At 45.6% G+C, this 69,672-nt stretch overlaps 4 protein-coding genes across 10 annotated transcripts in view; 2 read left to right on the forward strand and 2 right to left on the reverse strand.

The window, feature by feature from the left end:
- Nucleotides 1-4,167: 4,167 nt before the first annotated feature.
- LOC123997886 (guanine nucleotide-binding protein-like 1) lies at nucleotides 4,168-12,498 on the reverse strand. 2 transcript variants are annotated; one of them, XM_046302546.1, is made up of 12 exons: nucleotides 12,309-12,498; nucleotides 11,275-11,428; nucleotides 10,475-10,611; nucleotides 10,046-10,197; nucleotides 9,641-9,712; nucleotides 8,898-9,090; nucleotides 8,641-8,745; nucleotides 8,124-8,306; nucleotides 7,761-7,939; nucleotides 7,149-7,350; nucleotides 6,794-6,934; nucleotides 4,168-6,103 (listed from the first exon to the last, which is right to left on the reverse strand). In XM_046302546.1, exons 1-12 carry the CDS (start codon nucleotides 12,379-12,381, stop codon nucleotides 5,844-5,846), a joined length of 1,851 nt encoding a protein of 616 aa, XP_046158502.1. In that variant the 5' UTR covers nucleotides 12,382-12,498; the 3' UTR covers nucleotides 4,168-5,843. The 2 variants fall into 2 exon arrangements, with proteins under 2 accessions (XP_046158502.1, XP_046158503.1); XM_046302547.1 differs by lacking the exon at nucleotides 12,309-12,498 and adding an exon at nucleotides 11,732-11,880.
- A 551-nt stretch (nucleotides 12,499-13,049) lies between these two features.
- On the reverse strand, nucleotides 13,050-19,158 carry LOC123997887 (zinc finger protein 384-like). 5 transcript variants are annotated; one of them, XM_046302551.1, is made up of 11 exons: nucleotides 18,945-19,158; nucleotides 18,128-18,192; nucleotides 17,804-18,002; nucleotides 17,589-17,708; nucleotides 17,317-17,483; nucleotides 17,017-17,093; nucleotides 15,893-16,117; nucleotides 15,229-15,396; nucleotides 14,790-14,868; nucleotides 14,502-14,660; nucleotides 13,050-14,344 (listed from the first exon to the last, which is right to left on the reverse strand). In XM_046302551.1, exons 2-11 carry the CDS (start codon nucleotides 18,185-18,187, stop codon nucleotides 13,958-13,960), a joined length of 1,641 nt encoding a protein of 546 aa, XP_046158507.1. In that variant the 5' UTR covers nucleotides 18,188-18,192; nucleotides 18,945-19,158; the 3' UTR covers nucleotides 13,050-13,957. The 5 variants fall into 5 exon arrangements, with proteins under 5 accessions (XP_046158507.1, XP_046158505.1, XP_046158506.1 ...); XM_046302549.1 differs by having other exon boundaries at nucleotides 17,017-17,111; XM_046302550.1 differs by lacking the exon at nucleotides 18,945-19,158 and adding an exon at nucleotides 18,693-18,841 and having other exon boundaries at nucleotides 17,017-17,111.
- A 9-nt stretch (nucleotides 19,159-19,167) lies between these two features.
- dcaf13 (ddb1 and cul4 associated factor 13) lies at nucleotides 19,168-33,649 on the forward strand. Its single transcript, XM_046302554.1, has 11 exons — nucleotides 19,168-19,653; nucleotides 19,775-19,974; nucleotides 20,171-20,278; nucleotides 20,762-20,851; nucleotides 21,162-21,317; nucleotides 22,125-22,202; nucleotides 23,541-23,623; nucleotides 24,767-24,931; nucleotides 25,089-25,224; nucleotides 31,665-31,828; nucleotides 32,666-33,649. The coding sequence occupies exons 1-11, from the start codon at nucleotides 19,584-19,586 to the stop codon at nucleotides 32,751-32,753; spliced, it is 1,338 nt and encodes a 445-aa protein (XP_046158510.1). The 5' UTR covers nucleotides 19,168-19,583; the 3' UTR covers nucleotides 32,754-33,649.
- Nucleotides 33,650-37,927: 4,278 nt separating this feature from the next.
- The window catches only part of rims2a (regulating synaptic membrane exocytosis 2a), a 265,865-nt gene continuing 234,120 nt past the window's right edge, over nucleotides 37,928-69,672 (forward strand). For both annotated transcript variants that reach the window (XM_046302555.1, XM_046302556.1), the window contains exons 1-2: nucleotides 37,928-38,111; nucleotides 38,749-38,927. In XM_046302555.1, the coding sequence (XP_046158511.1) occupies nucleotides 38,764-38,927 (164 nt within the window). In that variant the 5' untranslated portion in view covers nucleotides 37,928-38,111; nucleotides 38,749-38,763. The remainder of the gene's footprint in view (nucleotides 38,112-38,748; nucleotides 38,928-69,672) is intronic.

The raw sequence follows: 69,672 nt of genomic DNA on the forward strand, positions 1-69,672 counted from the left end.
ATAGCACAGTCTAGTCTAAAGTGGTGTTCTTTCCTCGTCTCCTCCCCTTTATCTCTTGTCCTCTTAGTTATTTTCTGGGAGTGCTCTGTCCCTTAGCAAACAATATCCAGAGACCATAAGAAATGTTTTGCACAAGCCTTTTGGGTATGATCGATTGCTATTTTTACTCGCAGATCAAGCTTTTGCAGAATGTTTCAGGGGACAAACAAACACAAGACAGGAATAACATCAACCAGAACAGCAGTGACGATGGGCCCAACCCAGAAGACCCAGTGGTAAGGTGGCTTCCTAGTCTTCTCTCATCTCCCCGGGTGCTCTGTTTGGGCCTAGTGTGTTTCCCTAGTTAAAACAAGCCTGAGACAGGGAGATCAGGACACCCAATCTGCCGGCTGAGGCTGCCCTGACCCCCACAGTGATGCACCACACGGAAGCAGGCTGGAGACAACCGCCTGGTATTGAATCATATAAGGGAGGTGTTTGTGTGTGTGTGTGTGTGTGTGTGTGTGTGTGTGTGTGTGTGTGTGTGTGTGTGTGTGTGTGTGTGTGTGTGTGTGTGTGTGTGTGTGTGTGTGTGTGTGTGTGTGTGTGTGTGTGTGTGTGTGTAAATACAGCATTACAGTCTGAGAAAATACAGTATGTGTATGTATGTCTGTGAGAAAGTAGAGGGTGAGTGTGCACCTCTGTGTGTGTACAACTGTATGTCTGTATGTGTGAGAGAGAGAGCGCGATACTCAATAGTCCATGACAAACCCATGTAAAGGTAAAAAATAGTCATGTGTGTGATATCATGTAGCACATACTGCAAGTACATACTATTAACACCACCAATGAGAACCCTATGCACTATAGGCCAGAAGAACCTGACCAGTAACAACTCCAGACAGCAATGGTGCTGCAAGGCTTGAAAGCCATCTAGTGACCATACAGGTGTACATGCCAGCTGGGTATTTTGGTCCCACAGTTGGTGTTGTGGAAATCTTGTTCACAAGATGCTTCCTCCCAATGCTAGCCTGGGGAACAAGTAAGTGCTGTAGTAATGAGGTTAACTTTGGGTGTTGAGTGTGGGCTTATAGGGTCCTCTCTATTCTGTTTCCCCAGTAAGTAGCCAGAATAAGGGCCCATTATAACACCTGTACTTTCAGCTTCCCACGTGTGTGTGTGTCCACTCAGGGGACAGTGTCTACCAGGCTTAACGGTGTTTCTGTTGTTTGTTCATTTTACCACCTCTCATTCGAAACCTATTCATTAGCATCTGGTCTCACACACATTAGGCATTAGCTAGTTGAGGGGGCACATGGAGAGGGAGTTTGTGCCAGGGTGGGAAGTGTGCATGTGTGTGTCTATGTCTGTAATTGTTTGTGTTTGTCAGGATAGGAAGGGGGTTAAGGCACTGATTACATCATGAGAAAAGAGTTCCACAGTGAGCCTCCCTGAAAAGCTGAACTCTTAACTCAAACCACATGGGCATTACTGGCGCGACCAACACATACTGCTGGCAGTAAATTCTTATTACACACCAGAATTTAATTAACAGTTTTTATATTTATGGTGTCATGCACTAGTGAAATCTCAAGGCTGCTTTCTATGTGATGGTATAATTGCTACCATAAAGGTTGATCCCTGGAAAGCAGGCGGTGAATAGTTTGGGGTGTTGATCAGATGGACAGAAACCATTCCAGATCATCTGTAGTATTAACCCACTGGATGGATGGAAATGAACAGTGATGAAATAGATAACCAATGCATTCAGATACACACACTGTATAGTGCACTACTATATAGGGAATTCAACATGATAGCCTACATAGGGTTCCCCAGCAGCAGTCAAACTTGGCCCGGGGGTGGCTTATTTGGCCCCCCCAAGTTTTCTGAGTATTATTATTTTTATCATTGAACATAAAGGATTGTAAAAACACCAGGAAATCACCAAGTGCTAAAAACTCCCAACACCAAGTGCTAAAACATGTTGGGAGTCTGTTCCCCAGTATCCCACACGCATAATAGAGAGATACACGTGTGATCATGTACAAATAAATGTAAGCAAGATTTGAAATTATGTTTTAGTCAAATATACACTACTGTTCAAAAGTTTGGGTTCACTTAGAAATGTCCTTGTTTTTGAAAGAAAAGCAATTTTTTTGTCCATTAAAATAACATCAAATTGATCGGAAATACAGTGTAGACAATGTTGTAAATGGCTATTGTAGCTGGAAACAACAGATTTTTTTAATGGAATATCTACATAGGCATACAGAGGCCCATTATCAGCAACCATCACTCCTGTGTTTCAATGGCACGTTGTGTTAGCTAATCCAAGTTTATAATTTTAAAAGGCTAATTGATCATTAGAAAACCCTTTTGCAATTAAAGAAGCAAGAAAACTAACCTTCTTTAGACCAGTTGAGTATCTGAAGCATCAGCATTTGTGGGTTCGATTAAAGGCTCAAAATGGCCAGAAACAAAGAACTTTCTTCTGAAACTCGTCAGTCTATTCTTGTTCTTAGAAATGAAGGCTAATCCGTGAGAGAAATTGCCAAGAAACTGAAGATCTCATACAACGCCGTGTACTATTCCCTTCACAGAACAGCGCAAACTGGCCCTAACCAGAATAGAAAGAGGAGTGGGTGGCCCGGGTGCACAACTGAGCAAGAAGACAAGTACATTAGAGTGTCTAGTTTGAAAAACATACGCCTCACAAGTCCTCAACTGGCAGCTTCATTAAATAGTACCTGCAAAACACCAGTCTCAACGTCAACAGTGAAGAGGCGACTCCGGGATGCTGGCCTTCTAGGCAGAGTTCCTCTGTCCAGTGTCTGTGTTATTTTGCCCAACTGTATCTCATTTTTATTGGCCAGTCTAAGATATGGCTTTTTCTTTGCAACTCTGCCTAGAAGGCCAGCATCCCGGAGTCGCCTCTTCACAGTTGACGTTGATGGTGTAATATCATGGTACACTAATACACTACATGGCCAAAAGTATGTGGACACCTGCTTGTCAAACATCTTATACCAATATCATGGGCATTAATATGGAGTTGGTCTCCCCTTTGTTGCTATAAAAGCCTCCACTCTTCTGTGTGAAGGCTTTCTACTAGATGTGGGAACCTTGCTGCGGGACTTGCTTCCATTCAGCCACAAGATCATTAGTGAGGTTGGGCACTGATGTTGGGCGATTAGGCCTGGCTCACAGTCGGCATTCCAATTAATCCCAAAGGTGTTCAATGGAGTTGAGGTCAGGGCTCTGTGCAGGCCAGTCAAGTTCTTCCACACCGATCTCGACAATCCATTTCTGTATGGACCTCGCTTTGTGCACGGGGCATTGTTATGCTGAAACGGGAAAGGGCCACAAAGTTAGAAGCACAGAATCATCTAGAATGTTATTGTATACTGTAGCATTGATTTCCCATTCAAATCAGCCCCAGACCATTATTCCTCCCCCATCAAACTTTACAGTTAGTACTATGCATTGGGGCAGGTAGCGTTCTCCTGGCATCTGTCAAACCCAGATTCGTCCGTCAAACTTCCAGATGGTGAAGAGTGATTCATCACTCCAGAGATCGCGTTTCCACTGCTCCAGAGTCCAATGTGAGCAAGCTTTACAATACTCCAGCTGACGCTTGGCATTACGCATGGTAATCTTAGGCTTGTGTGCGGTTGCTCGGCCATGGAAACCCATTTCATGAAGTTATTTTGCTAATGTTGCTTCCAGAGGCAGTTTGGAACTCGGTAGTGAGTGTTGTCCCATTCTGTGAGCTTGTGGTCTACCACTTCGCCGGTTGAGCAGTTGTTGCTCCTAGAGGTTTCCAATTCATAATAACAGCACTTACAGTTGACCGGGGCAGTTCTAGCAGGGCAGAAATTGTACGAACTGACTCGTTGAAAAGGTGGTATCCTAGTGTACTTATTTTGTGCGCCAGTATCTTAAATGGGCAATCTGAGATTCAAACAACACAGCATCCCACCACTTTTTTGATTGACAGCTGAGGGATGGGTTACAGTTGAAATAAGCTCATTAGGCATTTATACATTATATTTATCAAGAATCAATGACTATAAAAAATTTATTTAAGTCCAAAAATGTATATACCAATCCCAAATTGCCGCTTATAGGATTGCTAAAGTACATGTGTGAAGAAAGAGCCTGTCATAAAAAGACAGACAGACCTTGTTCCATGGATTATCTTTATTGCAGAGAGCAGTCCAGTTCATTGTCATTTGAGCATACTAAGGAATGAAATAAAGAATGCAGCAAATACACAATCCAAACACTCACGTACAAGTCTGTTTAAATCATTCAAACAAAGAGCATTAACACATCTATCTCCATATCGGAAGCCAGAGTGGTGTGTATTAGGGACAGGAGTTTTTCCTGGTCACGTGGGTAGGAAAACCTCTGCTGGATCTCTAGTTGTTGCTTAGACACACTACAGCCCAGATTTTTTCCTGATCAGTCAGACAGACAGGAAAAACCTATGGCCCTAGTGTGTATATTTCTAAGTGTGCCATTGGTATAGACCAGAACAGTGCATGTTGTTACATGGTAACGCAGCACTGTGCTGTTGTGTTCCCTCAGAGTGACATGTAATACAGTAGAACAGGAACAATGAGGTACAACAGTAGGCAACAGCACACTAGAATCCAGCCCTGACAGATTGTAACAGTAAAACAGAGCCATAGAGATAGAGATGGAAGTTTAACCAACATTAATGTCGTTCCATTCTTCCTGGATTTAGACTCTCGTTCTAAATTCTAGCTACTCAGCTGGTTTGCGTAGCTGGTATAATTTAGGATCAATAACAGGACCGTTATTGTATTGGTCAATATTGGCTGCTATGGAACCATGTGATACCATCAGAGTGCTTTTTGGTTGAAACCGCAGTGGCCAAACTCTTTCTTTATCAAGTCAGTCAGTCAGCTTTGCATGATACAATGCTGCACGTGAGTGGCTGCACCAGGATTGACAAACACTGCCCCTAGTGGACCCTAAAATAGAACACTGAATTGGGTAGAATCATATAAATGGGTTTGACAATGATTATTACCAATGAAAGCAGCATGGAATGCCGAATTCCACACATCCCGACTCTACCGAAGTACTATCACACTGTTGTACACAGTGAAATCAACCAGGATTAGACAGTGATGTCATAAATCTGCACTGGCAGCCAAATGGAAGTCCCATGTGGATGACATCATCAATGTCTAATCCCCATTTAGACTGTGTGACCTTCAATGTGAGATTGAATCCAGAACCGTGTCAGTTCAAGCCATTACATTTCTATGGTCTAATGACCCTTGGCATCTCAGCTGTGAGGCCACTTATCAATTAACAGATTGAAAACCAATCAATGATTAATACACCACAATGCCCCTACCAGCTTTAAGGGAAATAAAAGTAAAATCCTACATGCAAGAAAATTATAAAAACAAAAAAATGTAATCCTACAATGGTTTAGACAGGTAGCCCAATTCTGATCTTTCCTTCACTAATTGGCCTTTTGACCAATCATCTGTGATAAAGATTGGATGTGAAAAGATAGGATGTGATTAGTCAAAAGAACAATTTGTGAAAAAAAAGATCAGAATTTGGCTACCTGTTTAAACGCAGTCTAAGTACAGCTGCATGGGTAGAGCAGAGGCACAACATGGAGAAATGAAAATGTTTTATACAATATCAGAGTGCTTTTAGTAACCTCTGGGAGGGGGAGGGGTTGGGGAGAGAGAATAGAGGAAAGAAGAGTCAGAATGTAAAAGGAATGCAAGTCAAGGAAAGGAAAATGGAATAAAGGTGCAGAGTGGAGGGAGAGATCAAGCACTTTGTATTTTTAATTCATTGTTTCTCCCTCACTCGCACTCGTTTTCTCGGAGGACATCGAACATATTGACTGTGAGGCTGGTTGGCCCCTTCCTCTCGTTCACTGCTGGGTGTCCAAACCCTTCATCTTCATCATCATCACCATCATCATCAGCATCCCTATCCCTCTCCTCCTCCGGCTCAGAGCTGGACTCCCCCTCCTCCTCCTCCTCCCTCTCCCCTGCCCCCTCTTCCTTCCGTCCCTGTAGAGCGATGATCTCTGCCAGGTCTGGGTGGGACTCCCACTGCTCTGTATAGCGCAAATCCATTGGTTGAATAATTAATCAATCAAGCAATCAAATAAACATTTTTCTTCATGTTTTTTTGTACAAAGCCCCAGTCATCAGTTTAAAGGTTGGAAACCAGATCAACATGAAGATCAGCCGTGCACAGTAGATCCCCTGCTGGGATTTGACCTTCCCCTGCGTGCCCACTGTTCACGGCCGACATTTGTGTCGGTCTATCTTCCCTTTTAAATATGAGTCTCTGCTGTCTGTACAGTAGTGATGAAGTGATATGCCTGATGCCTCACTGGTTGTCATGACCGGTCTATGACCCCTCTGATAGTTGTATGACCTGTGTATTGACCTCTCTGATAGTTGTATGACCTGTGTACTGACCTCTCTGATAGTTGTATGACCTGTGTACTGACCTCTCTGATAGTTGTATGACCTGTGTACTGACCTCTCTGATAGTTGTATGACCTGTGTACTGAATTCTCTGATAGTTGTATGACCTGTGTACTGACCTCTCTGATAGTTGTATGACCTGTGTACTGAACTCTCTGATAGTTGTATGACCTGTGTACTGAACTCTCTGATAGTTGTATGACCTGTGTACTGAACTCTCTGATAGTTGTATGACCTGTGTACTGACCTCTCTGATAGTTGTATGACCTGTGTACTGAACTCTCTGATAGTTGTATGACCTGTGTACTGACCTCTCTGATCATTATATGCAGGTGGTCTGAGGCACAGACACAGCCTCCCGTCGACGGCCAGCCGCAGCAGACTGTTAGCTGCCCGATACACGTCGTTACGAGCTGCCTTCGCTGTCTTATAACCCCTCCTCTCTGCCCAGGCTGTGAGACAGACAGGGAGAAAGAAAGAGAAGAGAGAGAACGAGAAAGAGGGGTAGGGAGAGAAAACAAAAAACGATAAATTGTTATTGTATTATAATTTCAACTGTTCCTGAGAATTTCCCAAATGTCTCCCTGACATCCAGACAAGAGGGCGTGTTTCAACAGTTTAGAACCGGACCAGAGGTTCTAGAACCAGACTAGAGGTGGTCCTTACCCTCACACACGTCCCAGGCTGTCCAGCTGTGCTCGGGTCCCTGCTCCCTCTCCTTCTCCCCCCCCTTGGGTGCATGCTGTGGGCCCTCCACGCTGGGGTGCCGGAGCTTGAGCACCGACAGGAAGGGGGTCCGCTCACACAGATAACCCACAGAACTGTAGGGCTCCTGCAGCTGAGACACTGGGTAGATACCAGCTAGGATCTAGGGAGCAAGGGGCAGATAAGAGGAGGGAGAGAGGGGGAAATGGAGGAAGAGGCGTAGATACAAAAGAATGGAGGAAAAGTGTTTAGAAAGAGTAAAGCACGATGAGAAATATAGAGGGAATTTGTTTTAGAAAAGAAGTTTGAAAGGGGTTAATGGGTAATGATTGCTTTTATATACAAAGCTCTCCGCAATAGTTGAGACTTAAAAGTGGTACAGATTATGATTCTACTCCAAAAACAGCATTCAAATGGCCAGAGGGAATATCAGTTATTATTTTATTCTCCAAGACATTTCCTCCACAGGCTGTCACCAAAAAGTGATTTGACCTGGGATTCTACGGGAATGGGAGGACATAGTACACACAAACATACACACTTTTACCCTACTCACTCCCTCCTCTCAGTTACCTGTAGTTGTTTGTTGACTAGTGAAGGGAAGACCAGTCCAGGGCAGTCGCACAGTTTGACAGTGGGTGTGAGGTAGTAGGTCTGGAAGTATTTGGTGTGGCCGGGGGTTCGAGACACACTCACCACCTTCCTACCTACCAGACTGTTCAATACTGATGACTTCCCCACGTTAGGGAAGCCTAGGGAGGGAGGGAGAGACACGTATATCTATATTCCCTTTGTGGTAAACATTTCTGAATGCCAGAGGCGGCTGGTGGGGGAACAAAGCCTTGAGGTACACAAGCATGACTTAATTTATCAAGTTACTAATCAGTGACGACAGATTACTGATTGGCAGGTAGAAAAGCAAGCTTCCAACATCACCTATACAGCCCAGCGTGAGTACGCCATCTTTATACAGCTCCTGGGAGGGGCTGCTCATCTCCATGGCAACATCACTCTGGTGCTCCACTAGCACAGAGTCGGCCCCCTCCTCTAACTGATCTCCCTCTGATCCCATAGCAACCGCATCTCTCTGGATCTTCTTCTCCCAGCTGGACAAGTCCACTAGAAGAGGGGGGGGGGGGGTTAACAATGGTGAACACTCCCTACAGCCAATCATTCTGTACACTTCTGGGAAAAAAAGTGGAGAATTGGGAAGCAGCATTACTTGTCTTCAGCCTATTTTAAGACTACTTCCATTCAGTGTTGGTTCTTCTATGATATACCCTTACAACCCTGCACCCACAGATCTTTGTATGAAGACACTAATCCTTCATTAGTAATGAGCTATGCTATGGAAAGTACCTGGCCAAAGCATTAAGTCATTACAGACATACATGGTTAGCAATACATGTGTGAAATAGGTGCTATGCCACCCAGGTGGGTGGGTCCCTTTAACCTTTTCCTGCTGTGATTTCCTGACACGCCTTCAGGATGTGGGTGGGGCCTCCAGCATGTCCCCACCCACATGTACCCTTTTTTCTCATCCTCTTCTTCTGAAGCACTAGAGTCACAGAAACAGATACAGACAGTGCAATAGGTTATCCTGGTGATCAAGTACACAGTTCCAACAGCTCCAATCAGCTCTCATCATTGTCCCTCGATTTGTTTATCACTTTCGCATCAGCACAACCACCCTCACTCACTCCCACCCACCTGTGCTGTATGGCTGGCCGGGGTGTGATGTGAAACAGACACAGTGGAGGTGGGGGAACTGTGTCTGGAGGTAGTGTGTCCAGGCCAGCACCAGGGGAGGGGGACACAGGTCAGCTTTGTTCAGCACCACCACCACCTGCTTCTGCAGCTCCCCAGTGATGTAGTGGTACAGCGCTGGGGGAAACTGCAGCACCTGCATGGGAGGGACACACCAGGAACACATTCATTAAGACATGCATGCTCGGTCTGGCAAACGACTTACTAAATGGCAACCTATTCCCTATATAGTGCGCTACTTTTGACCAGGGCCCATAGCAACATAGTCATGAACATAGTCAATTTATACATGGTACTGTCCACCTATAACTTACCCCGTCCGTGGCTCCACCTGGTGGATACTCTATGTATGCATTTCACCATATGGTTCAAAGCATAATGAAACCATAATTTTTATTTATTATATTTAACCTTTATTTAACTAGGCAAGTCAGTTAAGAAGAAATTCTTATTTACAATGACGGCCTACCGGGTAACAGTGGGTTAACTGCCTTGTTCAGGGGCAGAACGACCAGCTCGGGGATTCAATCTAGCAACCTTTCGGTTACTGGCCCAACGCTCTAACCACTAGGCTACCTGCCATCATAGTGTCTATTAATTACATTTCATGGTGACAGTAGTAAGTTGATAATGATACATGACTAGTAGCAGATAATGACAGTAGGAGTTTAAAAGAGATTACCCACCGGGTGCCTGATGTCCACGATGAGCAGGACCACATCGGACATCTCCAACACTCTCCACAACTGTCTCCACGTCTGAGAGAAAGAGAGGGGGGAGAGAAAGAGAGAGGGGGAGAAAAAAAGGGGTGGGGAAGGAAGTGTATAAAGAGTAAAGTTATACAAATACTATTTAGGTTTTACCTACCCTAGGTTTTGCTCAGTGTCAGAGAAAGAGGTGGTTTTTAAAGGATTCATTCAAGTTTATAAAATATTATAGAATTAATAGCTCTTTATTTATCCATCAAAATTGAACGTTCTGCTGACACAATACAGCACCCCCATAACTAGCTGGTCACTAACCTCAAGGCTGCCACCTCCCTCAAAAGCATTTATAAAGGGTGTATAAAGTGTTCTGAGTATATTCCTCACCTCCAGATTGTGCTCAAAGTGGCTGAGGGATCCAGGTGGGTTTCTGGTGTGCAGGTCGTTCAGATATTCCCGGTATGACTTCTCTTCTTTCTTCAGCAGCTCCTCACGATTCATCCCATAATTCCACGGAGGTCGCCGCGGAAACTCAAGACCTGGGATTGGAGGTCAGTGGCAGATACGTCAAGCAGTGACACAAACTGAAAAGACAATGTCAAAACTCACACTAGAATGGGTTTTTATTTAACAGCATTGAGAGGCTCAGGATACAGGTTACATATCAAATCACACGATATAGCGTACTACTTCGACCAGAGCACATATAGCTTAGGTCAAAATGAGTGTACTAAATAAGGAATAGGGTGCCATTTGAGACCTTTATTTAACAGCATTAAGAGGTTGTTGTGAGGCTCAGGGTCAAGGAGCGCTGACCTTTCTCTGTGGGGTAGATGTCGTTGATGTCAACCTCCAGGTCTTTGTCTAACATCTGGTCCAGAACCTTCTCTCTAGCAAGCTTCTTCCTCCTCTCCACCTCCTCTCTGCTCTCCTTCTCAAAGTGCAGACGGAACCTGAATGGACAGAGAGATTAGTATAGCTGTGTGTAGAGGGGGGAATTGGGCAGGGTGAGTGTGTGAAGGACACAAAACCATTTGTGTGCAGAGTCATGAAAATCAGGTGTGTGTGACATGGTGGTTTGTTCTGACAACAGCAGTTTCTGTAATTAACCATTGACCTCTGTCTGAAAGTTGTTTGCTCATGGTTCAGGATTCCTACAGTAACATTTTCTCTTTTTTTTTTTTAACTTCGTCTCTTCCGGCCTCTTACTTTTAATATCTACAGACCCAGACATTGCTCTAATTAATATTTTTTTCCATTATCCCTTCAGTTTGTTCCAGGGAATTCCCACTGTTCCAGGCATCAGTTCATACAGCAATCATGACATGTTTTCCCAAAAGGTATTTTTGATGATATCTGACAAAACAGAAACTCACTCAGCTGGTGAGAGCCTTATGAGCCTAGCTATCAGTGGTCACCAATCCTGGTCAATACAATCTGCAGGCTTTTGTTCAAGCCCAGCAATAACACACCTGTCTTTGTTTTGGTTTCATTGCAAGTGATGTAGTATTACATTAGCTCTGGTCCAGGGTGTTACGTGTGGCTTGCTCAGCATCTGCATGTAATCCCCTGGACCAGAGCTAAATACTACCTATGCTAATGTATTGGTAACTCACCTATTGGGGTCGTATCTGCCCTCCCTGATGCCGGGCTGCTGGTTTATTCTCCTGACATCTGTGGTTTCGCTATCTGAGGTGTCCGACTGCCTCTCCCTGTCCATCCCCCGCTCCACACTGGCATTACGGCTGCTGGGCCCTGAGCCTGGCTCACCTGACGAGGAGAGATCATCATAGTCAGATGCTTACATTGAACCATTCCCAAATGGCACCCTATTCCTATATAGTGCACAACTTTTTGTTGGGCACTATATAAAGGTGATAGGGTGCAATTTGGGACACAAATACAGTGGACAGAATGAAAACTACCCTCTATGTCGGCACTTGGTACCAAAGACCAGATTCCACAACGTTCTACTTTAGAATCGAGTGTACCATGCATTTACATACAATATATGCAATCTACATTACATAACACATAGCGATCTATAAATGTGGTAATCGTCTCAATACTAACCCTACGTAATAAATTGACAGCGGACGTTTTCATAATAAATCTATTTTCATTGCTAGCGGTAGTGTAGGTATGTGATCTCCAACACCGTTTGTTATTCCCTCAATTTGAGAAAGCTAGCTTTTCCTACATAATTTGATAGCGAGTCTGCGCAGTAGAGCTTACACAAAGTGAAAACAATACCAGTGTAGTACAGTGATGCTGATTTCTGTGCATCAATACTTTCCCACCAATGGCAATGAATGACGCCAGCAATACAATTTCAGCGATAAGGTCAGACACATAGCTAGCTTTATAACGTCGTCACCTCCTTAGCTAGCAAGCAAGGTAGTTAACGTTTGCTAGAAAGACCCAAATACACAAGGCACACGTTAAGACAAAAATAATGACGTCCCTATTCTTTATTTGTTGCTAATTCGTCCAAAATATATCGGGTAACATGCCAGTGTTATTGTTCCTGAAAGCAGAGCTAACTAGCCAAGTTACTCAACTCTCCTTGTACAAGTTAGTAAAATGAAAAGCTATGCTAGCTAACGTTAGCATTTTCGTTCACGCACACTGTCATTGTAGCTCACGTTACCTCTCTTTCTTTCCCGTTTCACTTGCATCTGTTTCTTCTTCTGTTTGGTGCTGAACGGCTTTTTCCGAGGCATATTTGAATGAAAAATGACAGTTTCGTAGTGTGGGTTTGTTTGTGTTAGCTAAGGCAGAAATACAGTAACGTCGTTATTTACTATCGTGAAGTTTCTCGACTCCTACACTTTAGCCATCCGGCACTGCAGAAAAAAATGTTGACTAAGTTACAAAAACATTCAATGGTAATACATGTCATTACACAGTTTATATTGACTTATTTTTTAAACAATGTAAATGTCATGCTTTGAATCGTTGTCTGACAAGACATGGCAAGTTAATATGAATAGAAAATAAATATTTAAAGAATGGTACAGTCCACACAATAAACCGCCGATTCCACTATTACTGCTCACGCTAATGTTGTGATGCAGGTCTTATTTGCATGACACATCACACTATAGCAGGTCAATGAATCAAGCTTTTACAAGATACTGCCAACTTTCAATCAACACTGCCAACTTTGCCAAGTCCTTACATGCATCATGCATTGGGTCAAATTTACATCTACACCTGTTATATTCAAATGTGACATTCAGTGTCAATCATACTAACACCTCTGTCGTTACAATACATTAAATGGCATCATGCATAGCCTATTTGAAGGGGTGAGGTGCTGCTATCTTCAAAGTTAACCTTTATCATTACTGCAAATGCACAATGTGTTACAGGGATAGAGAAAGGCAAATTGTCGGACTTCAGTGAGGTTTATTGTTTGATAAGGGAAAATTGTATTTTCATATGTATCAGTCTATTTGTAAAGGCTCATACACTTTAGTATAACATTAGTGGAAGTAGTCAGAATATATGTGGATAACAATGATATTCTTAGGTCACAAAAAAATAAATACTACAAGGATTACATAACATGTACCAGCTGATCACATTCACTTCCCAGTTCTTACAGGGCCATGTGAGGTAAACAGGGCTCTATGATTGGCTTGTGGACTGAGGCTAAATATCAAAGTGTTATATAGTATGGATTATACATCAATATATACTTTTGCAGGCCTTTTTTCTTTTCAGAAACAGAAAAACAGCCTACTTCCCTTTTTTTCAGTGAAAAAGATTTGTGAGCAAATTTTAGAAGGTAGATTACAGTAACCATCATGACAATGATGATGTAATCAAAACCTGATAGTATCCGTGGGAAAGTAGAAACATTTACCTTAACAGTTATCTGTCAGTTTTATACACTTCATGGACGTAACCATAATCAAAGTTGTGTTGGAGGATAAAAAAATAAGAAAACATTCGCTCTTCTTCACTCATTGTTCTGTCATTTTTTGTCTCTTCCTCACCATTGCAGTGACAGAGAAACACTCCTTTACCAACGGTATACACTAGCCATCCATTATAAAAGTAGTACAAAAACATAGGCATAATGAAATAAAAGTGATGAACAAGTACAAAAAACTACAAAGTCCTCTATTTCCAGACTCCATCTCTGTTTGAACATCTCTTAACTTCCTCTTCCATTACCCACCTTTCAGGCACAGTCACATCTTCCTATATCCCCCCTGTATTGCTTTTATCCAGTCTGTCCATAGGGCTCCTCCAGTTTCTCTCAGTCTCTACCACTCCTCCCTCCTACCCCTATGAGTTTAGGTGCTCCACCTGAATGGTAGAGGTAGCCACGGTGAGACAGAGGTCCTTGTGGGTCACTAGGTCCGCCACACTGACTGTTTTGAACTGGATGTCCCCTGCAGCGACTGTCTTATACTGGTGCAGGTCAAAGGGGCAGGATGCCGTCTCTGCCTGAGAGTAGCTACCCTGGTTTTGCCCCTGGTTCTGTCCTTGTCCATGACCTCGGTCTGCCCCACTATCGGTGACCTCTCCTCGGCCTTGGCCATGAGAACCTCCCTGGTTCTGGGTATGGCTCTGGTTCTGTTGGTTCTGCTGAGAGTGCTGTGCAGCAGCCACCGCCGCTGCAGTGAGCGGGTCTGAGTTGTGTTTCTGCATGTGTTTCACCAGGTACGTCTCCTGAAAATAGAATACAGAGGGATAAAGCGAGAGGTGACAAGTGTGCACAAACACACACTATGCACAGACATGCACACTGTCTGTGAAAATGTCTGTTGAAAGTTAAAGGTCTGCGACTACTACATGCTGGGTGCCTTAACAGTGGTGTTTCTCTTACAGAGGTGTATGTGCGGTTGCAGAGGCCACAGGAGTAGAGCTTGGCGTGTTTGACCGTGTGAGTGGACAGGTGGACTTCCAGACTGCCCGCGTCCGTGTAACCACGGTTACAGTTGGTGCACTTGAAGGGTTTGTCCTTGTTGTGCTGCCGTCTGTGAGACTGGAACAGAACAGGACCATTCAGGACACATCTTCAAATGGGTATTTGTAAGACTGTAACTACTAGGGGTTAGTATTACTAAGCTTTCACCACTGGGAATAAAAACCAAAGAAAAGGGACAGTAGTCACCTGTAGGTTGGAGAGTTGTGTGAAGGATTTCTCACAGCCCGGATGAACACACTTATAAGGCCTGTCTCCTGTGTGGATCCTGCAGAAACATGGAAAACACAACCAGTAAGAAGAAAAGAGAGGGGAGAAATGTAAATGGATCCGCCAAATTCTGCTTTCAGCTATCCTGTGATCCACACCATTACAGATGAGGGAGATGGAGAGGAAGCCACTGTAGACTATCGAGATGCCGCCCCCACAAGAGAAAAAGTCTATCGAGAGGCCCCCCAAAGAAAAGACTATTGAGATTCCCCCCACAGAGAAAAGACTATTGAAATGCCCCCAAATAAAATACTATTGAGATGCCACCAAATAAAATGCCATTGAAAGGTCCCCAAATAAAATACCATTGAAAGGCCCCCGCAAAGAAATGGGCAGATATGTATGACATCACCCTTACCTGTTGTGCTGCTGTAGATGACTGAGCTGTCTGAAGGACTTCTGACAGAAAGAGCAGGTGTACGGTTTCACCCCTGTGTGGATGCGGATGTGCTGGGCCAGATAGCTGGAGTTTGCAAAGGACTTAGTGCAGTGGGGACACTTGTGGGGCTTGGACTCTGTGTGGTTTCTGGAAGCAAGAAGAGAAGATAGAGAGGAGGGGGAGAACAGTGTTGCTTTTCTTTAAACCTTGATTGATAGGAGAACCCCCCCCCCAAAAAATCACATGTAAACACCCTATATTACTCAGTGCCTGACTTCTAATTTTCTTTTAAAAAAATTACAAAAAAATCACGTTTCTCTGAACCTTAACAGTATTTCACTCTGACCCAAATTATGTCAAACTTATCATGTGTGTAAGTGTATGTGTGAGCACGCGCAAGGGAGAAGCAGCAATGAAGTAGTAAGGACACCAAACAGACAGACTGAAGAGACAAAGAGGGACTTGAAGTAAAGATCACACACAATCATGCGCACACACACACACATGGCCTGCGTCTTGCCATTTCACAGACATCTCCACACACACACACAGTGCAAGCAGCCAATAGAGGGGAGGGGAGAGGGGCAGGCTAGGTAAAGCCTGTAGAGTAGAGCTGGTCAGGTGGAGCTGCTGTGAGCAGTACCGTGTGTGCTGCTGTAAGTGACTGAGCTGTCTAAAGGACTTCTGGCAGTAGGAGCAGGTGTAGGGCTTGGCCCCGCTGTGGATGCGGATGTGCTGGGCCAGGTAGCTGGAGTTGGCGAATGACTTGGAGCAGTGGGGACACTTGTGGGGCTTGGCCTCTGTGTGAGACTTGGAGTGGATCTGCATGTCTGACTTACTGAAGAAGGTCACCGCACACATCCGGCACCTACGGGACAGAAACAGACACACAGACCAGGGATGGGGAGAAAGAGGGGAGGACGAGTGGAAGAATGGGAAGACAAGAGATAGGGATGAAGGAAATGAGGGCAGGAGCAGGCGAGAAACAGATGAAAATACAAAAAGCAAGGACAAAGAGACAGGGGTATGAGAGATGGGCAAGGGAGAGGAAGAGAGTGGAAGAAAGCAAAAAAGGGGTGAAACATGAGACAGCAAGTGTGGAAAACAAACGGAGAAAGCAAGAGGAAAAAGACAACAGGAAAGAAAGATAAAAACAAAGGAGCAGATGAAATGAATGAGGGATGTGAAAAAAGAAGACAAGCAACAGGGAGGGGGAAGAGATAAAGAGGGGGAAATCAGTGAAAACAGCAGGAAAAATAGCAGATTCTGCTGAAGCAAGAAATAGAAAGACAAACAGAGATAGCTTGAAAAGTAGGGAAACATTGTATGAAGAAGATAGAAAGAGGGGGGAAAAAAGAGGGCAGAAGTAGGCGAAGGAGTGCGTGTCCAATGTGTGCAGGGATGCGCGCGTGTGTGTGTCGAGCGGATGCATGAGGGAGGCAGAGAATGTGTGTGTCCATGCTGCAAAGATAACACATTGTGTTCCAGAGTGCAGGTACAAACACATAGTGAAATACTTCAGCAGGTGTGTGCGCTGCCACAGCATGCAGTGGAGTAGTTTCTGTGTGAGAGAGAAAGAAAAAAACACCCGTGCCCAGGGGCACCTAGTGTTCATCCATAGCCTGTGTCTAACCTCTCTGTCCTGGCTCTATCATCTACAACATACAGACATACGGGTGTGCAAGCATTCCACAGCTTCACATTCCTATGGGGATGCACAGCACAACAGGTGCTTTTTGGCCCTTCTGTGACGCCGTAGGTCCGTACCTGTAGGTCTTGTTGCAGTCCTTCCCGCTGTGGTTCTCGTCTTCGTTGGCGAGGTCGTACGGGTCAGTTAAATAATGCTGCGAAGACATAACCACCTATCAAATGTCACACAAACATTAGAATCACGTTCATCATGTTAAAAAAGGCACACTGTTGTAAAAGTCTACATGGGCTCTTTTTTGTTGCTTAGTCTGGAAATCAATATCCTGACCATCAATAGCCTGAGCTTAGTCTGGAAATATTTTAGTGGGAATAGCTTTTATTTTGGTTACACTGGAGTTACTATGGTAACTGTCTCACCTGCCCTCCCGACGCCAAGTGAGCCAGAATCAACGCTTCATTTCCGGCGGAGAGAGTGTGGCCACCGGCAGGCCCCGCCCTCCCTAGTGTCGACTTCTTCTTCCTGCCTCGCTTCGAGGTTGTTGGCATGACGACCACCTGGGGGGTTCCACCTTCCTGTTTCTTATCTAAGTGAAAAATGTGTGTCAGAGTCTGACAGTGCGTGAGTGAAGTGTGTATTTTTCAGAGTTAGGATAATGGAGGGTGGAGACAATCGTGCGAGTGTGTGTTACCTGGAGCGTGCAGTGTAGAGACGATCATGGTGGTGGTGGGATGTCCAGAGACGAAGGACTGAGAGGAGGTAGCAGGAGAGACCAGCTGCGTGCCTTGAGGGGTTGTGATGACCAGACCCGCTGCAGAGAGAGGAAAATAAAAATATGATACAAAACAGATGGGAAAAAGACAATGCAAGTGTGATCAATTCTAGACTAACAGTTGACACACACACCTGCTGTCATGATACCAGTGGAAGGTACAGGCACCACAGTGAAGTTCTGAGTGTGAGGGGGGTGTAGGTGACTCCCTTGGCCCTGCCCCCCTCCCTCCTGCTTGGGGACAGTGAGCAAGGTCGTCTGGTAATGAGATGAGGGGAACGAAGTGTTCTTCTCCTGGTCCTTCAGTTGTTTCAGGAACATGGCGTTCTCAATCTGACATCGAGAGAGAAATCCTTGTTACAAAATGCCAAACTCCAAAAAGAGTAATTGCTATTATCCAAAGGTGTCACTTGCAATATACTTTAACATTTTAAACGGAAATGTTTCACTAAACGTACCTGTCCTTGTACAGGCACAGGGGACCAGAAGTACTGAGAGTTAAAATGGGAATCCTCCATAATTTCTGTAACGGAAGAGTAACACCGCCATATCACCACTAGGCCAAACAGCTAATCACTCATCAATTGAAATAAAATTGGCTACATTGTTGCACATCCGACTGACACCTTTGGGCGACAATAATCTTAAATCATTTAAATGTCACTTCACATACATGAGCTAGCTAATGAAACAATAATGGTACCGATGTTGGTACTTTATTTGGTTAGATGGCTGAAATATTTGGACACATATTACAATAATTATGCCCCCGGGTTAGACAATAATATGACTTGCAAAAGGCTAGTTAGGTCATTTAGCTGCCTGTGCATTGTTGTGGTTGCATGGGAAGGAGGACCGTGCTAGCTCACTATTACATGGGTTTTCCCCATCAAAGTAATTAATTTGGTGATGATGATACAATGTAGCTAGCAATAATTCGAACACAAATAAGATGTCTAGGTTGCTACTTGTTAGCAATTTTTTGAGCTGTAAGTGCATTTCAATTCCTTGCTAGGCGTTTACAGTTAGCTAGACGCTCTAATAAAACCACGAGAGGAATGTTATCGGACTCTCGCGTCTTCGACGCCTGTGAAAATAGAAATAGCAAAGCACCAAAGAAATCGAGGATTAAAAAAACTGAAGCAGTGAGAGAAGAAAAAAAAACAATCTCCCACAGACTTCCGGCTGTCCAGACTGAGAAGAGACTCGTCGGGTACAAGTCGCTCAAATTGGAAGATAAATACTATGATTATGAAGACAAATAACAGTATTTACCTGTGCCGACAGAGCTTGTTCCCTTCCCGGAATTCCCGTACCCGGTACAGTTCAGAAACTCTGTTCAAATCTTTTGGATTAGACTAATTCACCGAGTTTTTTCTCTTATTTTTTTCTATTTTTTTCTATTTTTTTTCTTCCTTATGGAGTCGCTTGTCTGCGCTGCACTTCCTTCGAAGAAGATCGATTAAACTCTGTGAAGAAACAAAGCTCTCTGAGTGTGTGGTGATGTCATTTCCGTCTAATTTTGGAAGCTTCAAATTGGTGCTATCGATATGCTATTAAATATATCAAACGTAAATGAATGCAATGTTCTCCTTCAGCGTATTTTACTGTAATGCAATAAACATAAAAATACGTTTTAATGTCCCACAATAAATCTAATCTATTGAGATCTCTGAAGCCCAGAGTACAGAAACAATCAGTCCACAAGGTGTCGCCAAAAAAATGTTGTAACTCAATGTTCTATCTGTGGTCGCTGTAAACGCAAGCTACAAACACACTTCCCTGAAATAAGAGCGGATATTGCCCTCAACATCCGGTAGGTGAGGTCACACACGTAAACACATGCCGTACGAATCATTTTACTGTGTTACATTTTGGTGGGAAGAAGTATAGAGCTTTATACACATTCACGCAATGAAAGTTAAAGTCCTCTCCAGGAATCCGGACGACTATGTCCGTGAGACGAAGTTGGATATCCAGCGTGGTAAGTGCAGATAGTTAGCCAGCTAGTGCACATTAGCTAACTTCACACAGTGTAGAGAGCTATAGCTAGCCCAATCAGCACGGCCAAAACAATTTATTGTAACAGTATATGTAACCTACAGTACCACGAAATTACGACCCGTCCCTCCATCCGTTCGAGGTGCCAAGAGAATACACCCGTGCACTGAATGCCACCAAGCTGGAGCGCGTGTTCGCCAAGCCGTTCCTGGCTTCTCTGGACGGCCACAGGGATGGGGTGAACTGCATGGCCAAGCACCCCAAGAGCCTCTCCACAATGCTGTCCGGCTCCTGCGATGGAGAGGTAGTTAACTAACTAACTGTACGTTGAGTTAGCAATGGTTAGCCTGGATAAATATGAGTTGATTACAAATCCAATAATTATAGGCTACATGTCTAACTGTGGAATGGTGAAACATATATGATGACAAGCCTGTGCATTGAGATGATGCATCTAAATGACCTGTTTATACTGTAAGACTAACTGATTTGTTTCTCAGCTGAAGGTGTGGAATCTAACCAAACGTGAGTGTGTTCGTACACTCCAGGCCCATGAAGGCTTTGTCAGGGGGATGGTCGTCCGCTTCTGTGGCACCTCCTTCTTTACGGTACAGTATCTGTTCCACTATCCAGGGTTGTATTCATTAGGGCACACTAAATGTTGTGCAATGAACAAGTTCACATAGTACCTCCCCATTCTGGCCCATTTGCTTTCATTTTCTGTCTAGTGAATACTAACGAGACTAGGGGTGTATTCATTAGTTGGATTCCGTTGCAAAACGTTTGATCTGTTGCAATGGAAACTGTTTACCGTTTACTCTAGGTGCTAAATGGAAGTATGGAATGAAACTGGGAGGGGCCTATTTGAATTGCTCTAATATAAACTCTTGTTTTTGTTGCAAAATGTTTTCCATTTGGAGTAAACTGTTTCCATTGCAAAATGTCTTACAACACACAGAATTAATACACCCCTGATTTTTATCGCACAGAATGGTTGCCCTCTGCTGAATTGCAATCTTATGACACATCTTCATTATAAATCAACCTCAAACCTCTGTCAAAGTAAATATGCTTGTATTTCTGAATAACAGGTTGGTGATGACAAGACTATCAAACAGTGGAAGATGGAGACTCCTGGCTACGGAGAGGAAGAGGAACCTCTCAATACTATTCTTGGGAAGGTATGGAGGAGGAGTTGTCTGTCTCTGTCATTATTATTTCCAATTAATATCTCTGAGAGTGTGTCTCTGACCTAACCTGTCTGATCTCATGAAGCAACACTGTAAAATGTGCATACCATTGAGTGGACCATCATTAAAGATTGTGGCTTTAAGCCTATGATGATGATAAGAATGATGGGTTTGGAGATATTCTCTACTGTCAGGGTGATGGTGATGGTTGTTGTAATGTATTCCCCCTCGTCAGTGATGATGATGATGATTGAGGATTCATTTTATAAATGTTACTGAGAACAATGTTTGTTCCTTCCAGTCTGTGTTCACCAGCATCGACCACCACCAGAAGGAGGGTGTGTTTGTGACATGTGGCCAGCAGGTGGACATCTGGGATGAGCAGCGCAGCAGCCCCATCCGCTCCTTCTCCTGGGGCGTGGACAGTTTCAGCTGCGTCCGCTTCAACCCTGTAGAGGTAATCAACCCTCTCTCTGTGTGGATTGTAGCATAAAGTGTCTCAGCGTATGATTCCTGATCATGGATCAGGTCCTCCATGTCCATATCATTTTGTAAATTATAATCTAAAAGGCAAAGCTGGTCCTAGATTAGCCCTTCTGCTCTGAGACTCTTGGTGAATACGGTCCCTGACATTGCTATAGCACAGACATAAGGCGTAACCCAGACACGTCACAGGGGCTATAAAGCTGAAGTATCCTTTTAGAATGTTTTATCACCATCAAATCTATAGTAGTGAGAGGAACACCAGTCGCGGGTAGTGGGAGAGGATGAAACTGCCAACAGTTAGCAAATTTTCTCATTGTTGAAACAAATGTTTCTGTTCCCAAAACTAGAATCTGTTACGAACACAGTGCACTAATATTTATAGACTTGACACTTTGCCAACTAAATGTGTTGTTTAGAAGGAGTGCAAGGTCAAATTGAGTTTGTGCACACACGCACTTCACAGAGGAAGCGTTCCCTAATGGAAATATGCAAATACTAGCTACAACGCGCCAATAGGATCTTGCTAGCTCGTGCTTGGCTTTGCCTACCTCCTTGCTTGTTTTGCCCACTATGCTTTGTTTGCTAAAACTGTAAACGCACAGATGAACTGTCTTGTGTTGGTTAAAAATATCTTTGGCTATAGCCTCCATGCACTAGAATAATGGAGGTAATACCCATATCAGGACTATGTAGGTCAAAGGTTGTATAAAACACAGAATTGAATGTTAGTGGATTTAAAAATAATAATAATTCTTGACCTTTCCGCTTTTCTCCTCAGCCTGAACTTCTAGCAAGTTGTGCCTCTGACAGAAGTATTGTGCTGTATGACATGAGGGAAGCTACACCTCTTAAAAAGGTACATTTCTATGTGCTTGGGTGCATCCCAAATTACACCCTATTTAGTGCACTATCATTTGTCGAGGGCTCATAGGGTGCCATTTGGGATGCTGCCCATTAGAACTGCACGATTAATCAAATTTTAATCTAAATTGAAATATTGACATGCGCAATATCTATATCGCAAGAGGCTGAGATATTTTGAAATGCCACTTAGCCATCCTTCTGTAATGCCCGTTTTTTAAAATGTTTTGTTATATTACTTTAGTTGAAGAGTTCGCCTTCTCTCCTCTTTTGGCCGCTTCCCAATCTCGCACACAAAGCCCCGGCCCCTGTCACTCAAGCAGGCAGTTCCTCGTGCTCCAGATTCACTGCATGCATTGACCAAACAGCACGCAGTCAACCAATTTTTTTTTCTAACAAGAACGACACAGCTTTCCACTTTGCTTCTTAATATAAATTCACGTTTTCTTTATTATACTATTCGTTTGTGTAACTTGCTTTCTGCAAAACACTAGTTAGCTGAAAGTGTGCCTAGAATTTGTTAGCAAGGCTAATCGCTTCCTAGCTAATTCCACTGAGTGCAAATCTTGCTAGCAAACTTTTGCTCTAATATTGGACGGTACCAATGGTGGAGTATATCATCATTGTTTGAAACAGCCTGTTCTTAATCAGAGAGGAAAAGACAAATAATATTGAAAAATCTTTGTCTAAATGTATCTATTTAAACCCAATTAGGGTCCCGTTTTATTTATTTAACCAGATAAATTGACTGAGAACACATTCTCATTTACAGTAACGACCTGGGGAATAGTTACAGGGGTGAGGAAGGAGACAATTAGGTAGCCAGATTGGGAATTTAGCCAGGACACCGGGGTTAACACCCCTACTCTTACGATAAGTGCCATTGAATCTTTAGTGACCACAGAGAGTCAGGTCAGAGGCAAGGCAGCAGTGGGATGCAGGATGGTAGGCTGCTGGCCATGGGGAAACATGGGAAACGCTGACCAACACTTTGGTTCTTACTCTGTCACAACCATCTCCTTCCTTACCTTATCCTCGTTGTCATGCCAAACAAAACTGCATTCCAAGTAACCACTCTATTCCAACCATAACATTTAAATGATCAGATCATTCTATTTCTATGATTCCAACAGTTTAACCAAGCGATTTGATGTAAAATCGCAATCTCAATATTTGGTATAAAAATTTCAATTCTATTTTTTTTTTGTCCAGCCCTACTGCCCATGACTTTGCCCTCTACTAAACTAATTTCCCATTCCATACTGTCCTCTCATTACTGGAATGTGTCTAATGCTTAGTGTATTGAAGTATGAATGTGTGATTTCCTATATAGGTAATCATGAATATGAGGAGCAATACTTTGTGCTGGAATCCCATGGAAGCTTATAACTTTACCTGCTCTAATGAAGATTACAAGTGAGTGATGCAATTCAACATGTGTTGAGTTTACAACATGTTCCCTACATCACATAGGCCTCATTCATTCCTGGAGAGAAGTTTGTGTACTTCCAATGCTAATAATGTTTTTGTTCGTGCAATTGCTTGGGGAGTGATATAGTAATTATTTCTAATGTACATTTACACTTATTTTACAATAACAGCATGTCCATCGATCTGGTGTTTTTGTTTACTGACCTTGCACCTTGCATGAGAGAAGCATGGTGGCGTGTGTTAACATCTGGTGTTTTTATTTACTGACCTTGCACCTTGCATGAGAGAAGCATGGTGGCGTGTGTTAACATCTGGTGTTTTTATTTACTGACCTTGCACCTTGCATGAGAGAAGCATGGTGGCGTGTGTTAACATCTGGTGTTTTTATTTACTGACCTTGCACCTTGCATGAGAGAAGCATGGTGGCGTGTGTTAACATCTGGTGTTTTTATTTACTGACCTTGCACCTTGCATGAGAGAAGCATGGTGGTGTGTGTTAACATCTGGTGTTTTTATTTACTGACCTTGCACCTTGCATGAGAGAAGCATGGTGGCGTGTGTTAACATCTGGTGTTTTTATTTACTGACCTTGCACCTTGCATGAGAGAAGCATGGTGGCGTGTGTTAACATCTGGTGTTTTTATTTACTGACCTTGCACCTTGCATGAGAGAAGCATGGTGGCGTGTGTTAACATCTGGTGTTTTTATTTACTGACCTTGCACCTTGCATGAGAGAAGCATGGTGGCGTGCGTTAACATCTGGTGTTTTTATTTACTGACCTTGCACCTTGCATGAGAGAAGCATGGTGGCGTGTGTTAACATCTGGTGTTTTTATTTACTGACCTTGCACCTTGCATGAGAGAAGCATGGTGGCGTGTGTTAACATCTGGTGTTTTTATTTACTGACCTTGCACCTTGCATGAGAGAAGCATGGTGGCGTGTGTTAACATCTGGTGTTTTTATTTACTGACCTTGCACCTTGCATGAGAGAAGCATGGTGGCGTGTGTTAACATCTGGTGTTTTTATTTACTGACCTTGCACCTTGCATGAGAGAAGCATGGTGGCGTGCGTTAACATCTCATCTTTGTATTTATTAACCAACCGCATGCGTCTCCTCCCCCTTCAGTCTGTACACATATGACATGAGGTACCTGGACACGCCTTTCACCGTCCACATGGACCATGTCTCAGCCGTGCTGGATGTAGACTATTCTCCAACTGGTAAGGAGTTTGTCTCGGCCAGCTTTGACAAGACCATCCGCATCTTCCCCAAAGACAGTGGCCACAGCAGGTTAGTGGTGCCAGGGGTTCAGACACTCCAGCAGATTGTGTGTTTATTATCAGCGTTGATCTATTTATTTTTCTACGGGTGTCGACCTGTTTAGAGATGACACTGTGCGACAGCAACATTGTGTTCAGTGTGTGTGGTTGTGTGTGTGACTTCACAGGGAGGTGTACCACACCAAGCGCATGCAGCACGTCATCTCCATAAAGTGGTCGTCAGACAACAAGTACATCCTGAGTGCTTCAGATGAGATGAACATCAGACTGTGGAAGGCCAACGCTGCTGAGAAGTTAGGATTGGTGAGACACAGTCCTCTTCCTCTCCTTTAGAAGTAGTGTACGCACATCCTGTAACCTGCAGGTGTCGTGTATCAAAAGTAATGTCATGAAAGAAAGCTGGATCCCAAAACAATGTTGAATGCTTACCATTAACCAGTAGGCCTTAGGTTGGAGTCATTAAAACTCATTTTTCAATTTTTCTTGTTAACAAACTATAGTTTTGGCAAGTCGGTTAGGACATCTGCTTTATGCATGACACAAGTCATTTTTCCAGCAATTGTTTACAGACAGATTAATTCACTGTATCACAATTCCAGTGGGTCAGAAATGTACATACACTAAGTTGACTGTGCCTTTAAACAGCTTGTAAAATTCCAGAAGATGATGTCATGGCTTTAGAAGCTTCTGATAGGCTAATTGACATAATTTGAGTCAATTGGAGGTGTACCTGTGGATGTATTTCAAGGCCTACCTTCAAACTTAGTGCCTCTTCGCTTGACATCATGGGGAAATCAAAAGAAATCAGCAAGACCCCAGAAGAAAAATTGTAGACCTCCACAAGTCTGGTTCATCCTTGTAAGAAATATCCAAACGCCTGAAGGTACCACGTTCATTTGTACAAACAATAGTACGCAAGTATAAACACCATGGGACCACGCAGCCGCCATACCGCTCAGGAAGGAGAAGTGTTCTGTCTCCAAGAGATGAACGTACTTTGGTGCAAAAGTGCAAATCAATCCCAGAACAACAGCAAAGGACCTTGTGAAGATGCTGGAGGAAACAGGTATAAAAGTATCTATATCCACATTAAAACGAGTCCTATATCGACATAACCTGAAATGCCGCTCAGCAAGAAAGAAGCCACTGCTTCAAAACCCACCATCAAAAAGCCAGACTACGTTTTGCAAGTGCACTTGTGGACAAAGATTGTACTTTTTGGAGAAATGTCCTCTGGTCTGATGAAACAAAAATAGAACTGTTTGGTAATAATGACATTGTTATGTTTGGAGGAAAAAGGGGGGGAGATTGCAAGCCGAAGAACACCATCCCAACCGTGAAGCACAGGGTGGCAGCATCATGTTGTGGGTGGGGGTGCTTTGTTGCAGGGGGGATTGATGCACTTCACAAAATAGATGGCATCATGAGGTAGGAAATTATGTGGATTCACCCTACTTATTGTGGGAAGCTTGTAGAAAGCTACCCGGAACGTTTGACCCAAGTTAAACAATTTTAACGGCAATGCTACCAAATACTAATTGAGTGTATATAATGGTGAGAGTATATAATGGTCTGAATCCACTGGGAATGTGATGAAATAAATAATCCTCTCTGCTATTAATCTGACATTTCACATTCTTAAAATAAAGTGGTGATCCTAACTGATCTAAGACAGGGGATTTTTACTAGGATTGAATGTCAGGGCTTGTGGAAAAACTGAGTTGAAATGTTTTTGGCGAAGGTGTATGTAAACTTCTAACTTCAACTGTATTTGCTAATATTCTGATGCATTTGTTGGAGCTGTGATTTTGACCTTCTGTTTTGTGAGTTTGCTGGATTCCGCAACCTGCCATGGCCAGATGCCCACCATGGTACGCTCAGCATGGTGAAAGATAGGGAGGCAAGGCTGCCAGCAGCAACAGCAGTGGCACTGCCAAGGGCTCTGATGGATGCTGACTTGGAACAGAATCACTTTCAATAAGTACAATGGACCAATAGGGACAGCAGAGCAGGGTTAGTGACAGACTGGAGCTATTTGGAACTCTTGATTACCAATAGACAATTTCTGACCAGTCAGTCAGTGTGGGCAATGTGGCATTATAGAGTGGATTTTAAAGGGATAGTTCACTGTAAATGTATTTATGGAAAATAGGCACTGCAACTTTGATAGACTTGTATTACTTAGAGGTGTTACAGCAGGCTAACGATAGCATCGCTCATCCCAAAACATTGTAATTACATTCTGCCCACTTTGACATTATATATGTTATGTTTTCTTCAACCTCTAACTCTCCGTATGTTCAAGACATTATTTACACATTACCTGAAATATAAGGTTCTGTTTAGTGTACCTTAAACAGATTCTTACACATAGTCTAGACTAACTCCTTTCTCATCTGATGCCAAAACCAGCATTTAGCCTACAAGGATGAATTGCAAGGGAGATGAATGGACGTTTTTCGGTGCCATCTCCAATATCCACCCCCCTTCTACTTCACTCTTCCTTATTTCCTTAATGCAGCTTAACACAGGAGAATTGGGCAACTTTTGGCACTTGTTTTACTGTAAGTGTATAAGAGGATATTTATTCTGTAGCTTTGCACTTAAACAGATCGGACGAGCCCAGCTGCTATCAGCAGTTTGAATAGGCCCAATCACTTAAAGAGATCAGACGAGCCCAGCTGCTATCAGCAGTTTGAATAGGCCCAATCACTTAAAGAGATCAGACGAGCCCAGCTGCTATCAGCAGTTTGAATAGGCCCAATCACTTAAAGAGATCGGACGAGCCCAGCTGCTATCAGCAGTTTGAATAGGCCCAATCACTTAAAGAGATCGGACGAGCCCAGCTGCTATCAGCAGTTTGAATAGGCCCAATCACTTAAAGAGATCGGACGAGCCCAGCTGCTATCAGCAGTTTGAATAGGCCCAATCACTTAAAGAGATCGGACGAGCCCAGCTGCTATCAGCAGTTTGAATAGGCCCAATCACTTAAAGAGATCAGACGAGCCCAGCTGCTATCAGCAGTTTGAATAGGCCCAATCACTTAGAGATCGGCCACTCTGGAAATAATGAAGCATTAACAATCAAATTGGACTGGAAGGTTCTTTAATTAAAAAGAAATGCTGAATCAAGGCTGACTGTCAGATCTCAGGAAGAGTGGAAGTCTTCAGCCTGTGTTTGTTGCAATAGCAGTGTCTCTCTCTCTCTCTGGTTTTTGACTTTTGATGCCTTTCTATGAACTGACATTTGACCTCATTGTGTGAACTATACAGGTGGAAGGTGAAAGGTCATTTAGTTTTTGTCCCGTGATCCTATTTTTCATGTTATTTGTAACAATGACCATATTGCCATATTGCCTTTGCCATATTGTAAATTCACACCAAAATTACCGTCCGTATCACACATTCTCATGACACTCATGAGAAGTATGACCTATATATCCTATACATACAGTGAGCTCCAAAAGTATTGGGCAGTGACACATTTTGTTTTGGCTTTGTACGCAAGCGCTTTTCAATCCATATTGGGTGAACCGTTTAGAAATGACAGCACTTTTTGTACATCGTCTCCCCATTTTACAGGAACCGAAGGTATTGGTACAAATTCACTTGTGTATTAAAGTAGTGAAACATTTCGTATCTGGTCCCATATTCCTAGCGCACAATGACTACTTCAAACTTGTGACTTGACAAACTTGTTGGATGCTTTTGCTGTTAGTTTTGGCTGTGTTTCAGATTTATTTTGTGCCCAATAGAAATGAATGGTAAATAAGGTATTATGTCATATTGGAGTCACTTTTATTGTAAATAAGAATAAAATGTTTCTAAATACTTCTACTTTAATGTGGATGTTACCGTGACCAAACCACACAGCTACCGTGACCAAACCACACAGCTACCGTGACCAAACCACACAGCTACCGTGACCAAACCACACAGCTACCGTGACCAAACCACACAGCTACCGTGACCAAACCACACAGCTACCGTGACCAAACCACACCGTGACCAAACCACACAGCTACCGTGACCAAACCACACAGCTACCGTGACCAAACCACACAGCTACCGTGACCAAACCACACAGCTACCGTGACCAAACCACACAGCTACCGTGACCAAACCACACAGCTACCGTGACCAAACCACACAGCTACCGTGACCAAACCACACAGCTACCGTGACCAAACCACACAGCTACCGTGACCAAACCACACAGCTACCGTGACCAAACCACACAGCTACCGTGACCAAACCACACAGCTACCGTGACCAAACCACACAGCTACCGTGACCAAACCACACAGCTACCGTGACCAAACCACACAGCTACCGTGACCAAACCACACAGCTACCGTGACCAAACCACACCGCTACCGTGACCAAACCACACCGCTACCGTGACCAAACCACACCGCTACCGGTGTCATTGTATCATTTCAATACCTGTGCTGGAGTACAGAGCCAAAACAGCACATTAGTCACTGTCCCAATACTTTTGGAGCTCACTATCTCTATGGATACACAGCTACTTAATACATGATTCCATGTGTGTTATTCTACAATGTAGAAAATAGTAAAAAATTAAGGAAAAACCCTTGAATGAGTAGGTGTCCAAACTTTTGACTGGTGCTTTGTTTTTAGTCAAGCAGTAGTAAATACAATCTCTCTGGCCGTGGTTTCAGAGGGGCTCTAAGTGGCCACTCTTCCTAGGCTTTTATTCTAATTATAATCAATTCAATTTGTTAGAGATTAGCTAATGGCTGCTGATGATGAGGTACACTGCTTTGCTTAGACCGGGCCAACAGCCTGTTAATAGACCGGGCCAACAGCCTGTTAAATGTTATTTATGAAAACCTGAACATTTAGAGTGAAAAAGGAGCAGAGCAACACTGACTCTGCAGAGTTCTCTATGGCCTATACACTCTTTCAATACCCAATGAGTAGTAGGTTTAGGTGTTAAACAAATCAAAATATATTTTATATTTCAGATTCTTCAAAGTAGCCACCATTTGCCTTGACAGCAGAATGCTGTGGTAGCCATGCTGGTTAAGTGTGCCTTGAATTCTAAATAAATCACTGACAGTGTCACTAGCAAAGCACCATCACACCACCTCTTCCATGCTTCACGGTGGGAACCACACATGCAGAGATCACCCGTTCACCTATTCTCCGTCTCACAAAGACAAGGCGGTTGGAACAAAAAATCTCAAATTTGGACTCATCAGAGCAAAGGACAAATTTCCACTGGTCTAATGTCCATTGCTTGTGTTTCTTGGCCCAAGCAAGTCTCTTCTTCTTATTGGTGTCCTTTTAGTAGTGGTTTATTTGCATCAATTTGACCATGACGGCCTGATTCACGCAGTCTCCTCTGAATAGTTGATGTTGTATAATTATTCCAGGGTTTTATCGTTGTTGGAGTGGACACGTTGTTTGCGGTGCTCACAACCTATGCTACATCTGTGAGAAACAAGTTTTGGTTTATTTCATTCCATTTACGAGTTTTGTCAATTTAGTCATTGTCTTGTTTGGAATGCTCCTGTCAATATTGAGTAAGGACGCGCACTTGATTACTCATTGAAGTTGGCCTGTAGGCTACGTGGCCTCCTCGCAAATGTAAGCATGTAAATGAATGTGCCCATTTGGGGTTCTGATAGTACTTCTGATTGGCTTAACGCACCACTGCTAATGTGCTGTGGAGCTTCTCTATGTAATATTTTCTTTACCTCAAACAGCAAGCAAGCTAAGTCTGTTTTTAAAGCCACTGAGAGCGACAATAATTCCTCTGTATTTGAAAAATCTTTTGAGCTCCCTGCCTTTCGATGACCACTCGGCGTGAAAGGAAAAAATGTCATGCTCTTATCTGGAGAAACGTCATGAAATAGGCCTACCTGATTTAGTTGTTATTGGCTATTTCTACATAGTTGCCAATAGAAGTAACTTTTTAGGTTTATAATTTATTTATATTTTGATTACATTTTTATGAACTAAATGACAAATGATTTTGAGATACAAAGACGTTATTATAAATTAAATGAAACTGTTCTACGAAAATGGGTGTATGAAAACCATAACTGGCTCGCAGATCAGATCGGTAGTAATGGTAAGATAAATTGCCATTCCACATGAGGAAGTTAGCCGACTTCTTATATAGCCTATTACTGGCGGCAACAGAAGCTTAACTGCAGAATCTGCAAAATCCAGGAGGAGCAGGAGGAGGATGGTCGGGGCAGGTTTTTTTCTTGATCTCTGACTCCCTCTTGAGTCATTTGTGTCTTATTTCATCAAACAGTGAGCTTAAAGCATCAGACAAGTTCAATGCATATATAGTTGATTTTATTGAGATGCATAGGGTGTGTCTATATATGGAGAAATACACGTTCAAAAATTGACTTGTCAAACGATTAGTCGAAAGAACAGACCTTCAGCGATCCAATATTTAATTTTTCGGGGACAGCCCTATACTGTGGGTAATAGCGAATATTTTACCATCTTATAACTAATATTGTATATTATTTAGATTTCAAGTTTCAGATTTAGGTTTCAGGTTTTACATTAAAATGCTGTCATTATGGACTGGTAATTAGTGTATACAGATAAATGAGGCACCCAAGTAGACCTCAGTAGTAGATTGAAATCTCTTGGTTCTCTCTGTTTTCCTCTCCCTTTATTTTTCTCTCTTCTTCTTCTTACCTGCTATTTCTCTTTCTCTATCTGCCCCCCCCCCCCCCCCCGGTGGTCTAGCTGGCTCCTAGGGAGAAGGCAGCTGTGAACTACAGCCAGAAGCTGAAGGAGAAGTTCCAGCACCACCCTCAGATCCGCCGCATCTCGCGCCACCGCCACCTGCCCAAGTCCATCTACAGCCAGAGCAAGGAGCTGCGTGTCATGAAGGAGGCTCGCCGCAGGAAGTATGGGCTCCTTCTTTACCCATACCACAACTGTCTGCCCTACAGCGGCTTTCTGTTCTCAACTCTACCTGAACATATCCTCAATACTCTTGTTTGTAACAGTCAAACCACAGAAGTCTATATATTACAGTATGTATATCAGTAGAATTGGTTTCTTTGTGTTGTTTTTGGTAAGGTTAGTGTGGTTTTGAATCGTATTTATCTCTGTGTTGATGGGGGGAGGTTTTCGGGTGGTTGACCTGGTCTTTGGCCTCACCACAAAGAAAACTGTCTATCTCTTAACACAGTAGGCTTAGAACTACCCTGGCTTCTGTCCAACTATGGCAGAAGGTCCTCATAGTGTCCATCTAGTGGTTAAGGCTGTAGCTGGCTGCCAGAATAGGTCTGACTTCCCTACCAAGGCACACTTACCCTAATGAGTAACAGGACTGATAGGACAGGATGGTCCCTCATGGCTTGGTCATCATGGGCTTTTTGCTCATTTACACTAAAGTCTCTAAGGGGAAGTGATGCCATCATGACCAGTTGATGATTCATTAAATATTAGTCCATGTTGATTTTTGGTCCTGAAATGTAGTAACACGTCGTATGTAATATGTCATCCATGTGTACCTAGGAGTTGTGACTGAAGGCAGTGTAACCTACATGCTCATTGTGTATTTTTCAGATGACGTTAGTATTAGTGTATTCTACATTTTTATGACATCAGGCCACCTGCTTGGTGCTAACTCCTTTGTGTACTCTGCTAACGTTTCTCTCTCTCTCTGTGTGTGAATATTCTCATGAATTGGTTCCTGATGTTTGAGTTATTCATTGTTGCCTCATTGTGTGTCCCAGGGAGAGGAACGTACGCAAGCACAGCAAGCCTGGCTCCATGCCCGTGGTGACGGAGAAAGAGAAACATGTGGTCACCGTGGTGAAATAGAAGGAACATCGACGCCAGTGACCGTGTGGCATTGGAGGACTGAAGGATTACTCTCTCTCTACACACACCTGGGCCATGTTCAGAAATACACAACTAATGTTGCAAAATGTCAGTACGTTTCCCCAAATTCTCTGGTTTTCCAGAATTTCCAGATACCTGGATTTCCTGCTTGTTCCCTCATGATTCCAGGACACAGGAGGTTGGTGGCATCTTATTTGGGGAGGATGGGCTCGCGATAATAACGGGAGCAGAAGGTTTCCATGTGTTTGATGTCATTCCATTTGCTATGTTCCGGCTATTATTATGAGCCGTCCTCCCCTCAGCAGCCTCTTGTGTTCGGGATTTCTGACAAACCTGGCTATTTGGGAAAGATACCGGAATTTTGCAGCCCTGCACACAACATTATGTGTCCCTTCAGTTATATTCATGACATTCTAATCTGCAACTGTCAAAAGGCTGCACCCTCCTGAACACAACTCTATGGAAGACTCTGAAAGAACTCATTCCACCTCTCCAAGGCTTATTACAAACGACAACTATGGGTCAATATTGTGAGGTTTGTTGACATAAGTGTCCCGACTGTCATGGTAAAACTTTGTACCCCCAGATGATGATTTCATGAATGCTATTGTTGGAACATTATTTTGGGATGTTATTGTATCGAAATGAGAATACTCTATAAACCAAGAAGAACGACATCCGTCAAATATCACCAGAACATTTATTGAGTATTTTAGGAACCATCTTGAAAATGTTTGGCCTCCCTACACATACCTTCAACTATTGTGTGTGTACTGATTCAGTAACCTAGAAGATTGCATGATGATTAGGGTTGTTTCTATTGATACTGTTTTTTGTATTTATTGATACACCGCTAATAAAGATGCTGTATGATATTTTTGGATCTGATATGAACGCTGTTTTTTGGTAGGCAAAATACACTGATTCTCAAATCGATGCAACGATACTTTTCAAAGCTTGTTTCTTACATTAAAAAAAAAAAGTATACAATTAATATCCAAGGGCTCGGATTAGCATAATTTGTGTGTTGTTTGGCATATGAGTAATATAGGTGGTATAACAATGGATACAGTAGCAGTAAAATCCTAAAAACAGTCTACTGATATATGGGGATGGAACAAGTGAGGATAACAAGTGTGATTGTTTCTGAATTGTCATTTTAATGTGCCTGAGTTCCAGTAACCAAGGAGGTATGTGTTGTAATTGATATACCCATGTTGCAGGGCCGACAAACACACAACTAGACTGACTTTTACCAATGTTTTTGGATTAATTTTGTACCAGTGATTTCTTAACATTGTGACTCAAGGTGGATCATCTTGTATAGGGGTTCCTATAGATGCAGGTTTTGTTGGCTGTGACACGTGCTGAGTATGCCACCAGAAAGGAGCCACAAAGTTGCCTTCAGGTGGACAACAACTGGAAAAGAGCAAGCGAGGCAGGCCAAAAACTACCTAGTGAAGGAGAGTAGTGGCTGAGCTTGAAGTGATGGGTCTCATGGGATACCACAAGCTGTGGCCAAAGATGGAGACTGATGGCAGAAGATTGTTGCAGCCTTATGTGCCACCCGAGATGATATAAAGAGGATTAAGTAAAGCAGTAGCTACAAGTTCAACACACTTTTATCAGTGTTTTGGTGTTTAATGATTTCTTGGCATTCTGACATTCTGGCTTGTGTTGGGCTCAGTGTATTGATGCTAATGGACTTAGTCTTAATGAGGTATAGCGTTCAATCCACTTTATCACGGCAGGATTTAGATAGGATTATTAAATAAGTCATGAGCATCATATCAAACCTGGATCATGAGTATGGTTTGGGAAGGGGGGATGTTAGGGCTGGGCCTTGGGATGAGGGGTTAGGGCTGGGCCTTGGGATGAGGGGTTAGGGCTGGGCCTTCTGATGAGGGGTTATGGCTGGGCCTTCTGATGAGGGGTTATGGCTGGGCCTTCTGATGAGGGGTTATGGCTGGGCCTTCTGATGAGGGGTTATGGCTGGGCCTTCTGATGAGGGGTTATGGCTGGGCCTTCTGATGAGGGGTTATGGCTGGGCCTTCTGATGAGGGGTTAGGGCTGGGCCTTCTGATGAGGGGTTAGGGCTGGGCCTTCTGATGAGGGGTTATGGCTGGGCCTTCTGATGAGGGGTTAGGGCTGGGCCTTCTGATGAGGGGTTAGGACTGGGCCTTGGTATGAGGGGTTAGGGCTGGGCCTTCTGATGAGGGGTTATGGCTGGGCCTTCTGATGAGGGGTTAGGGCTGGGCCTTCTGATGAGGGGTTATGGCTGGGCCTTCTGATGAGGGGTTAGGGCTGGGCCTTCTGATGAGGGGTTAGGACTGGGCCTTGGTATGAGGGGTTATGGCTGGGCCTTCTGATGAGGGGTTATGGCTGGGCCTTCTGATGAGGGGTTAGGGCTGGGCCTTGGTATGAGGGGTTATGGCTGGGCCTTCTGATGAGGGGTTAGGACTGGGCCTTCTGATGAGGGGTTATGGCTGGGCCTTCTGATGAGGGGTTAGGACTGGGCCTTCTGATGAGGGGTTATGGCTGGGCCTTCTGATGAGGGGTTATGGCTGGGCCTTCTGATGAGGGGTTATGGCTGGACCTTCTGATGAGGGGTTAGGACTGGGCCTTCTGATGAGGGGTTATGGCTGGGCCTTCTGATGAGGGGTTATGGCTGGGCCTTCTGATGAGGGGTTAGGACTGGGCCTTCTGATGAGGGGTTATGGCTGGGCCTTCTGATGAGGGGTTATGGCTGGGCCTTCTGATGAGGGGTTAGGACTGGGCCTTCTGATGAGGGGTTAGGGCTGGGCCTTCTGATGAGGGGTTATGGCTGGGCCTTCTGATGAGGGGTTAGGGCTGGGCCTTCTGATGAGGGGTTATGGCTGGGCCTTCTGATGAGGGGTTAGGGCTGGGCCTTCTGATGAGGGGTTAGGACTGGGCCTTGGTATGAGGGGTTATGGCTGGGCCTTCTGATGAGGGGTTATGGCTGGGCCTTCTGATGAGGGGTTAGGGCTGGGCCTTCTGATGAGGGGTTATGGCTGGGCCTTCTGATGAGGGGTTAGGGCTGGGCCTTCTGATGAGGGGTTATGGCTGGGCCTTCTGATGAGGGGTTAGGACTGGGCCTTCTGATGAGGGGTTATGGCTGGGCCTTCTGATGAGGGGTTATGGCTGGGCCTTCTGATGAGGGGTTAGGACTGGGCCTTCTGATGAGGGGTTATGGCTGGGCCTTCTGATGAGGGGATAGGACTGGGCCTTCTGATGAGGGGTTAGGACTGGGCCTTGGTATGAGGGGTTATGGCTGGGCCTTCTGATGAGGGGTTATGGCTGGGCCTTCTGATGAGGGGTTAGGCCTTCTGATGAGGGGTTAGGGCTGGGCCTTCTGATGAGGGGTTATGGCTGGGCCTTCTGATGAGGGGTTATGGCTGGGCCTTCTGATGAGGGGTTAGGGCTGGGCCTTCTGATGAGGTGTTATGGCTGGGCCTTGGTATAAGGGGTTAGGACTGGGCCTTCTGATGAGGGGTTATGGCTGGGCCTTGGTATGAGGGGTTATGGCTGGGCCTTCTGATGAGGGGTTAGGGCTGGGCCTTCTGATGAGGGGTTAGGGCTGGGCCTTCTGATGAGGGGTTATGGCTGGGCCTTCTGATGAGGGGTTATGGCTGGGCCTTCTGATGAGGGGTTAGGGCTGGGCCTTCTGATGAGGGGTTATGGCTGGGCCTTCTGATGAGGGGTTATGGCTGGGCCTTCTGATGAGGGGTTAGGGCTGGGCCTTCTGATGAGGGGTTAGGACTGGGCCTTGGTATGAGGGGTTATGGCTGGGCCTTCTGATGAGGGGTTATGGCTGGGCCTTGGTATGAGGGGTTATGGCTGGGCCTTCTGATGAGGGGTTATGGCTGGGCCTTCTGATGAGGGGTTAGGACTGGGCCTTCTGATGAGAGGTTAGGACTGGGCCTTGGTATGAGGGGTTATGGCTGGGCCTTCTGATGAGGGGTTAGGGCTGGGCCTTCTGATGAGGGGTTAGGGCTGGGCCTTCTGATGAGGGGTTAGGACTGGGCCTTCTGATGAGGGGTTATGGCTGGGCCTTCTGATGAGGGGTTATGGCTGGGCCTTCTGATGAGGGGTTAGGGCTGGGCCTTCTGATGAGGGGTTAGGACTGGGCCTTAGTATGAGGGGTTATGGCTGGGCCTTCTGATGAGGGGTTAGGGCTGGGCCTTGGTATGAGGGGTTATGGCTGGGCCTTCTGATGAGGGGTTAGGGCTGGGCCTTCTGATGAGGGGTTATGGCTGGGCCTTGGGATGAGGGGTTAGGACTGGGCCTTCTGATGAGGGGTTAGGGCTGGGCCTTGGGATGAGGGGTTAGGGCTGGGCCTTGGGATGAGGGGTTATGGCTGGGCCTTGGGATGAGGGGTTAGGGCTGGGCCTTGGGATGAGGGGTTAGGGCTGGGCCTTGGGATGAGGGGTTAGGGCTGGGCCTTCTGATGAGGAGTTATGGCTGGGCCTTGGGATGAGGGGTTATGGCTGGGCCTTGGTATGAGGGCATTGGGATGAGGAGGATGGGCCTTGGGTTGGGGTGAGAGGGGATAAGAGAGGTGTTTGACATGATGGGACTAAAAAGTTAAGAAGCAGTGTCACAAGAAGCAGCTGATAAATCAATGATAGACATTTTTTTATATTATTATACCTGGATGGTTAAAAGTAGTCTAAAGTGTTACCAAATCAGGAATAAGAATGCTGTATCACACAATTTTATTTATACCTCCAGCTGGAGAGGCAATCCTATCGGAAGATAAATTCCACAATATGCTACAGCACCACATAAGAAACTGGACAGCGACTTGGTGTTGAAACGCACATTTCTAGTGTGCCAGTTTTATCGTGTGCTGATGAAGCTTTTAACTTTTGCTGTACATTTCACATCACTTTTCTTCAGAAAATGCTCTTTAACAGGCAAATGTTTTTTCTAATCTGGTCCAGATGTAAAGGATTTACAATCCGTGTTTTGCAAATGCCTGATGTCAATGAAAATACGTCGACAAGCGCCCCTCTCCCCTTCCTTTTTCATGAAGCCACTCGCGCTCAGCTTTGTTCTACGCGTCTCCATCGCTCCGCCTACTCTTCCTATCGGGATTTTTTCATTGCATCCATTTTTGTGCATTTAAGAAATCTCAAAGAATTATAAACCTGGAGGAAAGCGAGAAAGAGAGAGTGTGGGGCTAGGACTAGAAAGAAAAACAAACAAACAAGAGAAGAGAAGAGGCGACGTCTTTATTTCAACATGCGAGCAAACCCATTCTAAAGGATGACCGCGATGGGTTAGACAGGATTTAACATGATTGCAAAATAAAAGGCAAGAGCTCTATTCTATGTTTCTCTACAATCCATCCGTGAATGGAGAAGGATAAATGTGTTTGGAATGCTTGTTTCCAGAAGACCGTATATGTTGGTTATAAAACCAAAGGGCCTCTGTCCAGCATCTCCAGTGTCTATCTCATAGGTTACTGGAATTGGGGAGTTTGTGTGAGAATTAGGCGATGATTCTGTTGGATAGGTGTCTTGTGTTCCTCACCTATTCATTTCTCTGTATTTATTATGAGCTGTAGCAGCCTGCTGTACCAGAACCTCTGAAAACCAATCAGATAAGGTTCATGTATTGGGTGGAAATTGAGGCTATATAGGATTCATGTCTGCATCCCTTGTAAAAAGTAGCATTTTGACACATTGTGTCTTATTCTTAAAGCCCAAATATAATGGAATGCGTCAGAATATGTGTGAACAATCCAACCGATATGTCTTGCATTAGGGTAGCCCATGCGAATGGTTATGACTATGAATACAAGAACCACATAAGTGGAATATTGCAGTCTAATATTAGAGTAGCAATCTGATTTTGCAATTTGGAAATGTTCTGTTACAATTAAGTCTATCCATTATATCACTCAATGTTGCTATATTTAAAAAAAATATATGTTATCATTACTTTTTAGCAATTGTGTGTAGCGATGTCAGCTCCACTCGGGCCCCGGGGCCCAGGCGCCCCCCCGCCGGCTGGAGCCCTACCCGACCTGCCGGACCTCAGCCACCTCACCGAGGATGAGAGGAAGATCATCCTGGGCGTCATGGACCGACAGAAAAAGGAAGATGAGAAGGAACAGTCAATGCTAAAGTAAGCCATTATGATTCGCTATCATTCAAACGTGAGAGAGAGAGTGGAGAAGGAGAGAGAGTCATTGTGGGTACATCGCGCGCTAACTGTCACGTCAGCTGTGCTCGTGCAGTGAGTGCTGGGTTGGGGTAACCCTGTTGTAACTGGTTGTCGCGAGCTGGAACTGATCGCATTGCAAGGTTACGTAGCCTACGTCCTGCACATATTGACTGTTCTAATGGGCTAATCGTTCTGAGTGGAGAGAATATGTGATATTTATTAACATCATTGCCTCTAGAAATTGCGTTTACAATAAAGCAGCATATTGGCTATGCATTTAGTCTGTTCTCCAAATGATGTTCGGATAATATGAGCAGGGAGAAGGATCTTTAAGTAGACTGAATATGCTTCAGTAGCCTATGTCTTTCAACAGTTAGCAGTGCATTTGAATCCTAGGCTATTAAGCGGCCTTCTCACTCTGTTGGCTTTGGGTTGGGTTAGCAAAGGGCGCCATCTTCGCGTCAAATCATACCACTTCCCTTTCAATCACGTACATATTACACAACAACGATTAAACACTGGCGTTTGAAGAAATAATGAGATATATGCTGTATAATGATTTTCAACGTTAGCCTATCTGTCAGACTATACTGCATCAGTGCTATGGAAACGGAAACATTCCCTCTCCTGTGTGTGCAGAATCAGATGTCGCTGAGCATTTCAGCACCACGGCGCTGTCCAGTTCTAGGCAGAGAGCAGCAGCACAGTTCGATGCCGCAGACGCTCACGCGTGTAGATAGACCATTCATTGCTATTCATAGGCTAAGATTTGTGTGACAAATTATTGACATGCTTTTAGTGTAATACTAAATATTGAACACAGTTATCTATATGTTGTCACTTCCTGCAGATACTGTATTATCCTTATGAAACTTTAACCGTTTCTGTTTACATAGACTGTAACTTTCTTCATTTTCTGTGAAAAAGTCTCAAACGGTCCTCTATTTTACTGTGGGTTTGTGGATTATATTAAGACTACTGTATTTTTTTTCATCTACTTTCCTCACCTTAAGTCTCTGGAATTTGAATAGATATGAGGAGATATTGTATCACAGGCTGGTTCTGATGAGTTCCCTTGTGAATCTGCACAGTGGTTCAAGGGTCAACATGCAGGTTTTTCCAAAGAGCCTTTTGGATTCCAGATGTCAGGCCTTTTCTTAGTCCCAAATGGCACACTGTTTCCTTTATAATGCATTACTTTACCCTATGGGCCCTGCTCAAATGTAGTGCACTTTATAGGGAATAGAGTACCATTTGGGATGCACACCTTGTCTGAAGTACCTTCAGAGACTATGACGTCATGTGTCAGGCTTTTCAGGGGTATTCAAAGCTGATGATTTCCGTCATCGGGTAAATATTAACAGTTGGTCTTGTCCTGATGGGGACTGGGGAGGAAGTCGCCTAGTGGAGCAATACTGTGGTAAATATGACTCACAGACTCCAAGATAACGGCAGGCCACCTCAGTTTGTGCTGCTGCCTGCGTGTGAATCATCCCTGGCTGTTTTTCCCCATCGCTGAGTGCTTTTTGTATTTTGTCCTCTCTCTCTCCCTGCCGTCTCTCTCTCTCTCTCTCCCTGCCATCTCTCTCTCTCTCTCTCTCTCTCTCTCTCTGCCCTCTCTGTGGCTGTCTCTCTCTCTCTCTGCCCTCTCTCTGCCCTCTCTCTGCCCTCTCTCTGCCCTCTCTGCCCTCTCTGCCCTCTCAGCCCTCTCTGCCCTCTCAGCCCTCTCTGTGTCTCTCTCTCTCTCTCTCTCTCTCTCTCTCTCTCTGCCCTCTCTGTGTCTCTCTCTCTCTCTGCCGTCTCTCTCTCTCTCTCTCCCTGCCATCTCTCTCTCTCTCTCTCTCTCTCTCTCTCTCTCTCTCTCTCTCTCTCTCTCTCTCTCTCTCTCTCTCTCCCTGCTGTCTCTCTCTCTCTCTCTCTCTCTCTCTCTCTCTCTCTCTCTCTCTCTCTCTCTCTCTCTCTCTCTCTCTCTCTCTCTCTCTCTCTCTCTCTCTGTCTCTCTCTCTCTCTCTCTCTCTCTCTCTCTCTCTCTCTCTCTCTCTCTCTCTCTCTCTCTCTCTCTCTCTCTCTCTCTCTCTCTCTCTCTCTCTCTCTCTCTCTCTCTCTCTCTCTCTCCCTGCTGTCTCTCTCTCTCTCTCTCTCTCTCTCTCTCTCTCTCTCTCTCTCTCTCTCTCTCTCTGCCCTCTCTGTGTCTGTCTGTCTGTCAGTCTCTCTCTCTCTCTCTGCCCTCTCTCTGCCCTCTCTGCCCTCTCTGCCCTCTCTGTGTCTCTCTCTCTCTCTCTCTGTCTCTCTCCCTCCCTGCCGTCTCTCTCTCTCTCTCTGTGTCTCTCTCTCGGAGGTAAAGCGATTGTCAGCTTTAGTCACTCACAGCCATGCAGACTGGCAGTGATGTCACAGCCTAGCGTAGCATAACTAACTGAGTGTGTGCAGCAGGGATGCTAGTCTACCTTACAGGCTACATGGTCACTCAGTCACTGTTTCTAAAGTTCATTATTTTCTGACACACACAGACTGGGGTGTTTTTATTTTTTTTAAATGAAACTTTATTTAACTAGGCAAGTCAGTTAAGAACAAATTCTTATTCACAATGACGACTTACCAGAAGACAAAAGGCCTCCGCAGGGACGGGGGCTGGGATTAAAAATAAAATACACATATAGGACAAAACACACATCACGACAAGAGAGACAACACTACATAAAGAGAGACCTAAGACAATAACATAACATGGCAGCAACACATGACAACACAGCATGGTAGCAACACCAAACGACAACAACATGGCAGCAACACATGACAACACAGCATGGTATAAGCACAAAACATGGTACATTCATTATTGGGCACAGACAACAGCACAAAAGGGCAAGAAGGTAGAGACAACAATACATCATGCGAAGCAGCCAAAACTGTCAGTAAGAGTGTCCATGACTGAGTCTTTGAATGAAAACTGTCCAGTTTGAGTGTTTTCTGCAGCTGAAAAGAGGAGAGACCCACGGATATGTCTGCTTTGGGGACCTTTAACAGAATGTGACTGGCAGAACAGGTGTTGTATGCCGAGGATGAGGGCTTCAGTAGGTATCTCAGATAGTGGGGAATGAGACCTGAGGTGGTTTTATAAATAAGCATAAACCAGTGGGTCTTGCGACGGGTAGAGATGGTGGGCTGGGATGTAGCTAATGCAGAAATATGTATCATTCCACAGTCTTAATTTTGCAGAGAGTGGTTTTACTTCAAATTATATGTGGTTGTTTTACCTACAATAGGTAAGCACACTTATTTTAAGTAAGACCCTCTGGATAAGTGTGTAGCTAAGGGACTAAATGCAGATGTATGATCACCCTGTCATGTTCCCTATGTGGCCTCCCTCCTCTCCATTTCTCCCTCCCCTTCCTCCCCTCCATCCATTTTTCCCTCCTCCCCCTCTTTCCCTCTAAATGCCTCAGTTAACCAGTCTTCTCTCATTAGCAGAGGTGAATAAAGGAGTGTTGTGTCCCAAATATCACACTATTCCCTATATAGTCCATAGGGCTCTGATCAAAAGTAGTGCACTATATAGGGAAGGGTGCCAACTGGGATGCACACAGGGTATATGTCACCCTCACAGCTGTTACTCATGTTAGTATTATGGTCTGGGCTGTTTGTCAATAAGTGATGTCAGCAGAGTGAACACTGTATCAGTCTGCAACAGCTCAGTTTGATAATAATGTCTACTGTTAAAAACAATGTAGTTTTCAAGGGCTATTTGACATGGTGTGTTTTTATGCTGTATCACCTAACATGAGACCGGAACCTCCTAAGCTTTGCTATGGACATAAATAGTGCACTATATAGGGAATAGAATAAGGCTGTGGCCAAAACTAGTGCACTATATAGGGAATAGGGTGCCATTTGATAGGCAACCTGTAATGTAATAGAGGGAATCCTGAGAGAGACAGGGAGAGACAGAGAGAGAGGCAGAGAGAGACAGGGAGCGAGAGAGACAGAGAGAGACAGAGAGAACCAGAGAGAGAGACAGGGAGAGACAGAGAGAGAGAGAAACAGAGAGAGACAGAGAGAGAGAGGGAGAGAGACAGGGAGAATGAGACAGGGAGAGAGAGAGACAGGGAGAGAGAGTGAGAGACAGAGTGAGAGAGACAGGGGGAGAGACGTGAAGAGAGACAGGGAGAGACAGATGGAGAGACAGGGAGAGAGAGAGAGAGAGACAGGGAGAGAGAGTGAGAGACAGAGTGAGAGAGACAGGGGGAAAGATGTGGAGAGAGACAGGGAGAGACAGGGAGAGAGAGAGATACAGGGAGAGACGGAGAGAGACCGAGAGAGACAGGAAGAGAAACAGGGAGAGAGAGATGAGACAGGGAGAGAGAGAGGCAGGGAGAGACAGAGAGAGACAAAGAGAGACAGGGAGAGAGAGAGATACATGGAGAGAGAGACAGAGACAGAGAGACAGGGAGAGAGAGAGAGGGGCAGGGAGAGACAGGGAGGGACAGAGAGAGAGAGAGAGAGAGATACAGAGAGAGAGGGAGAGACAGAGAGAGACAGAGAGAGAGAGAGAGAGAGAGACAGGGATAGAGAGAGGGAGAGACAGAGAGAGAGAGAGGCAGGGAGAGACAGAGAGGGACAGAGAGAGAGAGAGAGAGAGACAGAGAGAGAGGGAGAGACAGAGAGAGACAGAGAGAGTCAGGGAGAGACAGAGAGAGAAAGACAGAGAGAGAAAGAGAGACAGGGAGAGAGAGAGGGAGAGACAGAGAGAGAGAGACAGGGAGAGACCGAGAGAGACCGAGAGAGACAGAGAGAGAGAGACAGGGAGAGACCGAGAGAGACCGAGAGAGACAGGAAGAGAGACAGGGAGAGAGAGATGAGACACAGGGAGAGAGAGAGGCAGGGAGAGACAGAGAGAGAGGCAGGGAGAGACAGAGAGACAGAGAGATACATGGATAGAGAGAGATACAGAGAGATACAGAGATAGGCAGGGAGAGACAGGGAGAGACAGGGAGAGACAGAGAGAGACAGCGAGAGACAGGGAGAGACAGAGACAGAAAGAAAGACAGAGGGAGAGACAGGGTGAGACAGGGAGAGACAGAGAGAGGCAGGGAGAGACCGAGAGAGAAAGAGAGAGACAGAAAGAGAGAGGTATAGGGAGAGACAGGGAGATACAGTGAGAGAGACAGTGAGAGAGACAGGGAGAGAGAGAGGGAGAGACAGAGAGAGAGAGCGAGGCAGGGAGAGACAGGGAGGGACAGAGAGAGAGAGAGAGACAGAGAGAGAGGGAGAGACAGAGGGAGAGACAGAGAGAGAGAGTGAGAGACAGGGAGAGATGGAGAGAGAGACAGGGAGAGAGAGAGCGAGAGACAGGGAGAGACAGGGAGAGACAGAGAGAGAGACAGGGAGAGACAGGGAGAGACAGAGAGAGAGACAGGGACAGAGAGAGAGGGAGAGAGACAGGGAGAGACATGGAGAGACAGGGAGAGACAGGGAGAGACAGGGAGAAACGGAGAGAGAGAGAGTGAGAGACAGGGGGAGATGGAGAGAGAGACAGGGAGAGACAGGGAGACACAGAGAGACAGACAGGGAGAGACAGGGAGATAGAAAGGGAGAGAGACAGGGAGAGAGAGAGTGAGAGACAGGGAGAGACAGAGAGAGAGACAGAGAGAGACAGGGAGAGACAGAGAGAGAGACAGGGAGAGACAGGGACAGAGAAAGGGAGAGAGACAGGGAGAGAGACAGGGAGAGAGACAGGGAGAGACAGGGAGAGACAGAGACAGGGAGAGAGAAAGGGAGAGACAGGGAGAGAGACAAGCCTCCAGGTGTGTAGGGCTTGCCAAGTCCCTGTTCCTGCTACCAAGACAATGGTAGACAATTCAGAATGTCTTCTCTAAGAATGACTATGCTGCCAATACATAGTGACATGAATGGAGGAGAACCTATTGACCTCCCAGAGCCCATGTGTCTGAACCCTCCGTCATTTTTCCTCCATAACAATTAACACAATATTGTTTGTTATTGTTTGAAGGGTGAGTGAGATGTGGTAATTAGAGAAACAGCCGCGTACATAATCTTGATATTATTAGATAATGTACCAGTTACACTAAATAGCCAATCAAATGTTCAAGTTCTAGTGCAGGGTTATTCACCTCTGACCCCACGAGGTCCAGAGCCTGCTGGGTTTCTGTTCTACCTGATCATTAATTGCACCCACCTGTTGTCCCAGGTCTAAATCATATTAGAGGGGAACAATTCAAAAAAGGAGTAGAACTGGCATCAAGGTCCAGATTTGAGTTTGAGGGTTCTAGTCAATTTGATGTCCCTCTGATATCGATTGGTCGATTCCCCATACTAGCCTCCTATCCTTACAATATATAGTAGCTCAATTTATTCCACTTTTTGTTTCCAATCCGATGTAGTCTCTATAGCAGCCATAAGGTGTTCTAGAGCTCTGATTTGTTCAGAGAAACATCCATACATGTACTGTGAGTTTAGTTAACGAACAGCACCAATACTAGGTGATGTGATGCAATATGGAATGATTAAAGGCAGTGCACACTACTTCAATTAACCAAGCATCCATCACTCCAGGTCCACTGGCACTTCAAACAGACTGTAGCCAGCTAGCTGTATGCCTGCTGCAGCAGCCGGTCAGCTCCTCATGCTTCACTGAATCTCTGACTGTTACAGTAATGACAGATCCGGGACCCCTCCTCACCCAAACACCCTGGGATACAGAGACCCAGGGCCACAGGGAGGATCCACAGATCCGCAGCCCAGGATCAGCAGCCCTGGTTGGGGTAACCCCAGAAGGCCCAGAGGAGACCTGGGGGTCCACTTCTTCCAGAGAGTGACCTGGTGCCCCATGGTGCCCCACGGCAGAGGAGACCCTGTCTCTGCAGCCACTCTCCACTCCTGCGGTCCTTGTCTTGTAGGCTGACTCATTATCCGTGTCCCAGTGCTCACCAGGGGCCTCCATTGACAGCCCTAATTACAGCAGCTGCCTCATGTGAGGGACTCCCACCGAGATAGTGCTATTCTGGGTCTAAAACGTCTACTACCGTGGCCCTGTCCCGGTCCCCACCCCTTGTATGTACTGTATTTTACTCCAGAGGGACATGTACCCTGTCTGTCCAGAGTTGTTAATGATTAATGAATGCCAGTATGTTGACCATAATGATAGTATTGTAAGAGTTGCCCAGACATCCTGCATGACTCAACATTTTTTCTCTCTTGGTCCTGCTTCTCTACATACTCCTCATGTTACTAGGAAGATTTCCCATCAACACACAGGACCTGAGAATTCTATGGGTCAGTAAAGTTACAACTCGATGTGAGGAAAAAGAATGCTGGCTAAACCCTGTACTTCCTCACAAATTGTGTGTGTGTGTGTGTGTGTGTACGTGTGTGGTAGGTAAAGGGGGTGAGGGTGGGGTGGAGGTCTTAGGAAGAGGTTTGACCAAGAATTGGCTTTCTTGGGGTGTCCCGAGTGGCGCAGTGGTCGTTGTGCATCACAGTGCTCGTTGTGCCACGAGAGATCCTGGTTCGAGTCCAGGCTCTGTCGCAGGGGAGCGCGACTGGGAGACCCATGGGGCGACGCACAATTTGCCCAGCGTTGTCCGGGTTAGGGGAGGGTTTGGCCGGCAGGGATGTCCTTGTCCCATCGCGCACTAGTGACTCCTGTGGCGGGCTAGGCGCAGTGCACACTGACACGGTCGCCAGGTCTAGGGTGTTTCCTCCGACACATTGGTCCGGCTGACTTCCGGGTTAAGCGGGCATTGTGTCAAGAAGCAGTGTGGCTTGGTTGGGTTGTGTATCGGAGGACGCACGGCTCTCATCCTTCGCCTCTCCTGAGTCCGTACGGGAGTTGCAGCCATGAGACAAGACTGTAACTACTAATTGGATACCATGAAATTGGGGATACATTATTATTTCTATTCACTCACAATTTTAGCATAGCAATGTCATTGATTTGCCCAGCCCAGTCCAGTCATCTCATAGACACAACCACTACACAGTTATGCATTGTGGGTAATGGAGTCCCCAGAGGGCATGAGCTCACAGCTCCAGGAACCAGAGGAGACTCCTCCCCTTGCTGTACAGCAGAAGCCTGTGGGTGTCGTGGTTGTGTAGTAGTTATGTAATTGTTATGTAGTGGTTATATAGTGATTTAGGACAACAGCAACCTATGGTTGTGTACAGCAGATACCTCTATATGGTTGTGTAGTGGTTGTGTACAGCAGATACCTATATGGTTGTGTAGTGGTTGTGTAGTGGTTGTGTTCAGCAGATACCTATATGGTTGTGTAGTAGTTGTGTACAGCATAGACCTATATGGTTGTGTTGTGGTTGTGTACAGCAGAGACCTATATGGTTGTGTAGTGGTTGTGTACAGCAGAGACCTATATGGTTGTGTAGTGGTTGTGTAGTGGTTGTGTACAGCAGAGACCTATATGGTTGTGTAGTGGTTGTGTAGTGGTTGTGTAGTGGTTGTGTACAGCAGAGACCTATATGGTTGTTTAGTGGTTGTGTACAGCAGAGACCTATATGGTTGTGTAGTGGTTGTGTACAGCAGAGACCTATATGGTTGTGTAGTGGTTGTGTAATGGTTGTGTACAGCAGAGACCTATATGGTTGTGTAGTGGTTGTGTATAGCAGAGACCTATATGGTTGTGTAGTGGTTCTGTACAGCAGAGACCTATATGGTTGTGTAGTTGTTGTGTACATCAGAGATCTATATGGTTGTGTAGTGGTTGTGTTCAGCAGAGACCTATATAATAATATATAATATAATATATGCCATTTAGCAGACGCTTTTATCCAAAGCGACTTACAGTCATGTGTGCATACATTCTACGTATGGGTGGTCCCGGGGATCGAACCCACTACCCTGGCGTTACAAGCGCCATGCTCTACCAACTGAGCTACAGAAGGACGGTTGTTTAGTGGTTGTGTAGTGGTTGTGTTCAGCAGAGACCTATATGGTTGTGTAGTAGTTGTGTACAGCATAGACCTATATGGTTGTGTTGTGGTTGTGTACAGCAGAGACCTATATGGTTGTGTAGTGGTTGTGTACAGCAGAGACCTATATGGTTGTGTAGTGGTTGTGTAGTGGTTGTGTACAGCAGAGACCTATATGGTTGTGTAGTGGTTGTGTACAGCAGAGACCTATATGGTTGTGTAGTGGTTGTGTAGTGGTTGTGTTCAGCAGAGACCTATATGGTTGTGTAGTGGTTGTGTACAGCAGAGATCTATATGGTTGTGTAGTGGTTGTGTAGTGGCTGTGTTCAGCAGAGACCTATATGGTTGTGTAGTGGTTGTGTAGTGGCTGTGTTCAGCAGAGACCTATATGGTTGTGTAGTGGTTGTGTATAGCAGAGACCTATATGGTTGTGTAGTGGTTGTGTAGTGGTTGTGTTCAGCAGAGACCTATATGGTTGTGTAGTGGTTGTGTTCAGCAGAGACCTATATGGTTGTGTAGTGGTTGTGTAGTGGCTGTGTTCAGCAGAGACCTATATGGTTGTGTAGTGGTTGTGTAGTGGCTGTGTTCAGCAGAGACCTATATGGTTGTGTAGTGGTTGTGTACAGCAGAGACCTATATGGTTGTGTAATGGTTGTGTACAGCTGAGACCTATATGGTTGTGTAGTGGTTGTGTACAGCAGAGACCGATATGGTTGTGTAGTGGTTGTGTAGTGGTTGTGTTCAGCAGAGACCTATATGGTTGTGTAGTGGTTGTGTATAGCAGAGACCTATATGGTTGTGTAGTGGTTGTGTAGTGGTTGTGTTCAGCAGAGACCTATATGGTTGTGTAGTGGTTGTGTAGTGGTTGTGTTCAGCAGAAACCTATATGGTCGTGTAGTGGTTGTGTACAGCAGAGATCTATATGGTTGTGTAGTGGTTGTGTTGGGGTTTGTGTTCAGCACAGACCTATATGGTTGTGTAGTGGTTGTGTACAGCTGATACCTATATGGTTGTGTTGTGGTTGTGTACAGCAGAGACCTATATGGTTGTGTAGTGGTTGTGTACAGCAGATACCTATATGGGTGTGTAGTGGTTGTGTACAGCAGAGACCTATATGGTTGTATTGTGGTTGTGTAGTGGTTGTGTACAGCATAGACCTATATGGTTGTGTTGTGGTTGTGTACAGCAGAGACCTATATGGTTGTGTAGTGGTTGTGTAGTGGCTGTGTTCAGCAGAGACCTATATGGTTGTGTAGTGGTTGTGTAGTGGTTGTGTTCAGCAGAGACCTATATGGTTGTGTAGTGGTTGTTCAGCAGAGACCTATATGGTTGTGTAGTGGTTGTGTAGTGGCTGTGTTCAGCAGAGACCTATATGGTTGTGTAGTGGTTGTGTACAGCAGAGACCTATATGGTTGTGTAATGGTTGTGTACAGCTGAGACCTATATGGTTGTGTAGTGGTTGTGTACAGCAGAGACCGATATGGTTGTGTAGTGGTTGTGTAGTGGTTGTGTTCAGCAGAGACCTATATGGTTGTGTAGTGGTTGTGTATAGCAGAGACCTATATGGTTGTGTAGTGGTTGTGTAGTGGTTGTGTTCAGCAGAGACCTATATGGTTGTGTAGTGGTTGTGTAGTGGTTGTGTTCAGCAGAAACCTATATGGTCGTGTAGTGGTTGTGTACAGCAGAGATCTATATGGTTGTGTAGTGGTTGTGTTGGGGTTTGTGTTCAGCACAGACCTATATGGTTGTGTAGTGGTTGTGTACAGCTGATACCTATATGGTTGTGTTGTGGTTGTGTACAGCAGAGACCTATATGGTTGTGTAGTGGTTGTGTACAGCAGATACCTATATGGGTGTGTAGTGGTTGTGTACAGCAGAGACCTATATGGTTGTGTAGTGGTTGTGTAGTGGCTGTGTTCAGCAGAGACCTATATGGTTGTGTAGTGGTTGTGTATAGCAGAGACCTATATGGTTGTGTAGTGGTTGTGTAGTGGTTGTGTTCAGCAGAGACCTATATGGTTGTGTAGTGGTTGTGTAGTGGCTGTGTTCAGCAGAGACCTATATGGTTGTGTAGTGGTTGTGTACAGCAGAGACCTATATGGTTGTGTAGTGGTTGTGTAGTGGTTGTGTTCAGCAGAGACCTATATGGTTGTGTAGTGGTTGTGTATAGCAGAGACCTATATGGTTGTGTAGTGGTTGTGTAGTGGTTGTGTTCAGCAGAGACCTATATGGTTGTGTAGTGGTTGTGTAGTGGTTGTGTTCAGCAGAAACCTATATGGTCGTGTAGTGGTTGTGTACAGCAGAGATCTATATGGTTGTGTAGTGGTTGTGTAGTGGTTGTGTTCAGCAGAGACCTATATGGTTGTGTAGTGGTTGTGTACAGCAGAGATCTATATGGTTGTGTAGTGGTTGTGTTCAGCAGAGACCTATATGGTTGTGTAGTGGTTGTGTAGTGGTTGTGTACAGCAGAGATCTATATGGTTGTGTAGTGGTTGTGTAGTGGTTGTGTTCAGCAGAGACCTATATGGTTGTGTAGTGGTTGTGTACAGCAGAGACCTATATGGTTGTGTAGTGGTTGTGTACAGCAGAGACCTATATGGTGTGTAGTGGTTGTGTAATGGTTGTGTACAGCAGAGACCTATATGGTTGTGTAGTGGTTGTGTACAGCAGAGACCTATATGGTTGTGTATTGGTTGTGTACAGCAGATACCTATATGGGTGTGTAGTGGTTGTGTACAGCAGAGACCTATATGGTTGTATTGTGGTTGTGTAGTGGTTGTGTACAGCATAGACCTATATGGTTGTGTTGTGGTTGTGCACAGCAGAGACCTATATGGTTGTGTAGTGGTTGTGTACAGCAGAGATCTATATGGTTGTGTAGTGGTTGTGTAGTGGTTGTGTACAGCAGAGACCTATATGGGTGTGTAGTGGTTGTGTTTAGCAGAGACCTAAATGGTTGTGTAGTGGTTGTGTAGTGGTTGTGTACAGCAGAGACCTATATGGTTGTGTCGTGGTTGTGTACAGCAGAGACCTATATGGTTGTGTAGTGGTTGTGTAGTGGTTGTGTTCAGCAGATACCTATATGGTTGTGTAGTGGTTGTGTAGTGGCTGTGATCAGCAGAGACCTATATGGTTGTGTAGTGGTTGTGTAGTGGCTGTGTTCAGCAGAGACCTATATGGTTGTGTAGTGGTTGTGTACAGCAGATACCTATATGGGTGTGTAGTGGTTGTGTACAGCAGAGACCTATATGGTTGTATTGTGGTTGTGTAGTGGTTGTGTACAGCATAGACCGATATGGCTGTGTTGTGGTTGTGTACAGCAGAGACCTATATGGTTGTGTAGTGGTTGTGTAGTGGCTGTGTTCAGCAGAGACCTATATGGTTGTGTAGTGGCTGTGTTCAGCAGAGACCTATATGGTTGTGTAGTGGTTGTGTAGTGGTTGTGTACAGCAGAGACCTATATGGGTGTGTAGTGGTTGTGTTTAGCAGAGACCTAAATGGTTGTGTAGTGGTTGTGTAGTGGTTGTGTACAGCAGAGACCTATATGGTTGTGTAGTGGTTGTGTACAGCTGATACCTATATGGTTGTGTTGTGGTTGTGTTCAGCAGAGACCTATATGGTTGTGTAGTGGTTGTGTAGTGGTTGTGTACAGCAGAGATCTATATGGTTGTGTAGTGGATGTGTAGTGGTTGTGTTCAGCAGAGACCTATATGGTTGTGTAGTGGTTGTGTAGTGGTTGTGTTCAGCAGAGACCTATATGGTTGTGTAGTGGTTGTGTAGTGGTTGTGTACAGCAGAGACCTATATGGTTGTGTAGTGGTTGTGTTCAGCAGAGACCTATATGGTTGTGTAGTGGTAGTGTAGTGGTTGTGTTCAGCAGAGACCTATATGGTTGTGTAGTGGTTGTGTAGTGGCTGTGTTCAGCAGAGACCTATATGGTTGTGTAGTGGTTGTGTATAGCAGAGACCTATATGGTTGTGTAGTGGTTGTGTAGTGGTTGTGTTCAGCAGAGACCTATATGGTTGTGTAGTGGTTGTGTTCAGCAGATACCTATATGGTTGTGTAGTGGTTGTGTAGTGGCTGTGATCAGCAGAGACCTATATGGTTGTGTAGTGGTTGTGTAGTGGCTGTGTTCAGCAGAGACCTATATGGTTGTGTAGTGGTTGTGTACAGCAGATACCTATATGGGTGTGTAGTGGTTGTGTACAGCAGAGACCTATATGGTTGTATTGTGGTTGTGTAGTGGTTGTGTACAGCATAGACCGATATGGTTGTGTTGTGGTTGTGTACAGCAGAGACCTATATGGTTGTGTAGTGGTTGTGTAGTGGCTGTGTTCAGCAGAGACCTATATGGTTGTGTAGTGGTTGTGTAGTGGCTGTGTTCAGCAGAGACCTATATGGTTGTGTAGTGGTTGTGTATAGCAGAGACCTATATGGTTGTGTAGTGGTTGTGTAGTGGTTGTGTTCAGCAGAGACCTATATGGTTGTGTAGTGGTTGTGTAGTGGTTGTGTTCAGCAGAGACCTATATGGTTGTGTAGTGGTTGTGTAGTGGCTGTGTTCAGCAGATACCTATATGGTTGTGTAGTGGTTGTGTAGTGGCTGTGTTCAGCAGAGACCTATATGGTTGTGTAGTGGTTGTGTACAGCAGAGACCTATATGGTTGTGTAGTGGTTGTGTAATGGTTGTGTACAGCAGAGACCTATATGGTTGTGTAGTGGTTGTGTAGTGGTTGTGTTCAGCAGAGACCTATATGGTTGTGTAGTGGTTGTGTAGTGGCTGTGTTCAGCAGAGACCTATATGGTTGTGTAGTGGTTGTGTAGTGGCTGTGTTCAGCAGAGACCTATATGGTTGTGTAGTGGTTGTGTACAGCAGAGACCTATATGGTTGTGTAGTGGTTGTGTAATGGTTGTGTACAGCAGAGACCTATATGGTTGTGTAGTGGTTGTGTAGTGGTTGTGTTCAGCAGAGACCTATATGGTTGTGTAGTGGTTGTGTATAGCAGAGACCTATATGGTTGTGTAGTGGTTGTGTAGTGGTTGTGTTCAGCAGAGACCTATATGGTTGTGTAGTGGTTGTGTAGTGGTTGTGTTCAGCAGAAACCTATATGGTCGTGTAGTGGTTGTGTACAGCAGAGATCTATATGGTTGTGTAGTGGTTGTGTTCAGCAGAGACCTATATGGTTGTGTAGTGGTTGTGTACAGCAGAGATCTATATGGTTTTGTAGTGGTTGTGTTCAGCAGAGACCTATATGGTTGTGTAGTGGTTGTGTAGTGGTTGTGTACAGCAGAGATCTATATGGTTGTGTAGTGGTTGTGTAGTGGTTGTGTACAGCAGAGACCTATATGGTTGTGTAGTGGTTGTGTACAGCAGAGACCTATATGGTTGTGTAGTGGTTGTGTACAGCAGAGACCTATATGGTTGTGTAGTGGTTGTGTAATGGTTGTGTACAGCAGAGACCTATATGGTTGTGTAGTGGTTGTGTACAGCAGAGACCTATATGGTTGTGTATTGGTTGTGTACAGCAGATACCTATATGGGTGTGTAGTGGTTGTGTACAGCAGAGACCTATATGGTTGTATTGTGGTTGTGTAGTGGTTGTGTACAGCATAGACCTATATGGTTGTGTTGTGGTTGTGCACAGCAGAGACCTATATGGTTGTGTAGTGGTTGTGTACAGCAGAGATCTATATGGTTGTGTAGTGGTTGTGTACAGCAGAGACCTATATGGGTGTGTAGTGGTTGTGTTTAGCAGAGACCTAAATGGTTGTGTAGTGGTTGTGTAGTGGTTGTGTACAGCAGAGACCTATATGGTTGTGTCGTGGTTGTGTACAGCAGAGACCTATATGGTTGTGTAGTGGCTGTGTTCAGCAGAGACCTATATGGTTGTGTAGTGGTTGTGTAGTGGTTGTGTACAGCAGAGACCTATATGGGTGTGTAGTGGTTGTGTTTAGCAGAGACCTAAATGGTTGTGTAGTGGTTGTGTAGTGGTTGTGTACAGCAGAGACCTATATGGTTGTGTTGTGGTTGTGTACAGCTGATACCTATATGGTTGTGTTGTGGTTGTGTTCAGCAGAGACCTATATGGTTGTGTAGTGGTTGTGTAGTGGTTGTGTACAGCAGAGATCTATATGGTTGTGTAGTGGATGTGTAGTGGTTGTGTTCATCAGATACCTATATGGTTGTGTAGTGGTTGTGTTCAGCAGAGACCTATATGGTTGTGTAGTGGTTGTGTAGTGGTTGTGTTCAGCAGAGACCTATATGGTTGTGTAGTGGTTGTGTAGTTTTTGTGTACAGCAGAGACCTATATGGTTGTGTAGTGGTTGTGTTCAGCAGAGACCTATATGGTTGTGTAGTGGTAGTGTAGTGGTTGTGTTCAGCAGAGACCTATATGGTTGTGTAGTGGTTGTGTTCAGCAGAGACCTATATGGTTGTGTAGTGGTTGTGTTCAGCAGAGACCTATATGGTTGTGTAGTGGTTGTGTTCAGCAGAGACCTATATGGTTGTGTAGTGGTAGTGTAGTGGTTGTGTTCAGCAGAGACCTATATGGTTGTGTAGTGGTTGTGTTCAGCAGAGACCTATATGGTTGTGTAGTGGTTGTGTTCAGCAGAGACCTATATGGTTGTGTAGTGGTAGTGTAGTGGTTGTGTTCAGCAGAGACCTATATGGTTGTGTAGTGGTTGTGTTCAGCAGAGACCTATATGGTTGTGTAGTGGTTGTGTTCAGCAGAGACCTGTATGGTTGTGTAGTGGTTGTGTTCAGCAGAGACCTATATGGTTGTGTAGTGGTAGTGTAGTGGTTGTGTTCAGCAGAGACCTATATGGTTGTGTAGTGGTTGTGTTCAGCAGAGACCTATATGGTTGTGTAGTGGTTGTGTTCAGCAGAGACCTATATGGTTGTGTAGTGGTAGTGTAGTGGTTGTGTTCAGCAGAGACCTATATGGTTGTGTAGTGGTTGTGTACAGCAGAGATCTATATGGTTATGTAGTGAGGTGAAGAGGCATTTGCGTTGCTCCAAAACATCCCACTGAACAATGTAGACACGCTCTCTCTCTCTCTCTCTTTACCATGCGGAGAGCAACCTCCACCCCCAGTGGAGGGAGAGAAAGGGGGGGTTGAAATAGATAGAGAGAGCTGAGAGGGGGGTTTGGGGGCGGTGCTTGACGCCAAATGAATACAGAATGTTAATTAAAGGAACAATGTGTTTTTTGTGAGGCTAGGATTGTGATAGGCTGGAGACTGGTTAGAGTTACACCAAACATGGCAATGTGGCTTGTCACAACCAGTTAATATTTCCACTTATCTCTCCCACTACATTTGATTCTGTCTCAGTCTGAACTGTCGTTCTCTTTGGCACTCACCATCTCTCTCCATCCCTTTAATGCCACTTTACTTCAGAGTATCTGTTGAATTTGAAACCTTTCCTAACACACTGAACGCAAACTTTGAGGTTACATTCACGGTACATGCCTCTTTTGGTCTGATCTGATACAGCCCTTATTGGGATAATGCAGTTCAGTTATAGGTCACACATATAAGGTGTACTGAGAAGTGTTATAGTCTGTTGTTCTGTGAACTCGCTTCATTTGAGTCTTTTAACAGATGCTCTAATCCAGAGCGATTTACAGGAGCAATTAGGGTTAAGTGCCTTGTTCTAGAGCACATCTAAAGATTTTTCACCAAGTCATCCCGGGGATTCAAACCAGCAACATTTCAGTTACCAGCCCAACACTCTTAACCACTAGGCTACCTGCTAACTTGCTTAGTGTCAGTAGCAGGGGAGTGAAGCATTGACGTGGGAGATGGTATCAGCTGAAACCATTGGTTGAATAGTGGGTGTGTATTGGTTGTGTACAGTAGAGACCTATGGTTGTGTTGTGGTTGGGTAGTGGTTTCTGTTGTAGGAGGGGTGAAACAGCCTGCGTTCTGTGAGCTAGCTGGCTGAATGTCAGTAACTGGCTGAGGGAGAGAGAGAGCAGCTCTGTACTGACGTGTGAGATGGTATCTGGAGCCTGTTCTGCTGCTGATATGACAGGAACAGGACATCAGCCCATTCACAGAGAAACCACTCTCATCATCTCTGGGACAGGAGGAGCCCATTGTCTCCCAAAGCTTTGTTCTTTATTAAACACATAGATCTGCGTTAGTCACCACTGCCCATATGCACATATTCACTTCCGTACCCTTCTATCCCATGAAGTTTCAACTTATTCTCCCCTCTCTTCGGGATTGTCAATTGAGTTTCCCTTGTTGATTAAGTATGAAAACGTATGATGGAAATGTACGTTTCTCACCGAGACGCTTTAATCACATTTGCAGAGCACAGTGTTTACAGTGTACAGTAACGGAGAGTATTTCTAGTAGGGACAGTTTTAGCAGTATAAAGTATTGTGGTGTAGGGATGTAGTGTGCTGCCCAGGCAGAGCACACAGCTCCTGGCGTAACACTGTTATATAAGCCTCTGACAGAGAGCATGCTGGGAAAAGGCAGCCTGGCCGGCCGGAAAGCAGGCAGTCAGCACTACTGAGGAGGGTCTGGGGAAACCAGAGAGAGAGAGAGACAGAGAGGGAGACAGAGAGAGAGACAGAGAGGAAGACAGACAGAGGGAGACAGAGAGAGAGACAGAGAGGGAGTCAGAGAGGGAGACAGAGAGGGAGACAGAGAGGGAGACAGCCAGAGGGAGACAGCTAGAGGGAGAGAGAGTTCAGAGAGGGAGACAGAGAGGGAGACAGACAGAGGGAGAGAGAGAGAAAGTTCAGAGGGAGACCGAGAGAAAGAGAGAGATGGCGAGAGAGATGGAAAGGTTGCAAAAGAGGGAGAGAGAAAGAGGGGAAGGGTGATACAGAGAGAGAGAGAGAGAAAGGGAGAGAGTGAAAGAGGGAGAGAGAAAGAGGGGAATGGTGATACAGAGAGAGACAGAGAAAAGGAGAGAGTGAAAGAGGGAGAGAGAAAGAGGGGAAGGGTGATACAGAGAAAGAGACAGAGAAAAGGAGAGAGTGAAAGAGGGAGAGAGAAAGAGGGGAAGGGTGATACAGAGAGAGAGAGACAGAAAAGGAGAGAGTGAAAGAGGGAGAGAGAAAGAGGGGAAGGGTGATACAGAGAGAGAGACAGAGAAAAGGAGAGAGTGAAAGAGGGAGAGAGAAAGAGGGGAAGGGTGATACAGAGAGAGAGACAGAGAAAATGAGAGAGTGAAAGAGGGAGAGAGAAAGAGGGGAAGGGTGATACAGAGAGAGAGACAGTGAAAAGGAGAAAGTGAAAGAGGGAGAGAGAAAGAGGGGAAGGGTGATACAGAGAGAGAGAGAGAGAGAGAAGAGAGAGAGAGTGAAAGAGGGAGAGAGAAAGAGGGAAGGGTGATACAGAGAGAGAGACAGAGAAAAGGAGAGAGTGAAAGAGGGAGAGAGAAAGAGGGGAAGGGTGATACAAAGAGAGAGAGAGACAGAGAAAAGGAGAGAGAGAGAAAGAGGGAGAGAAAGAGGGAATGGTGATACAGAGAGAGAGACAGAGAAAAGGAGAGAGAGAGAAAGAGGGAAGGGTGATACAGAGAGAGAGACAGAGAAAAGAGAGAGAGAAAGAGGGGAAGGGTGATACAGATAGAGACAGAGAAAAGGAGAGAGAGAAAGAGGGAGAGAGAAAGAGGGGAAGGGTGATACAGAGAGAGAGACAGAGAAAAGGAGAGAGAGAAAGAGGGGAAGGGTGATACAGAGAGAGAGACAGAGAAAATGAGAGAGAGAAAGAGGGGAAGGGTGATACAGAGAGAGAGATAGAGAAAAGGAGAGAGAGAAAGAGGGGAAGGGTGATACAGAGAGAGAGACAGAGAAAAGGAGAGAGTGAAAGAGGGAGAGAGAAAGAGGGGAAGAGTGATACAGAGAGAGAGAGACAGAGAGAAAGGAGAGAGGGAAGAAAGAGAGAGAGAGAAAGAGGGGAAGGGTGATACAGAGAGAGAGACAGAGAAAAGAGAGAGAGAGAAAGAGGGGAAGGGTGATACAGAGAGAGAGACAGAGAAAAGAGAGAGAGAAAGAGGGGAGAAAGAGGGGAAGGGTGATACAGAGAGAGAGACAGAGAAAAGGAGAGAGAGAAAGAGGGGAAGGGTGATACAGAGAGAGAGACAGAGAAAATGAGAGAGAAAGAGAAAGAGGAGAGAGAGAGAAAGAGGGGAAGAAAGGTGACAGAGAGAGAGACAGAGAAAAGAGAGAGAGAGAGAGAGAAAGAGGGGAAGGGTGATACAGAGAGAGAGACAGAGAAAAATGAGAGAGAGAAAGAGGGAGGGAGAGAGAAGAGACAGAGAAGGGTGATACAGAGAGAGAGACAGAGAAAAGGAGAGAGTGAAAGAAAGAGGAGAGAGAAAGAGGGGAAGAGGTGATACAGAGAGAGACAGAGAAAAGGAGAGAGAGAAAGAGGGAGAGAGAAAGAGAGAGGAAGGAAGGGTGATACAGAGAGAGAGACAGAGAAAAAAAGGAGAGAGAAAGAGAGAACGAGAGGAGAGAGAAAGAGGGGGAAGGGTGATACAGAGAGAGAGACAGAGAGGAGAGAGAAAGAGGGAGAGAGAAAGGTGGGAAGGAGATACAGAGAGAGAGACAGAGAAAAAGACAGAGAGAAAGAGAAAAGGAGAGAGAAAAGAGGAGAAGGGTGATACAGAGAGAGAGACAGAGAAAAGGAGAGAGAGAAAGAGGGAGAGAGAAAGAGGGGAAGGGTGATACAGAGAGAGAGACAGAGAAAAAAGAGAGAAAGAGGGAGAGAGAAAGAGACAGAGAGAGACAGAGAAAAGAGAAGAGAGGGAAGGGTGATACAGAGAGAGAGACAGAGAAAAGGAGAGAGAAAGAGGGGAGAGAAAGACAGGAAAAGGAGTGATACAGAGAGAGAGACAGAGAAAAGGAGAGAGTGAAAGAGGGAGAGAGAAAGAGAGGGAAGGGTGATACAGAGAGAGAGAGAGACAGAGAAAAGGAGAGAGAGAAAGAGGGAGAGAAAGAGGGGAAGGGTGATACAGAGAGAGAGACAGAGAAAATGAGAGAGAGAAAGAGGAGAAGGGTGATACAGAGAGAGAGACAGAGAAAATGAGGGAGAGAAAGAGGGGAAGGGTGATACAGAGAGAGAGATAGAGAAAAGGAGAGAGTGAAAGAGGGGAAGGGTGATACAGAGAGAGAGACAGAGAAAAGGAGAGAGTGAAAGAGGGAGAGAGAAAGAGGGGAAGAGTGATACAGAGAGAGAGACAGAGAAAAGGAGAGAGTGAAAGAGGGAAAGAGAAAGAGGGGAAGGGTGATACAGAGAGAGAGACAGAGAAAAGGAGAGAGTGAAAGAGGGAGAGAGAAAGAGTGGAAGGGTTATACAGAGAGAGAGAGACAGAGAAAAGGAGAGAGTGAAGAGAGAGAGAGAGAAAGAGGGGAAGGGTGATACAGAGAGAGAGACAGAGAAAAGAGAGAGAGAGTGAAAGAGAGAGAGAGAGAAAGAGGGGAAGGGTGATACAGAGAGAGAGACAGAGAAAGGAGAGAGAGAAGAGAGGAGAGAGAAAAGGGGAAGGGTGATACAGAGAGAGACAGAGAAAAGAGAGAGAGAGAGAAGAGAAAGGGGAAGGGTGATACAGAGAGAGAGAAAGAGAAAAGGAGAGAGAGAAAGAGGGGAAGGGTGATACAGAGAGAGACAGTGAAAAGGAGAGAGTGAAAGAGGGAGAGAGAAAGAGGGGAAGGGTTATACAGAGAGAGAGATAGAGAAAAGGAGAGAGTGAAGGAGGGAGAGAGAAAGAGGGGAAGGGTGATACAGAGAGGGAGACAGAGAGGGAGAGAAAGAGGGAGAGAAAGAGGGAGAGAGAAAGGGGGGAAGGGTGATACAGAGAGAGAGACAGAGAAATGGAGAGAGTGAAAGAGGGAGAGAGAAAGAGGGGAAGGGTGATACAGAGAGAGAGACAGAGAAAAGGAGAGAGTGAAAGAGGGAGAGAGAAAGAGGGGAAGGGTGATACAGAGAGAGAGAGAGACAGAGAAAAGGAGAGAGAGAAAGAGGGAGAGAGAAAGAGGGGAAGGGTGATACAGAGAGAGAGACAGAGAAAAGGAGAGAGAGAAAGAGGGGAAGGGTGATACAGAGAGAGAGACAGAGAAAAGGAGAGAGAGAAAGAGGGGAAGGGTGATACAGAGAGAGAGACAGAGAAAAGGAGAGAGAGAAAGAGGGGAAGGGTGATACAGAGAGAGACAGAGAAAAGGAGAGAGTGAAAGAGGGAGAGAGAAAGAGGGGAAGGGTGATACAGAGAGAGAGACAGAGAAAAGGAGAGAGTGAAAGAGGGAGAGAGAAAGAGGGGAAGGGTGATACAGAGAGGGAGACAGAGAGGGAGAGAAAGAGGGAGAGAGAAAGGTGGGAAGGGTGATACAGAGAGAGAGACAGAGAAAAGGAGAGAGAGAAAGAGGGGAAGGGTGATACAGAGAGAGAGACAGAGAAAAGGAGAGAGAGAAAGAGGGGAAGGGTGATACAGAGAGAGAGACAGAGAAAAGGAGAGAGAGAAAGAGGGAGAGAGAAAGAGGGGAAGGGTGATACAGAGAGAGAGACAGAGAAAAGGAGAGAGAGAAAGAGGGAGAGAGAAAGAGGGGAAGGGTGATACAGAGAGAGAGACAGAGAAAAGGAGAGAGAGAAAGAGGGGAAGGGTGATACAGAGAGAGACAGAAAAAAGGAGAGAGTGAAAGAGGGAGAGAGAAAGAGGGGAAGGGTGATACAGAGAGAGAGACAGAGAAAAGTGAGAGAGTGAAAGAGGGAGAGAGAAAGAGGGGAAGGGTGATACAGAGAGGGAGACAGAGAGGGAGAGAAAGAGGGAGAGAGAAAGGGGGGGAGGGTGATACAGAGAGAGAGACAGAGAGGCAGAGAAAGAGGGAGAGAGAAAGGGGGGGAGGGTGATACAGAGAGAGAGACAGAGAAAAGGAGAGAGTGAAAGAGGGAGAGAGAAAGAGGGGAAGGGTGATACAGAGAGATAGACAGAGAAAAGGAGAGAGTGAAAGAGGGAGAGAGAAAGAGGGGAAGGGTGATACAGAGAGGGAGACAGAGAGGAAGATAAAGAGGGAGAGAGAAAGGTGGGAAGGGTGATACAGAGAGAGAGACAGAGAAAAAGAGAGAGTGAAAGAGGGAGAGAGAAAGAGGGGAAGGGTGAAACAGAGAGAGACAGAGAAAAGGAGAGAGTGAAAGAGGGAAGGGTGATACAGAGAGAGACAGAGAAAAGGAGAGAGTGAAAGAGGGAAGGGTGATACAGAGAGAGAGACAGAGAAAAGGAGAGAGTGAAAGAGGGGAAGGGTGATACAGAGAGAGAGACAGAGAAAAGGAGAGAGAGAAAGAGGGAGAGAGAAAGAGGGGAAGGGTGATACAGAGAGAGAGACAGAGAAAAGGAGAGAGTGAAAGAGGGGAAGGGTGATACAGAGAGAGAGACAGAGAAAAGGAGAGAGTGAAAGAGGGGAAGGGTGATACAGAGAGAGAGACAGAGAAAAGGAGAGAGTGAAAGAGGGGAAGGGTGATACAGAGAGAGAGACAGAGAAAAGGAGAGAGAGAAAGAGGGGAAGGGTGATACAGAGAGAGAGACAGAGAAAAGGAGAGAGTGAAAGAGGGGAAGGGTGATACAGAGAGTGAGACAGAGAAAAGGAGAGAGTGAAAGAGGGAGAGAGAAAGAGGGGAAGGGTGATACAGAGAGAGAGACAGAGAAAAGGAGAGAGTGAAAGAGGGGAAGGGTGATACAGAGAGAGAGACAGAGAAAAGGAGAGAGTGAAAGAGGGAGAGAGAAAGAGGGGAAGGGTGATACAGAGAGAGAGACAGAGAAAAGGAGAGAGTGAAAGAGAAAGGGAGGCCCTGTTCATCACTTTTTGACCCAATGGAATCAAGCAGCTGAGGAGAGAATACAGTATATGCTTGATAGCATCTACAAGCATGGATATGAACCTGGGCCTATTAATCTGGACCTGTACCTTGTAGTTTTCTGTCAAAGATGACGCTAGTTCCTTGCAAACAATTATTATTATTATTATTCTTTTTTTTTTTCTGCAGCATGAGCTTGAGGTTTTTCAGCCATGAACTGTAGCTTCTACTCAGTACACCCAACTCTGATCAACTGTTCCAAGGTCCTCCTAACTATGGTGTTTAAAGGTAGTGTGAAGGTGGAGGGGATACTCCTGTATTATTCCAGAATGTTCTGTTAATGTAGATATCCAGAGTCAGAGAATCCTGTTTCATTTTTCTCTGTGGTGAAACTCCCTCAGGCCTCGTTTTATGATTTCTGAACTCCAAAAGGTTAGGGAAAGGCATCTCTCTGTTCTGCACAACAAGGACGCCTTGAGTTGGTGTGTGTGTGTGTGTGCGTGCGTGCGTGTGTGTGTGTGTGTGTGTGTGTGTGTGTGTGTGTGGACACGTGTATGGCCTATTCTGAGAGGCTGAAAAGCAGTGCAATGGTCTGATGGTAGAACATGGCACCAGTTCATGTAGCTGAGAGCACAAAAAGAGAGAGTGAGGACCTTCATGCTGTTAGCAGGATGATCTATAGAAGGGACAGATTCACATCTCTCCAGTGGCAGGCCAGGTAGGCAGGCAGAAAAACTGTCCCAGACAAACTGTACAAACACATGTCTATATTACAGCAGGCGGGGGAAGGTGTTTCTGGCGACTGCAAATAGACTGTCAGACAGATAGAAGACAGGACCATGCCAGGCCACTACTAGTGGAGTCTCAGTAGGCGGGGGTTGGAAAACAGAGAGTGAGGGGGGAAGAGAGAAGGGGGGGGCTGGGGTGAATGCTGAGCACTTGTTGGCTGCTTTTCCTTCACTCTGCGGTCCAAACCATCTCAATTGGGTTGAGGTCGGGTGATTTGTGGAGGCCAGGTCATCTGATGCAGCACTCCATCACTCTACTTCTTGGTCAAATAGCCCTTACACAGCCCGGAGGTGTATTTTGGGACATTATCCTGTTGAAAAACAAATGATAGTCCCACTAAGCGCAAATCAGAGGGGATGGTGAATCGCTGCAGAATGCTGTGGTAGCCATGCTGGTTAAGTGTGCCTTGAATTCTAAATAAATCACCAACAGTGTCACCAGCAAAACACCCCAATCAAAGCACCAGCAGCAACTTGGTATTTTACCAAATAGGGCTGTCTTCTGTATACCACCCCTACCTTGTCACAGCACAACTGATTGGCTCAAACGCATTAAGATGGAAAGAAATTCCACAAATTAACTTTCAATTAACAAGGCACACCTGTTAATTGAAATGCATTCCGGTTGACTACCTCATGAAGCTGGTTGAGAGAATGTCAAGAGTGTGAAAGCTGTCATCAAAGCAAAGGGTGGCTACTTTGAAGAATCTCAAATATAAAATATATTTAGATTTGTTTAACACTTTCTTGGTTACGACATGATTCCATATTTGTTATTTCATAGTTTTGATGTCTCCACTATTATTCTACAATGTAGAAAATAGTACAAATAAAGAAAAACCCTTGAATGAGTAGGTGTGTCCAAACTTTTGACTGATACTGTATGTATATATACTGTATATAAATATATTATTATTATATATATTTTTTAATTAAGCACTAGGCCTTTACTTTTGTAGTATTAGTGGACCAATTTAGATGTCTGTAGCACGGGATTTTTTTTCTATACCACATCTCTGGTAGTATAAATAAGAACAGTATATTGCAGGATTCAATATTTGGAATTGTATTAGTTGTTGCCCTTTCCCTTTCTCTGCGATTGTCATTCTTAAAAAAAACAACTTTTACCCTTTTTTCATGATAGCCAATTGGTAGTTACAGTCTGGTCCCATTGCTGCAACTCCCCTACGGAGTCGGGAGTGGCAAAGTTCGAGAGCCATGCGTCCTCCGAAACACGACCCTGCCGAGCCGCACTGATTGATTAACCCGGAAGCCAGCCACACCAATGTGTTGGAGGAAACACTGTCCAGCTGGCGACCGGAAGTCAGCTTGCGTGCACCCAGCCCACCACAAGGAGTTGCTAAAGCACAATGGGACAAGGAAATCCCGTCCGGCCAAACCTGGACGACGCTGGGCCAATTATGCACCGCCACATGGGTCTCCCGGTCACGGCCGGCTGTGACACAGCCTGGGATCGAACCCGGGTCTGTAGTGACACCTCAAGCACTGCAATGCAGTTCCTTAGACTGCTGCGGCACTCATGATGCTCAATTGACATTCTAATGGAATCCAGAAATGTCACGACTTCCGCCGAGGTTGGCTCTCCTGCCCGTTCGGGCTGTGCTCGGCGGTCGTCGTCACCGTCCTATTAGCCACTACCGATCCCTTTTCGGTTATCTGTTGGTTTTGTCTGATTGTTTTCACCTGTGTGTTAGTTAATTAGTATCTGTATATAATGTAGGTTGTCCCGCCCTTGTTTTGGTGCGGGATTCTGTCACGACTAGTCAAGGTGGGTGGAATCAGGCGCAGAGAGCAAATAATGAATAAAGGTTTATTCTCCGGTGAACAACAATAAACACGGACAACCCAAAATACAAACAGGGTGAAAAATATCCAAAACAGGAACTAACAGACAAACCGAAGAAATAAAACACAAAAACACCGACAGCCGAAACGAAATGTCAAAAACAAACAATCCCGCACAAAACAAGGGCGGGACAACCTACATTATATACACTGCTGTCCAAAATAACCTTGCTGCACGTCTGAAGTTCGCAAAAGAGCACCTGGATGTTACACAGCGCTGCTGGCAAAATATTCTGTGGACAGATGAAAGTACAGTTGACTTGTTTGGAAGGAACACAACACTGTGCAGGTCTGATCAGCAACTACAGAAAACATTTGGTTGAGGTTATTGCTGCCAAAGGAGGGTCAACCGGTTATTAAATCCAAGTGTTCACATACTTTTTCTAACCTGCACTGTGAATGTTTACATGGTGTCTTCAAGAAAGACATGAACAATTATAATTGTTTGTGTGTTATTAGTTTAAGCAGACTATGTTTGTCTATTATTTATACTGAAATCCAGGTAATTCTAAAGGGTTCACATACTTTTCCTTCCCACTGTTTGCTGGTCAGTTTGTACCTGTAGACTTTCCATCACCATGAATGAAAACAATGACCAATACAGTAATTGAGTACATTGAGACATCAAGTGGTTTGTGGTGATGTGATGAAGTGGCTCAGTTTGTAGAGCATGGCGCTACAATGCTATGGTTGTGGGTTTGATTCCCGCGGGGGACCATGTCGGGTATGTTTGCACTCACTACTGTAAGTTGCTCTGGATAAGTGCAGCCATGGAAAAGGAATGAATAGACCGTTTCTGTTTTCACATAGAAAGTTGAATTTGCAAAGTATTTCAAGAAACGAAAACATATCGAAGTATTTTCATTTCCATAAATATTATCAGATTAACTGTACAGATAATTATCAGACTCAAGTTACAAATGCTGGTAAACACTCAAGTATATTTAGTTTACATTTTTTCACAAAAGTAGTGCATTTGGTCTTTACTAGGCCTGTATTAGCGGACCAATATAGAGGTCTTCAGTGTAGGCAATTTTATTTTCTGCACCCCCCCCCCAGCAGAAAAAGCGCATACCCCCACGCCCAAACTACTTCTCGCGGCTATGCTAGGATCTCCATGTTAACATGACCCGCCAGGCTAGGATCTCCATGTTAACATGACCGACCAGGCCAGGCTAGGATCCCCATGTTAACATGACCCATCAGGCCAGGCTAGGATCCCCATGTTAACATGACCGACCAGGCCAGGCTAGGATCCCCATGTTAACATTACCCATCAGACCAGGCTAGGATCCCCATGTTAACATGACCCATCAGACCAGGCGAGGATCCCCATGTTAACATGCCCCATCAGGCCAGGCTAGCATCTCCATGTTAACATGCCCCATCAGGCCAGGCTAGCATCTCCATGTTAACATGCCCCATCAGGCCAGGCTAGGATCTCCATGTTAACATGCCCCACCAGGCCAGGCTAGGGTCTCCATGTTAACATGACCCACCAGGCCAGGCTAGGATCTCCATGTTAACATGACCGGCCAGGCTAGGATCTCCATGTTAACATGACCGACCAGGCCAGGCTAGGATCTCCATGTTAACATGCCCCACCAGGCCAGGCTAGGATCTCCATGTTAACATGACCGACCAGGCCAGGCTAGGATCTCCATGTTAACATGATCCATCAGGCCAGGCTAGGATCTCTATGTTAACATGCCCAACCACGCCTGGCTAGGATCTCCATGTTAACATGCCCAACCACGCCAGGCTAGGATCTCCATGTTAACATGACACAGACAAATGGCCCTTTCCACTGGGATCAGGCATAGCACGCTTCATATCACATGTAAATACAATGGAACTGGAAGGGAATGACACCATGGGACGTATTTGTAATGGTTTGACCAGACTGAAGAGAGTAAAATGTGTATGATAGCGCTGTGATAGAGCTGTGATAGAGCTGTGATAGAGCTGTGATAGAGCTGTGACAGAACTGTGACAGAACTGGGTCATTATTTCCATGGATGTTGAGGTCTGAAGCAGAATGACAACTGAGAACAGTCAAATAATAAATACATGCTTGTGCTGTGTGTGTGTGTGTGTGTGGACGCGGCTGATTCAGAACTCAGCTGGTTGGAGCAGGTGCTAGCTGGTGACTCAAAAAGCTGTGTGCTGTCTCCGTCTCTCTCCGTCTGTCTCTGTCTGTCTCTGTCTCTTTCTCCCACCACACAACACACAAACACTACGTATACAATGTCTGCCCATTAGCAACGCGTGCGGAGGAGTCCTGACCAAAGACAGACATTATGTAACAGCCGCGGGTATGTGTGTGTGTGTGGTTGCTAGCTAGCGTTGGAAAACCTTACATGTGCTTATACAACCCCTAATCACACCCTTTAGAAACAACATTACCCTTGTGAGTTGTGTCTGCGGCTTCTCTGTTTTTTTACCATCACAAAGAACAGGCCAAAGATTAACAAGACATGGTTACAGAGATGCGTACAGTAACCACAATGTGAGTAGCTTTATGACCCGCCTGCTGTACATACTGTAGATGATTCATATCAGATAAATCCTCTGTTAGCTGAGCCAAGTGGGCTAGCTGCCCACTGCAGAGTGGTGGGACTCTGATAGTTCAACTCAGGTGGGCTAGCTGCCCACTGCAGAGTGGTGGGACTCTGATAGTTCAACTCAGGTGGGCTAGCTGCCCAGTGCAGAGTGGTGGGAATCTGATAGTTCAACTCAGGTGGGCTAGCTGCCCAGTGCAGAGTGGTGGGACTCTGACCGTTCAACTCAGGTGGGATAGCTGCCCAGTGCAGAGTGGTGGGACTCTGACCGTTCAACTCAGTTGGGCTAGCTGCCCAGTGCAGAGTGGTGGGACTCTGACCGTTCAACACAGGTGGGCTAGCTGCCCAGTGCAGAGTGGTGGGACTCTGACCGTTCAACACAGGTGGGCTAGCTGCCCAGTGCAGAGTGGTGGGACTCTGACCGTTCAACTCAGGTGGGCTAGCTGCCCAGTGCAGAGTGGTGGGACTCTGACCGTTCAACACAGGTGGGCTAGCTGCCCAGTGCAGAGTGGTGGGACTCTGACCGTTCAACTCAGGTGGGCTAGCTGCCCAGTGCAGAGTGGTGGGACTCTGATAGTTCAACTCAGGTGGGCTAGCTGCCCAGTGCAGAGTGGTGGGACTCTGACCGTTCAACTCAGGTGGGCTAGCTGCCCAGTGCAGAGTGGTGGGACTCTGACCGTTCAACACAGGTGGGCTAGCTGCCCAGTGCAGAATGGTGGGACTCTGACCGTTCAACACAGGTGGGCTAGCTGCCCAGTGCAGAGTGGTGGGACTCTGACCGTTCAACTCAGGTGGGCTAGCTGCCCAGTGCAGAGTGGTGGGACTCTGACCGTTCAACTCAGGTGGGCTAGGTGCCCAGTGCAGAGTGGTGGGACTCTGACCGTTCAACTCAGGTGGGCTAGCTGCCCAGTGCAGAGTGGTGGGACTCTGACCGTTCAACTCAGGTGGGCTAGCTGCCCAGTGCAGAGTGGTGGGACTCTGACCGTTCAACTCAGGTGGGCTAGCTGCCCAGTGCAGAGTGGTGGGACTCTGACCGTTCAACTCAGGTGGGCTAGCTGCCCAGTGCAGAGTGGTGGGACTCTGACCGTTCAACTCAGGTGGGCTAGCTGCCCAGTGCAGAGTGGTGGGACTCTGACCGTTCAACTCAGGTGGGCTAGCTGCCCAGTGCAGAGTGGTGGGACTCTGACCGTTCAACTCAGGTGGGCTAGCTGCCCAGTGCAGAGTGGTGGGACTCTGACCGTTCAACTCAGGTTGGCTAGCTGCCCAGTGCAGAGTGGTGGGACTCTGACCGTTCAACTCAGGTGGGCTAGCTGCCCAGTGCAGAGTGGTGGGACTCTGACCGTTCAACTCAGGTTGGCTAGCTGCCCAGTGCAGAGTGGTGGGACTCTGACCGTTCAACTCAGGTGGGCTAGCTGCCCAGTGCAGAGTGGTGGGACTCTGACCGTTCAACTCAGGTTGGCTAGCTGCCCAGTGCAGAGTGGTGGGACTCTGACCGTTCAACTCAGGTTGGCTAGCTGCCCAGTGCAGAGTGGTGGGACTCTGACCGTTCAACTCAGGTTGGCTAGCTGCCCAGTGCAGAGTGGTGGGACTCTGACCGTTCAACTCAGGTTGGCTAGCTGCCCAGTGCAGAGTGGTGGGACTCTGACCGTTCAACTCAGGTTGGCTAGCTGCCCAGTGCAGAGTGGTGGGACTCTGACCGTTCAACTCAGGTTGGCTAGCTGCCCAGTGCAGAGTGGTGGGACTCTGACCGTTCAACTCAGGTTGGCTAGCTGCCCAGTGCAGAGTGGTGGGACTCTGACCGTTCAACTCAGGTGGGCTAGCTGCCCAGTGCAGAGTGGTGGGACTCTGACCGTTCAACTCAGGTGGGCTAGCTGCCCAGTGCAGAGTGGTGGGACTCTGACCGTTCAACTCAGGTGGGCTAGCTGCCCAGTGCAGAGTGGTGGGACTCTGACCGTTCAACTCAGGTGGGCTAGCTGCCCAGTGCAGAGTGGTGGGACTCTGACCGTTCAACTCAGGTGGGCTAGCTGCCCAGTGCAGAGTGGTGGGACTCTGACCGTTCAACTCAGGTGGGCAGCTGCCCAGTGCAGAGTGGTGGGACTCTGACCGTTCAACTCAGGTGGGCTAGCTGCCCAGTGCAGAGTGGTGGGACTCTGACCGTTCAACTCAGGTTGGCTAGCTGCCCAGTGCAGAGTGGTGGGACTCTGACCGTTCAACTCAACTGCCCAGTGGTGGTGGGACTCTGACCGTTCAACTCAGGTGGGCTAGCTGCCCAGTGCAGAGTGGTGGGACTCTGACCGTTCAACTCAGGTTGGCTAGCTGCCCAGTGCAGAGTGGTGGGACTCTGACCGTTCAACTCAGGTTGGCTAGCTGCCCAGTGCAGAGTGGTGGGACTCTGACCGTTCAACTCAGGTTGGCTAGCTGCCCAGTGCAGAGTGGTGGGACTCTGACCGTTCAACTCAGGTTGGCTAGCTGCCCAGTGCAGAGTGGTGGGACTCTGACCGTTCAACTCAGGTTGGCTAGCTGCCCAGTGCAGAGTGGTGGGACTCTGACCGTTCAACACAGGTTGGCTAGCTGCCCAGTGCAGAGTGGTGGGACTCTGACCGTTCAACTCAGGTTGGCTAGCTGCCCAGTGCAGAGTGGTGGGACTCTGACCGTTCAACTCAGGTTGGCTAGCTGCCCAGTGCAGAGTGGTGGGACTCTGACCGTTCAACACAGGTTGGCTAGCTGCCCAGTGCAGAGT

This window comes from Oncorhynchus gorbuscha, linkage group LG15 (assembly GCF_021184085.1).
Source record: "Oncorhynchus gorbuscha isolate QuinsamMale2020 ecotype Even-year linkage group LG15, OgorEven_v1.0, whole genome shotgun sequence".
Taxonomy (NCBI): Eukaryota; Metazoa; Chordata; class Actinopteri; order Salmoniformes; family Salmonidae; genus Oncorhynchus; species Oncorhynchus gorbuscha.

Bases quoted from the DNA above. Each gene is read 5' to 3' on its own strand.
- dcaf13 (XM_046302554.1), top strand. From the start codon at position 19,584: ATGAAAGTTAAAGTCCTCTCCAGGAATCCGGACGACTATGTCCGTGAG. The intron at 19,975-20,170 runs GTAGTTAACTAA...TTTGTTTCTCAG, and splicing joins CCGGCTCCTGCGATGGAGAG to CTGAAGGTGTGGAATCTAAC. The intron at 23,624-24,766 runs GTGAGTGATGCA...CTCCCCCTTCAG, and splicing joins TGCTCTAATGAAGATTACAA to TCTGTACACATATGACATGA.
- LOC123997887 (XM_046302549.1), bottom strand. From the start codon at position 18,187: ATGGAGGATTCCCATTTTAACTCTCAGTACTTCTGGTCCCCTGTGCCT. The intron at 17,112-17,316 runs GTGAGACAGTTA...GACATTTGATAG, and splicing joins ACTTGGCGTCGGGAGGGCAG to GTGGTTATGTCTTCGCAGCA. The intron at 14,661-14,789 runs GTGACTACTGTC...GTTCTGTTCCAG, and splicing joins CACAACTCTCCAACCTACAG to TCTCACAGACGGCAGCACAA.
- LOC123997886 (XM_046302546.1), bottom strand. From the start codon at position 12,381: ATGCCTCGGAAAAAGCCGTTCAGCACCAAACAGAAGAAGAAACAGATG. The intron at 8,307-8,640 runs GTTAAAGGGACC...CCCCTCTTCTAG, and splicing joins GGAAATCACAGCAGGAAAAG to TGGACTTGTCCAGCTGGGAG. The intron at 7,940-8,123 runs GTGATGTTGGAA...CTCCCTCCCTAG, and splicing joins ACTCACGCTGGGCTGTATAG to GCTTCCCTAACGTGGGGAAG.